This window comes from Neophocaena asiaeorientalis, unplaced genomic scaffold, assembly GCF_003031525.2.
Source record: "Neophocaena asiaeorientalis asiaeorientalis breed wild unplaced genomic scaffold, Neophocaena_asiaeorientalis_V1.1 scaffold5, whole genome shotgun sequence".
Taxonomy (NCBI): Eukaryota; Metazoa; Chordata; class Mammalia; order Artiodactyla; family Phocoenidae; genus Neophocaena; species Neophocaena asiaeorientalis.
The window spans coordinates 8,826,667-8,898,755 of record NW_020174698.1 but is presented as its reverse complement, the minus strand read 5'-3'; the positions used below and the strand labels follow the sequence as shown (position 1 = coordinate 8,898,755).

General features: G+C 37.2%; 1 protein-coding gene across 1 annotated transcript; it reads right to left on the bottom strand.

Moving 5' to 3' along the window:
* Positions 1-47,766: 47,766 nt before the first annotated feature.
* Positions 47,767-63,117, bottom strand: KIAA0408 (KIAA0408 ortholog). Its single transcript, XM_024759080.1, has 5 exons — positions 62,983-63,117; positions 53,804-54,163; positions 53,636-53,715; positions 50,288-51,620; positions 47,767-48,138 (listed from the first exon to the last, which is right to left on the bottom strand). Exons 1-5 carry the CDS (start codon positions 63,115-63,117, stop codon positions 47,965-47,967), a joined length of 2,082 nt encoding a protein of 693 aa, XP_024614848.1. The 3' UTR covers positions 47,767-47,964.
* Between the last annotated feature and the right edge of the window lie 8,972 nt (positions 63,118-72,089).

The window sequence follows — 72,089 nt, the reverse complement described above, 5'->3', positions numbered from 1 at the left end:
ATCTTGTAAAATAGCTTTGAATCAATATATAGGATGTAGAAAGTGATAAATAAATGATAGAAATATAACACTGTTATTGTTTCACTGAGGGCTAATTTATAATATAGATGCAGACTAGAGATATTAGAGGATTTGGAAAATGAGCAGGTCCACTACACTCCCTTTGCAATTTCAGATATCCCAAATAATCTTGTGATAAGTGTCGAATCACAGTCAAGTTGGGGTGATTTTTATGCTATACTTCAAGTGTTGGTATTTCACATTTCTCATCACAAATACAGCTAACTATGAGAAATCACACTGATAAAAATTTAAGAACATAGCTTATTATTACACAAGATAAGCAAGCAATAAAAATCTATCAAGAATAAACAATATTTGGAAAACAGAGGTAAGTGAAGCTTTCAGAAGCAAAAAAATGTATTTGTTAAAACAAAACCGAAATGGATAGTTAAACAGTAAATTAGAAGAGAATTACTTAAATGGAATTTAGAACTGAAAAAAAAATTATGGACTATAGGATAAAGGGAAAACAAATAAAGAGTTTTTAAAAGAAGTGCATGAGAATGTCTAACTTTCATCTAATTGAAGAGCTAGAAAAGATAAATTTGATAGACTGGAGGGATAACAATGTTCAATGAGATAACGACTGAAAACATTCCAGAACTATTGAAAAATATGAATCTACAGATCCTGGAAGCAAAAAAAAACAATTCAAGAGATACTGTAATTTATAAAAAATAAATGCATACATAGCGAACCGTTGTGAAACTGCATAACACCAAAGTCGGGGGCAGTTCTTAAGTTAGTTGAAGAGGAAGAACAGATACCTGTGCATGATCACAGACTCAAACTGTTCAACAGACTCACACAAAACACTGAAGTGTATTCAGCATCAGTATCCAGGAGACCCCCAACTGCCAGACCCCATTTTCAGAATCCCTTTCCCTCACCAGTATGTGGCTGCTTTTAGAGTGTTGAGAACTGAGTATGGGCCAAGTTAGCACAGGAAAGCCACTGTACACACCTTCCATTCTTCAGTGCAATGGCAGTATATAAATTGCAGGTTATTTACAGTGACCAGTCTGCATGGAACAGATTCACCATGCTAAAAGCATTCCTAGCTCTGTAATCAGCACATCGAAACCCCTGCATAACCCTCATGTATTTCTTAGTAAATTCCACCAGTTAACATTTGCAAGGAGTTCTGCTCAGGGTCAAGCTTGCCTCTGGTGTCCTTGTGGAGCAAGGAATGGCTTCCAGACCCATTGTTATTCTTTCCAATCCAAACTACAGAGGAGTAACAACAATAAGAGGATTACAGCAAACTTTTCAACAGCAGCAATGAAATCTAGAAGAGAGCGGAATAACATCTTCAAATTATTGAGAGAAAATAACTCTCAACTTAGAATTGCATGTTTAGCAAAACCTTTTAAAATGAAAGGAAAATAAAAATATTTACAAGTAAAAAACTGAGTTTACTACCTTCCCAGAGTCCACCATAAAGCAGCATTTAAAGACACACTTCAGAAGAAGTAAGCTCATCTTAGATGGTCTGGAATGCAAAAGGCTTGCTGAACTAATAAAATGGTAAGTTTTATTATGTGAAAAGTATATAAATTAATATGACATTTTTCAAAAAGCAAAGCAAAGAAGAATGTCTGACAGAAAGATAGACAAAGACTCTTCTAGTATGTTTCCCTTCAAAAAAGTGATATGGAAATATTCAGTACCACTTGAATCCAGAAGAGGAAAGCCCGAGTTTCAGTGGCAAGAAATGGGCATTTTAAAGGAGTTTCAAGACGCTGTTAGAGCAGAGCATGGATTACACGGCATGTCAGAAATGAGTGTGGAGAGACACAAAGGGGCCCCGTGACTGAGGTCTTGTGGGTTATACCAAGCTGTGTGGACCTTATGCTTTTTATATGCCATCACTGCTTCTAATATCCACTTCCATAATTGTACTTATACCAGATTATGGTCATTTATTTACTTATTTTTCCTGCTATAATGTGAAGCCCTCTCTAGAAGTATCTAATTTGCCTTTGTATGATCAAATGCTTAGCAGTTCCTGGTAATAATCATTGCTAAAAGCATGCTCATTAAATGACTAAATAGTTAATATTATTTTCCTTTGCCTCCTCACATAGATTTAAGTACTTTCTTGTTTGTGGCCCCATATAGCCTGTACATACCTCTAATATTACCTGTTATTGTTAAAAAATTTGTCTCTGTTAAACTATTAACCCTTAGAGAGTAGAGTTAGTCTTTGTATCTCCCATTTCTGTCACAAGACACTTCATAAGTGTTAGTTTAGTAAATGAATATAAGTATGCATGTGTCAGTTAATGAAACCAAACACCATAACGGACTGAGGTGTGTGATAAACACCCTCCAAGGACGAGGATTAGTGGTGTGTTGGAGTTTACCTATACCAGCTCATGAGAGTCAACTGATAAATATTCAGGAATTTTGTGAGCTACTTGATATCACACTGGTACCTGGAAATTGGCCATGTTAGAAGCAATGTACACCGTGGAAATCAGCAAACGCTACAATCACCACGTTTTTTGTTTACTTTTCCCCCCGAGAAAACCAGTTGTGAAACATTTACCAGCACCCACGTTCGCAACCCTAACTCTTAGGTCAGATGTTTATACATGTTATATCCTGGAAGGAAGGAAAATTTTGTAAATAGGCAGGATCTAGTTGCTCTGCAGCTGTTTTGATCTAGACTCAGATCACTTACCAGACAATAACCTCCCTCACTCCTTTCAGCTAAGCCCAGGATGTGAGGTTTCTACTTCTAATGCTTTGTAAACTGCATTAGCTTCACTAGATGCCCACCAGCCCGCCAACAGATGACTGACTTTCCACTGAACAAGAGAATCAGATGGAGAGGGACCTCTCTTCTTTCTTACATGAATGAACGGATCAGAAAGAATAATCTGTTGGGTCAGCTGTTTGTAGTTCGTTGCAAGTACATTTTTGTTATTTTTTTGTTAGTCAGCACTTCATCTTCATCATTTTTCATGTTTGAAACTCAGTTTCTGAGTAAAGTCATGATCTTACACTCATGAGTTGAGGATGAACATAGCTCTATAAAACAAAGGAATTGACCTAGGTTTAAGATTTAGTAGAAGAAGAAACCTGTATGCCAATAGAAACGGAAGCCCTGCAATAAAAGAACATAGTATTAACAATTATATGGTGGTAATAAAAAATGAACTTAGCCAGTTTTGCCAGATGAACCATGGCAAGGATGATAAGGTGTCTAGCTCATTAAGTGTTTCACTCAATAATATTGGCACGACTATGAAATGTCAGGTCCCGTGCTAAGTGCATGGGATTCATTAATGTGCAGATCACTAATGTTCCCTTCCTTTGTGAAGCTTACAGTCTAGTGGGGAATCTGACAATGAAGCAGACAATCCAAGTATAGTGTATGGTTAGGTGCTCTGATGGGGCAGCACACAATCACTGGCACAAGCTTCCACTGAAAACCAGAGAATGCCAATTCTTCCATGCAATCTCCTAGGAATGTGCCTTTCTTTAATTTCAAGGCATCTCTATTTTAAGAGCATTCATTACATTCTTTTGGTTGGGAGCAGTAGAAACCAATTCTGACTAGCATAAACAAAAACAGGGAATTTGTTGGAAGACAGACATATCTCACAAAATCAAAAGAAAAATGAAGATGCAAGAAAGGAAGGAAGAAGGCAGATCCAGAAACCCAGTAGCAGGAGACTGTAAACAATTGTGGTCCAGATTCTCCCTGCCGTTTAAAGAACTCAGCTCAACTAACTCCCAGGCTCTCTAATCTTTCTTCTGATTGACCAGTTGTTTTGTGCCGATCCCAGCCTGTCAATAACCAATGTTGTGGCTGGATCAGCCCTGTGGTTCTTATTATTATTGCAAGATGCCTTTCAGCAATAACCATCAGGAAACTTTGAAAAAAAAAGAAAAAAGGTTTATTACCCACAGGTCCTGGAAAGCACATGGCACACCTGGGGCCTAATGGTGAGGTTGTTTGGGGGCGGGGGGAGAGAGAGAGAGAGAACAGGCCTGGAGTTCTGCCTTCACTGGAGTCAAGGATGGGGGCCTAGGGTTTCAGGGGTACACTCTACTCTTTCTTGGTGAATTTAAAATATAGGAGCTGGAATTTAAAGTTTGGGAAGAGAAAAAACAAGTGGTCCAACTGGTCAGTTATTGAAATCAACAAAGGTCTCTAAAACAAAGGGGTCTCAGTGGGAGAAGGTGACCTGGCTCTTTATCTAGTCCTATGGCTGGCAAATTTATTCTAGAAAACCATCTTTGAAGTGGGTGCCTCTTTAAAGTGGATGCCTCAGCAATCCAAGCTTAACTCAGGCAGTTGTATTAAAAAAAAGGAAAAAAATAAAAAGTCAGGTTTTACAGGACATTCCAGATAGCTCTGGAATCCATCCTTGGATCAAATAGCTATGGCTATGTTGACAATGATATTTTCCACAGATAAGGGTCCTTAGGAACCCTTACTTCCTGGTGTTGGGGTTGGTTCCCTGAGAAAGGTGGGTTTTATTTAACCACAGAAAGTGCCGTAAGTGCCAAAAGTACCAATGCTACTAGAAATGCATGTAGCAAAGAGGCAGATAAACCGATAAGCTAGTAGGGGTTGAAACAGCAGAGTAAAAGTAAAGGGCACCAGCACTCTCACTCCTAACCCCCCCAGAAGGATCTATTAATTAGCCACATTCAAGGACTTTGTTACTGAGGCTTTACTTTCTGATACCATTTATTTTGGAATCAGGATGCAGCATAAGCTTGCAGAGTTTACTGTGTCTTCTCCTTAATAGCAGTTGCGTTCTTTAGAACTCAGTTCATTCAGTCAATTCTTTTTTTTTTTTTTTACAGGCTAGTGTAATTCACATCAAAAAAGAATACTTGAAGAGAAGAAAATAATAAAGACAACAACTTTGTGTAGAACACAGGACTCATGTCTGTTACTAGATTAAACCCAAGTGGACCATGGGGTGTGAATTCTTTGAATCTGCTGTAAAGACCTTTGCCTGTGCTGTCATTCTAGATAGTGCAGTGAGCCAGCTAGTGACCACTCAGCTAATACCCAAGTCCTTTCGTCTGCGTCGTGTTGAGGGTCAGAAAAATTCCTCAATCAGGGGTAGTGTGAAACTTTATCTCTTCTTCCTTTCAGAACTCCTTACTTCCTAATATTCCCTATATCCTTCCAATGGAAGTTGGGTTCTATTCTCCCCGTTGTGAAACTGTCCTTACTAATTGCTAAATTTCTTTTGGGTGTAACTCTTCCACAAGGCTCCATTACTAGTTCTCCCCACCTTCACCCTGCTCCCTTTTTTTAAATACCATCTCTTTCTAGGCAGTTTTACCTGCAACATTTTATCTTCAACATTTGTAGATTATTTATAAATATTCTCACCTCTGTACTTGTAGTTCAGACATCTCACCTTAGCTCCAAAGAGCCTATTAAATATGTCTTCCTGTCTGTTTGCCCCAACATTTTTTTTTTTTTTTTTTTCGTCCCCCGCATCGGCAGGCAAACTCCCAAGCACTGCGCCACCAGGGAAGCCCTGCCCCAACATTTAAATGTAATATTTCCAGATGAAATTTCATCTTGCCTTGAAAATCTACTTCACCTATTTTCTTCTCCAAATCTGCTCTTGAGTGGACATTCGTCATCTGTAGTTGGCCAACTCCTTTGAATACCTCCGTTTATTTTTGTAATTCCTCACACTATGAGTCCTGCCTTCTGAAGGTAGAAGTCAGAAAATTCACACCCACAAACTCCTTTGTATCTACAGTACAGGCATATGAACTAGGTTGGACCAATCAGATTTTATGCATTTTATTTTATGTGTAAAATAACAGAAACGTTGGGAATGTCTACAGAACTGATTATCCCTTGTTGAAATAGTCAGATATCAGATCTGTCATGTCAGATCTACACTGTGATACTTAGTTGTGTCTCCAAAGGCTCTCTGTTCCCCTCAGGACAACGTACAGTGTCACTAACATAGACTTTATCTAATCCGGGCTTACTAGTCTATTTAACTCAGCATTGCATCAGTCCACTTACCAAGAGCAAGGAACTATTATCTTGCATATAATGCTCACACGTTAAAAAATATCTCAAGATACATCACTCAAAGGCAGGAAACATTTTCAACATTTTACCCTTATTAAATTAAATATAAATAATTACCTTAATTTTTTAGCATGTCCTATTCCTTAGGTACAGGTTAGTTATGATTTGACAGAAAACTGAAATCACCATATTTCCATATATGTTTTATATCACATATACATATTTTTGGATTTACAAAATTTTATTTTCTATCCTCATTTAATAGACATAAATATATTTTAAAGAGAATTTAGCTGAGATGAGTTAGAGCTCCCCCTGTTATTCAGGAGACAATCAGAAAGTTTGGGCGTTTGATTGTGAAGTGCAGAGAGAGCTCTTGCTTCCTGGATTGAGTTAATGAATTACCGCATCAGCTGGGCATGACTTGCATCAAGAATAGTGGTAACAGGGACTTCCCTGGCGGTCCAGTGGTTATGACTCTGCGCTTCCACTGCAGGGAGTGCATATTCGATCCCTGGTCCGGACACTAAGATCCCACATGCTGCAAGATGAGGCCCCCCAAAAAAAGCAATAGTGGTAACAGCAGAAGAAGCAGGAATAGTCTCTCTTCCTACCACTACCTACACACTCTATCCAAATGGTCACTAATCTTTCCCTGTAGAGCTGAGTATATCTGTGTCGACAAAGAATATCCTTCATATTCTATCATCCCCAGGTCAGAGCTGGATTGAGAGCAGAATTGTATAAAGAACACATTGTATGGAAGGTTGAATGAATAGCTTTTGAAAGAGATTCTCACTTAATAAGGTAATTAAATCATAAGAAAATGGCTTCACAGAGCTGTTGGCCAGAAACCATAACAACAGCAACTTTTTAGGGAAAGCCTCTGAGAATATTTTCAGTAGAGAGATTGTAACTCATTCTTCTTATTGTACAGCTGCACATCAGGACTGTGCAACTATAAGAACCCCTAGCTTCATCTCCATTTATGAACTGGTACAGAGCAAGTTCTCCACAGAATGGTGACCCAGTGTTCTCTAGACTCAACTGCTTAGCACCTACTCCAAACCAATTTCTTCTGTGAAGCATTTTGGAGCTGAATAAAATAATAGGTACAGTCTAGAAACAATTAATATGCTACTGCATGTAGAATTTAAAGGGATAGAAGGGTTTTTTTTTTCTTAATAAAATCTAATGTTACTAAGAAGGAAGGAGTAGTAGATGGGGAACTAACATTTACTGGTGGCTAGTCTGTGACTCACTGTGCTAGGGGCTGGACAGGTTATCACATTCAATTTTCAAAAAGATATTTCCCAAAGTATTTTCTTATTTCAAAGGTGAGGAAACAGACATTCAATTCTTCCCATTGCACAGAACTAGTAAGCAGCAAACTTAGAATTCAAAGCTAGAGATGTCTGGTTTTAAAATCATGGTCTTTCTATCATATGCTTTTCTTACAAGATTTCTGTCTTAGTTCTGGTTTTAGTTTCTTTCAAAATCTAAAAAACTCACTTAAAATGAATCTCCAGGGTTCATAAGTTACCAATTCACTGGTAATTCCCTATATGAGGTAAATGCAAATTAATAAAGCAATATTTTTAAGAGCTGCATTTTGAAGCCATCAGTGGCATAAGTTAATAAAAATAAAGAAGAAAACTTCAACCAGTTTTTTAAAGATGTTGAAGAAAGAGATATATGGCATCCTAATTTATTTAATATTTCCATTACATAAAAATGTACTAATAACACTTCCCTTAGAATTTAATTCAGCATATCAGACAGATTTTGATATTCTATTCTTTACTAGAACTAATAAAATAAATGAACTCAGAGTACCTTTTGTGAGAAGAGGACAGAGACAAGCCAGAAATTGTGTCTGGATGAGAACACACAGTTTATGAGGCCAAGAAAACTCTGGGCACTTTAACGTGACTGAATAAGACCAGAAGACACTAACTATAGTGTGGGGTAGAGAGTATCATGCATTTTTGCAATGCTGTAGCTATTTCCATGACTAAGAATGCAATATCTTGGAGTCATCGTGCACTTGGCAGAACAAGTGTGGCTGCCTGACGTAAGCTAAATGAAAACTTCATAACAATAGGGTATGTATAAACAATGCGACCAGCTCAGACAACACATTCACCACCCTGTCTCCCAAAGCTCATAATTTTCTGAGCGGTTTGCCTCTGACAAAGCCTGAGGCCACATCTGTGTAATGTCAAGAATGATCTGTGTGGATCTGTAATATTCTGTCACATTATAAGCTATTTTGCCTGTACAACATCAAGCTGATAGGCGTTCATTCATTTTCCCACTCATTTATCACACAAAGATTGCTTTTCTTATTTGGATGCGTGATATCATTTAAATATGGTCCAGGACTTATTAAGGAATTAAAAAACATTCTTTTCTTATACAACTAAAGTGACCAACATGGTATTATGGCCCGGCTATAAATAACGGGCATATCAATTATCCTGTTGCCTCCCTCAGGCCAGGTGGATGACAAACTCCTACCCCATCTCTACAGTGGAAGCATGTGTTTTGGTATTTCCAGTTTATGGTTTATAAAAGACCTAATACACAATGTTCTTCTATTTTTACATCTACAAAAACAGAGCCTAGGAGACCCAGGAGCTATTTAGGATTTTTAGCTCTGCTCACCACGTGGACTCAAGGACATCTGAGAGGCTAGTCTTCTGTAGTTAAAGCTCAGCACACTGTTGGTGACGCAGCTGCCTACCTAGGCCAGGTGGCTCACTAGGAGGGTGGCTTCTCTCAGCTCAACCACTGCAAAAGTCTCCTTGAGTTATTATGTCACTCTCAACCTCAGAGCCTTCACCCATGGGATGGACTAGTGATTTTCAGCTGGCAACATACCAGATAACCTGTGTTACTAGTATAACCTGATATTATCATTAGAATCACACAATTTTAGACTAGAAGGAAGCTTCTGGACTATTAGAGTTCCTCTCCCTTATTTGGATAGGAGGAAGCTGAGGCCAGGCCAGGTGTTGGTGAGTTACAAGACTATCCCATGAACCAAGGTGAAGTGGTAGGGTTTTATACAGAACAAGGCCATGTAGTTCTTAGGTACATGACTCAGAGTAGTAGACAAAGAATGATAAAGACAGATGACTTGAACCATAAAAATGCATGAAGACTAAGAATCGTCACAGGCCAAAAGACAGCTCACAGCGATTTGCTGTGCAAGAGGGGTGTCATCTTTGAGAGGAAGGCCTTTCCTGCTCCTGCCCGGACATGACTGGCAGATTTCACCTTGTCGTGAACCAAGACTCTCAGCCCTTTTTTTCTGCCATTGCTTTGAGTCGTTTCCAAGTTTGATCTAAGAACTCTTCTTTTGGACCCCAGAGAACTTCCATTCAAAAAAATGCAATATACATATGACTAGACACATATGTATATTGATATTCTGTAAATTCAAATGACTGAACATTCCTAGCTCTTTATTTCCTGAAAAGTCTTACCTCTTCCCTGCTTCCCCCAGAGACGTTAGCTTTTTAATTTCATTCTGTTGCTATACATCCATTTGTTTTTTGTTTATTCTTACATTCATTCATTCCACATTTATTGAATACTTGCTTTTTATGATGCACATTCCACATCCTGACTGAGATATAAAGATGTATAAGAGATGTTCCTTATTCTGAAGGATTTCATAGTCTCCTGTGTCAGACAGGCCTGTAAACAGACAAATTAAAATACCAGAATACCACAAAAATGATAGAATTGCTACTGGAGCTCAGGGGAGGGTGTTGCTTAGTATGCTTGGGGACATTTGAGACAGAACACGAAGGATGAGAAAAGTTGGGCAGACAGAAAGAACAATACTTCCTTGCAAGTAACAGCATGTACAAAAGCACAAAGTTCTAACAGGAACTTGTGATGTTTGGGAAATGATGAGCAGTTTCATGTGGGCAGAATAAAGAGATACATCTGATGTAACCAAGAGATTTGACTGGATGGATGTTGGATAAAGAAGCTCCAAGTTTTCTAGCTCAGGAAATAGAATAAATACTGCATATAGTAGAAATGTGTTAAACAAGTCTAAGAACATAGCATAGAGTTCAGTTTCGGACATCTGAGACTGTATAAAACCCTGAGGTCACTTGTAGAACAATTATTATTCTGCCTTTCCAGTAGTTAAGAAAAGTTTTCACTAGTATAGATGGTCTTGCTTTGTTCTCAATAATCAGGAAATAAAAGAATAGGTAAATATAGTGACAGCTACTAGCTTAAAAAAAAGACTTTATTTCCTGCTATTGATAATAATATTGGAAAACTGGACCATATTTCTACTGCACTTATTTAATTAACCCAGGGGGCTCAAATAGAAGTGTGGTCCAGCTTTCCGGTATTATCTATTTTTTAATTAATTGAAACAGTAACACAGATAACTTGCAATGCTAGTTACTAAAATAATTGAAATTAGAATGGATGCAGATGGATAGGACCAGAACAAAGTTGTAATGTACATATTGAAAATAAATTAGACCCTCTTGCACTGTTGGTGGGAATGTAAATTGATACAGCCACTATGGAGAACAGTAGGGAGCTTCCTTAAAAAACTAAAAATAGAACTACCATATGGCCCAGCAATTCCACTGCTGGGCATATACCCCGAGAAAACCATAATTCAAAGAGTCATGTACCACAATGTTCATTGCAGCACTATTTAGAATAGCCAGGACATGGAAGCAACCTAAGTGTCCATTGACAGATGAATGGATAAAGAAGATGTGGCACATATATACAATGGAATATTACTCAGCCATAAAAAGAAACGAAATTGAGTTATTTGTAGTGAGGTGGATGGACCTAGAGTCTGTTATACAGAGTGAAGCAAGTCAGAAAGAGAAAAACAAATACCGTATGCTAACACACATATATGGAATCTAAAAAAAAAAAAATGGTTCTGAAGAATCTAGGGGCAGGACAGAAATAAAGACAGACGTAGAGAATGGACTTGAGGACACGGGGAGGGGGAAAGGTAAGCTGGGACGAAGTGAGAGAGTAGCATGGACATATATACACTGCCAATGTAAAGTAGATAGCTAATGGGAAGCAGCTGCATCACACAGGGAGATCAGCTGGGTGCTGTGTGACCACCTAGAGGGGTGGGATAGGGAGGGTGGGAGGGAGACGTAAGAGGGAGGGGATATGGGGATATATGTATATGTATAGCTGCTTCACTTTGTTATACAGCAGAAACTAACATACCATTGTAAAGCAATTATACTCCAATAAAGATGTTAAAAAAGATAAATTAGATCGTGATGGGGGAGATAAATCAATTATATATATTAAAAAGTTAACTGATTTACATCACAAATTTGCTTTTCTGCTAATTTGGTGTAAATATGTTTGTTTTATGTATGTATCTACATGAAGTAATCTGTTATAAAGTACTATGAACTATTGGAATAGAATAATATAACACATTTCTTATATGTTTTCTTTTTTTCAAACTTTTTATTTTAAAATAGTTTCAAATTACAGGAAATTTACAAGAAAATTTTGAATAACTTACACTACCGCAATATTGCACTCAGTAAGTTTAGCACTGATACAATAGCTTTATCAAATCAACAATTTATATTACCATTTGGACAATTTTATCATAATGTTTATGTAGTCTTTTTTTTCCGTATAAAACTAGTCTAGGCTCACACATTGCAGGAAGTTGTCACGTCTCTGTATTCAATCATCTGAAATAGTTCACCAGCCTATGAGGTTGATATTTTGGAGACTATGATCAAGTTATTTCATAGAATATTCCTGAATATTTATTTGTCTGATGTTTTTTTCATAGTTAGATACAGGTAGTGCCTTCCTGGCCAGAATGCTACAAAAGTGATGTTGTGTTCTTTTTAGGGTGTCGTATCTGGAGTCACATGATATCCACCAACCCTTCCTTGGTGATGTTAATTTTGATCACTGGTCAGTATGTTGTCTGGTTTCTCCACTGTATCCTGATAAATAGTCTATGGGGTTAAAACAATTCTGCTATTCAACAAACTCATCAAACTTAACCCTAGCCCCTGCCTTCATATCCATCTATTGACTATTCTTCCCCAAATCAATATTTACTATAATGGAGGCAAAATGATTTCACAACTCCAGTGCTCGTTCCACGTGTATTAGTTGTCATTCTACTCTAAGTAAGGGCTTTGCCTCTCCTCTATTTATCTGTCTGTAATGTGGACTCATGGATTCCTATTTTATTTGATGATATTACCATCTTTATGTATTTGAATAATTAAAATGTCTCAGATTGCCAAAGTGGAGACACTTCAGGCTGTCTTCTGTATTACTTATTTATGCCCCCATTGTGGGTTTTTTTTGTTTTGTTCCCTTTTGTTTTGTTTCCTCTCTGATGAGTACTTCCTTAATTTCTGGCACAACAATATGTTCCAGGCTCATCTTGTACCTTCCTTGCCCCAACTCTGGAATCAGTCATCTTATTTTATCAGCTTTATGGCGCCATTTAAAACATTTTACTTTTTAACATTCAAAACATAAACCAAAGATTTACTCTGGCATTCTGGATCTATTCCTCATTATTTCTTGCTAGGAAGAATATTAAAAATATTCTCTTTTTAATAAATGTGCAGCTCATTTTAAAATATAATCACACTTCTGTGGATTAAAAATATCAACACTAAGAAATCTCTGATAGACTTGTAAATCAGAGAATATCATGCTGGATTAGAATAGTTTCCTTGGCCTCTAGGGCATGTTAACAAGGACTGGAGGTGCTAATCACACAATTAAGTACTGCTCAAATGATGGGAGCAACTGTGGAATCTATGTTTCTCTGCCCGACATCTGTTGCTCATTAGCTCGGTACATCTATCAGTTCTGGTGATGCAGCTCTTTGCATTCTGCCAAAACTGTCAGCAGTAAAAATTTGCTTTCATGACTAATTTTTAAACAATTTGAAGCACCACCTGTTATTTTTCTTAATATGATCTTTTTATCACATGATCCAATAATGACTTTCTGCTTCTCAAAATGAAATACTGTATATTCATCGATCAAAAATATCTCAGTTAAGTAACATTAGAATACAAAGATGGGGTAAGTTTGGGAATAGAGTAATAGACCCTGATTCTAAGACAAGCTATTGCACAATGAAATGAAATTGCAATCTGACCCATTTCATTTCTTTAGTGCATTACGCAAGTTATACAGATCATACGCTAGTACTTTAAGTAATGCAACTTATATAATGTGGGATGCACATCTGAATAAAACCTTACAGCAGACAAAGGAAGAATTTTGAAATTAGTGTTCTTGGGCTTTTCTGTGAGTACTGTTTTTTTTTTTTTTTGGCGGGGGGCGGTATGCGGGCCTCTCCCTGTTGTGGCCTCTCCCGTTGCGGAGCACAGGCTCCGGACGCGCAGGCTTAGCGGCCATGGCTCGCGGGCCCAGCCGCTCCGCGGCATGTGGGATCTTCCCGGACCGGGGCACGAACCCGTGTCCCCTGCATCGGCAGGCAGACTCGCAACCACTGTGCCACCAGGGAAACCCTGTGAGTACTACTTTTCCTTCTAGAAGCTTTTTTATATTTCTGGACCTGTTTGAGAGACAGCAAAGACAAAGAATTATCCTATTATTTTTTTTCATTTTTAGTATTTTAACCAATATTTCTAAAGGGAAGAATATGATATGGTATGATATTATATGATATGAGAAATATTAGATAACTTCTGAAGGTTTTTTCTAAGCTTTTGATGTGGCATCAGCAACTTTGGGGATAGAAGACCCAAAGTTTCCATTTCATCAGTTGAATTAAAAGTTGAGCAAGGCTTGACTGACTGCGTTACAGTGGTTTTCAGCATTGCCTTCCTGAAGATTACTCCCAACATGTGAGACACTTGTTCTGTGATAGCAGAGGGTATGCCAGCATGCAGTTGTCAGAAAGCATGAGACTGGGAGCCAAATGGGTCTCTATTTGAGTGGTGACCACTTCAAAGCTCTGTGAATTTACAAAGGACACTAACACTCACAGATTTCACTCTACAAATCTATTAAGTGGGTGATGACAGTAACCATTTCATAGGATTATGTGAAGTTTAGGTGAGATAAACTAATAAAAGTGTTCTGAATATTTTGAATTGTTCCTTCTTCTTCATGTTAACATTATAGGCTTGTCTTCATCTTCTCTGGATTGTCAATAAATAACTTTGGAAACAATGCACTTGGACAAATACTAAACATATGAAGACCATAGTAAAACACCTCTACTGAGAATTTTTATTACATCAAGCACTATCAAAATACTTTTATAAATACTCATTTATTCTTAAAAATCCTATAAATTATAACTTACTTCCATTTTGCAAATGAGAAAAATGAAGAATGGAAATGTAAATAATGTGCCATAGGTCTTTAAGGGACAAAGGTGGTGTTTGAACTTAGATCTGCGGGACTTCTGTCTTCAATTTCTGTATTCAATGTTAACTTTGTTATGTGTCTTGCTAATTTTCATTCACAATCTGAAGAAAGACGAGGTGTTATAAGAGGAAAGAAATTTCCATGGGCTGTAATGAACTCTGAGTGGGACTGGGAGTGCTCATCTGTGAAATTCATTGAAAACAACCAAGAATATCATCAGAGAACATCACTATTAAAGGTGAAAGGCAAAGGAGAGCCAGAAAGAGAAAATTTGCTTTCTTTTTTTTCAGATGGTAGACTTCATCCAAGAAAGAACTGTGAGAAGAAGCTCTGTAAAATGTTTTTTAAACATCGGCGAGGAAGAGAAGCTTCTTTTTTTTTTTAATTTTGTAAATTAAAACAAAAGAGACACATCAACCAACAACAAAACCTAGAATCAAACAGGTACGAGTTACTCTGAGAACAAAAGAATCGGAGTACCTGAAATCTAAAGTATGGTTCCTACTAAGAGAATGAATCACGAAAGGAGATTAAGAGGTTAATTCGGAATTGGCTTACTTTCACATACTATCTTGTCTTAAAGAACACTTATCAGATCAAACGTGGAAGAGAGACAACATACATGGTTATGGTTGAATTTGCTTGACTTGCTTTTTTCATTTTTATTTCTTATGCTTAAAATGTTAATTTACCGATTATATATGTTGGATTTCGCCTCATGGCACACTACACCAAAACTTAGCTCTATGAAGCAACAAACATTTATTTGGCTCATGAAATTTTGTTTGGCCTGGGCTCCACTGGTCTGAGTCTGCAGGTCTTTTCTGATGTGTCTGCAGTCAGCCGTATGTCTGCGGTCAGCCGAGGTTGGCTGGCGGTTGGTCTGGGAGGCCTCAGCTGGTATGGCTTGTGTCTTCTTTATGCGATCTGTCATCCTTGTCTTGACTAGCCATGTGTGCTTGTTCACATGGTCAAGCTCCAACCTGCAACTGCTTGTCAAGCTTCTGCTGCTCGTGTCTCCTTTGCTAATGTCCAAATCAAAGGTGAAAAGATTCCACCTATTAATGGGAGGACCTGTAAAGTCAAATTGTAAAGACATGGGTTCAGGGAGAGAAAGAGTTTGTGGCCACTTTTAGAATTCATCACATTGGTCTACATTTTAATATGAATCATATAAAATTATAAATAAATTATTAATTATAAATAATTATTCTTTTACATAAATACAGATAATACTTCCATACTGTTCTAAGTTTTCAAGAACTGAAGCCTCTTTGTACCTATACCTTGTTGTCTATTATAGCATTTAATGAAAGGAAGAGACACTGCATCATGGTAAAGTGAGCACAGTTGTTCTGCAGTTTCTGTGGGGAGTTGGTTCCAGGACCTACCACCCTCCTTCCCCACCCCACCCCGGGCCCACAGATACCAAAATTTGAGGATACTCAAGTTCCCTATATAAAATGACATAGTATTTGCATATATCTCATGTACATTCTCCTGTACGTGTTAAATCATCCCTAGATTACTTATAATACAATGCAAATGCTAGTTAAACAGCTGCCAGCATGTGGGCAATTTCAAGTTTTGCTTTTGGAAATTTTCTGGAATTTTTTTTCTGAATATTTTTGATCTGTGTTTGGTTGAATCAGAGGATGTGGAACCTGTGGATATGGAGGGACAACTGTGTGTTGGACATCTGTTATTTATTGCAGATGTTCCCTTGTCAGCTGTTCTGGTGCCTGTTAAGAGCACCTCAGTTTTCCTTTTGGAAGTTGTCCCTCCCTCATCCCAAATTCAAAGGGGTAGAGGGCAAGCAATGCATGTATTCCAATCTGTGCTAATTGTCATCTCCTAAAAATCTCAATCTGAAGTGAAGCCACACAAACACAGAAGGCGGGGCCCTAAAAAGACCACCTGAGAGTTTCCATGGCTGAGATCCCCAGAGTTACCCTGGTTCCTATATTTCTTGGAATCTGATTGTTCGGCATTTCCTTCAAATCTATGAGTTTGTATATTTAAAAATGTTCTGCTTTGCATAAATATATATTTAATACATATGTATAATTTACTATATTATATATAAACTATATGTGAAGCAGGACATTTATGAAGATCTCAACATATATACCTTAAACAAACATGTATATTTGCTGTATTTTGCCAGAATTTTTTTTTTTCAGGCAAAGTAGGCTTAATAATAAATTAATATAACAATTCCAAAACGACTACTACAAATCCTGAATCCCAAAACCTTACTGAGGGCAGTACATTCTTTCATTTAACAAATATTTACTGAGCACCAGCTATGGCCAGGTCCTATTTTATGTGATAGGGATAGACCAGTAAAGTCAGCAGATAGTAATCCCTGTCCTCCTGAAGCTAATGTTCCGACAGGGAACGACAAGGCTGCAATGGCTCTAAGAACTCACAAAATTGTAAATCACTGAGCCCTGAAATGCTCAAAGAAGGCTTCATGGAAGTAAAGGTGAGCTGTGCATTCAATGGTGTGGGATTTAGATAACCAGAAAGAAAAACCCAATAGTAATGTATTCTTGGAATTTAATATGCATTTTATGGGTTAAAACAGTAGTGTTTTAGTTGGTGCTGGTAACAAAAAATCTGAAATCTACATTTAAAAACAATGCAAATAAGGCCAATCGATTTAAATCCTTCAGTGGCTTTCCATTGCTCCCGCAGGATAAGATCATGGGATAAGACCAGGCCCCTCCAAGATCTGGTCCCAGCATACCTATGAAGCTCCTTCTTGACCCTTTCTTCTCCTTGGTCAATAAACTCTAGCCACACTGACCTACTTTCAATTTTCATAGCTTTCAGGTTTCATGCCAGGCTTTATGATCACTTTGCCTACAAGGCCCTTTCCCCAACAGCTTGTTTAACTAACTCCTACTTATCCTCCACCTCTCAATTAACTGACATTTTCTCAGGGAAGGCTTTTCTAATGCCGTAGTTTAGGCAAGGTCCCCTGTTATATACTCTCAACATCCTGTATCTTTCCTTCAGAGCATTTAATAGAATATAATTAATGATCTGTGCAACTACTGGCTTAATATGTTTCCTCCCTCTTGACTGTAAACATTTTTGAGGACATTCGACATTTGTTAAATAAATTAAGGAATAACACGAAGGTATTGTACCTATTGAGACCCTTTCCTGATCCGGTAACTGTTTACTGCAGGTACTACTCATGTCTGGGAACAGATGACCCTAGATTTCCTCACAGTTGGGTTTGCTAACAATGAACTTTCAAGCAGAGAGTATAACCTCTACCATCTCCCTTGTCAAGAACAGGTTAGAGACTGAAAAAGAGATTGTTTTTATTTTTTACTTTTTTGTGGTACGCGGGCCTCTCACTGTTATGGCCTCTCCTGTTGCGGAGCACAGGCTCCGGACGTGCAGGCTCAGCGGGCATGGCTCATGGGCCCAGCTGCTCCGCGGCACGTGGGATCTTCCCGGACCGGGGCACGAACCCATGTCCCCTGCATCGGCAGGCAGACTCTCAACCACTGCACCACCAGGGAAGCCCGAGAGATTGTTTTTAGAGCACCAGGAGAAAGACCCAACCTTTGAAAGGAGGAGGGAGTGATGGTGTGATGTGGAGAAAGGTGACACTGTTCTTGCAGAATGATTTCTATCTTTCTTTTCTTTCAGTTAAAAATAAGATAAACTGTTGAAAATAAGGAAGGAATATGAAATAGAGGGTTTTGGAAAAATGTAGGACTGAAATACCCATAAGGCAGTAGGAGAGAGATGGCTTGGGAAAAATAAAAGAGCGGCAGGCACTGAGGCCCTGATAAGCTTGACGGTTGCCCCTTGTGGCGACATACTAACTTTCAGAGGTGTAGGATTTCCTCTAGCTTGCTCAGTAGATGAGAGAAAAGAAACCAACAAGTTGATATAAATCAGATTTTCCTAGGTGAATGTCATGGCTAGGTGCGAGAACCTCCCCGTCCTCCTAATATGTGTTACTTAAATCATAGAAGAAAGTCTAAAATTCAGAAAGCAGAGGAACAAGGGAAGAACACACCTCATCACATGAACACACATACCAGTAGCACTTTCGTATAATTATTTACGCCCTTCGAATACATGGTTTTATTGTTTATATAACAAAAATCAATTAATCTATAAAAAGGTATATTTTTTCATATGTAAGATAACCTTTACAATAATAAAACTATGTCTCAGGCATGTGGAAAATTTAGATTTACAATACTTTAGTGAAAATGATTGGTAGGTGCCCCTGATCCCTTCCCTCCTTTTGATAATATGCAGAATGGCCTGTCTTCTTAATCTCATTCCTCTCTTGCAGCCAGTTTGAAAATTATCAAGTATCTTTGGCCCAGATATGATCTTGTAAGTAAATGCTTTTAGCACAGTTTTCAAAATTGCTCTGTTGGACTGGAAGAAAAAGCAGAGTAAATATTCTCCATGTTCAAAGCTTACAACGTGCTCATTCAAATATCACCTCTTTGAGAAATGTTTAATTAGAAGAATTATTTTTAAATTATGCCGTAAAAAGATATGAGTCCAAAAATTAGAAAGTTTCTTGTTTTCGTTTTTCACTGTGAGCTAACCAGAAGAAAAAGACCAGTGAATATTTGTCGAATAAGTAATGAAAAAAGGCAAATATCAACACAGCTTAAAGATGCAAAACCCATCTGACAGACTATAAGTCACTTACAACTACTTTTCAATTTCAAGGTTATTTCTGGGAACTTCCTAAGTCCTTGATTTCACAGATACTCTTTGACTTACATAAAACATGAAATACAGTTTTCTGGGAGGTAGTTTGGATGCTATCCCTTTCCTCCTGTGACTTTAGAAAGAAATTCTTTCCAGGATTTCAAGTTTCGGTGAGGAAGGAGGGTTTTCTGGGTATGGTTTTCTGGGAGCTGTGAGAGCATGCCGTCCTCCAGGTGCTACAGATTCTTCCTGTTCACAGAGCCGATATTATTCAGTCCTCTCTACCTTCCCTCTGCACTAATAATCAGGCTCAGAGTTACTCTCTTGTAACAGGGCATAGCATGGCCAAAGGTGGACTTGGGCTGAGTCAGGTTCTTGAGCTCCAGCCCTGTTCCTGCCGTGTTCTTCTTATGTCTGTTCAAGGAAAGGATTGAAGGAGCAACGATCACTATCATCTTCCCCGCCTCAGAAATAAAATGAAAGGGGACTCATCCCAAGTTACTCTTACACTGCTCAGTGCCTAGTTTTATCAAAAACATTTGAAAGTCAATACGTACTATATATATATATTTTTTTTTAATTTCAATAGTGTTTTACTTAATCCAATTTTTACAAAATATTGTATCAATATTTAATCAATACAAAAATTAATGAGATATTTTACATTCTTTTTCTGGGGTAGCAAGTCTTCAAATTCTGTGTGTATTTTATACTTCTAGCACAGCATTAGTGGTTTTCTCAAAATGAAGACAAGAAAAATAAATTTAATGGAATATATTAAGTTATTCATTAATTATGCTTGCCTTTGTTTTATTACTCATCATACCACCAGTCTATAAATAGAATCCTGGACATGTGTAACAGTAATTGAATTCAGCCAACTTTGGTGTTTCTCAGATTTTCAAGTTATATGAAAACCATAGTTTTACAGGTATTTTGCAATTTTGTTGTTATGAAGGTATGTGACACATAGAATATGGGTTTCCATTTTGTACAATTGCCCCAGGCCCCATGAGGGTTAAGGGTGGGACTGACTATTTTCTCTCCACCATATGACTAGGTGCAGTGGAGGAGAACATCCTTAGGCAGCCGTAGACCCCCTCTGTGACAGCACTTATCACTGAGCTTTCTTATTCCTAAATTCTTCCTACATTCCCTCTATTCTCTTCAATCTGTCCCCTTCAATGAAATAAATATTTATTGACTAAATAAATTCATGTGATGTTTTTATTTTGTAATCTATAAGGACTTTCACATATATCATCTAGTTGGCATATAACACACTATGTGAGGCAAATAAGGAAATGGGCTGAGGAAGTTTAAGAGACGGGGGTCAAAGTTTAATATTTAGTCACCCAGGCTCCTCATTTTAAGTTCTTGCTCTTTCAACTTCATTTTGTAGCTTCATTTTGGATCAGGAGAAGTGGGAGTTGGGGAAGCTTTTCAGCCAGAGCAAATAACATGAGCAAAGGAGCAGAAAATGGCTGTTTGGTTTGGCTAATGCTCACTGTGTGTGTTCAGAAAAAATAGAAGATGGGAGACAGAGCAGGGCTGTGGTGATGAGGCCTTGGATGTCAGGTTTGGGATTTTGCATTTTACTCTGAGGATTGTGTGCTGCATATATTTTTCGAGAAAGTAATTGAAGTAAAGAAACCTTATTTTTATCAGTAAAAATGCTGTTTATTTGCTCTTGAGATTAAGCTGATTTTCATCTTAGTAGGAACAGGAGGAGAGAGAGAGGTCGTTCACTTTGCACTTGCCAATGATAAGCTCCCAAGGCCCACGCCTTCCTTCATTCCCTGTGTGGGAGGAAGCACCTAATCCTGGCCAGCTGGCTCCTCTGTGTGCACTGGGCAGGAGAGTGACAGGCTTAGACAGGGTGGATGCATCAGCTCCAACTCTACCACCATTTTTCTGCCAAATGCCCAAACAAAGGATCCACATCTTTGTACAAGGGACAAGGCATTTCTTTTTTCGATTGATAGATACTTCTATGGACTCCTTGTTTTCAAGGCAACGGAGAAGTATTTGTTTAGATTTTTCTTTTAAATTCTCAACACAGCATCAGAGCCATGCTTTTAAAACATGTGTAAGATCATGTCGTTCCTTTGCTTAAAGTCCTGCCAGGGCTTTCTATTTTGCTTGGAGTGGAAGTGTAAGCCTTTAAAACATCTCAGCCGGCCTTACACAACCTGGCTCCCCATGACCCTTCCAGTCTCTTCTATTTTTCTCTCTCTTGCTCGCTCTTCTCCAGCCACACTGGCCTCTTTACTGGGGCTCTCACTCACCAGACACTCCGCTGGCTCAGGACATTTGGTCTCATTATTCCTTCTCCCTAGAACACATTTCCCCCAGATACCTACAGAGTTCACTCCCTCGCCTTCTTATGATCCTGGCTCAAATATCCTCTTCCCAATGAGCCCTCATTAATCACTCTGTTTAAATTGAATCCCCATTCCAGCACATTCTGTCTTCTTTCTAGTTCATTTCCCAACATCTTACTTCCCACCTGGCATCCAAAATCTTTTCTCTGTATGTTTTTTCTTGGTTTTTCTTCCTTCATTAAACTGTAAGCGCCAAGGGAAGGGATTTTATCAGCTTGTATTCACCCAGACCCACAACAATGCCTAATACGTAAAGGTGCTCGATAAATATTTGTTGAACCAAACAAATGAGACCTTTTATTCTCTGAATATCGTGCACAGCATTTCTTTGGGTCTTCTAGCTTATTAAAATGACCTCTAATCTTCTTATGGATTTCTATGAATCGAGAGGAATTTCTTCATCCCCCTGCATATTTTGGGTTACAGTGTTAGAAGCTTCATTCTTGTTTTATATTCAGGACTGGCAATGTCATCAGGGTTTTAATCAGATGGAACAAAGATGACCTATTTTATGTAGGTCATAGAATGGGGTTTGGCAAATCCTGGGAACTTGAAATTTCAAGTCTCCATCTGCTGAGTGGGACAGAGGCACCATATGTGGTCAGAAATACTATTACTCAAATCTGTCTAGTTTGTCAGAAATATTCTTACTCTGTCTAGTCTGTCATTTCTACGTGTACGCATTTAATTTGTGCTATTACAGTATTGTTTTATGCTTACTGACTGCTAACTCTGGAAATGCTTCAAAGCATGTATGTTTTTCTCTATAACCATGTTTTAATACTCGAGGGCAAAGGCCCAGGTTACTATGATGTCTAAAATGGTGATGTGTGCAGAGGCTTAATAAAATATAGGTTAATTCATATTTATGCTTCAGTGATGACTGTCTTTTAATTCTGAGAGTCAAATAATGCCATAAAAATTATAATCATATTCCATGGGTATCAATTATACCAAGCTATTCAAGACATACATAAGAACAAATAAATCTTGCATGTTTTTAAAATATCAAGATATGTGGAATCAGAGAATAGAAGAAAAAGAATAAGTGAAAGAATAACTTTCCATTATGTTGCTTCAACTTTTATCTCCAATTATTTAAGCATTGAGAACATTTTCAGAACGCTAATTAATCTTATCCATCCTGGTGTGTCTTGTTTCCATATAGTGTTATAAAATTAACAGGCATAGTATTCATAAGAAGAATTTTAGTGAATCCTTCAGACTCATAGATTCTCCCTATGCTTCACTGACAAAGAGTTTTAGAAGAGGGACAAAGAGTTTTAGAAGAGGGACAAAGTTGTGTTTGAGAAAGTGCTATACACCTTTATTCTATTGCAAGATAGAAGCTAGTCAGCTCTGACCTGGAAAAGAAAGACAAAGAAGCAATGTCCCCTAACCCCAGACTGGAATCTATTGGCTGTCTTAAAGCCTCACCCAGTAGACTCCAAACCCATGTCACTGTTGTGCCATTCACTTCCTCTCTGCCATGCCTCTTCCCAGTTTCCTGGAATCTCAAGGATTGAGAATCAACACTGCCTCAGAGTATGTTCAAAGTCCCTGAAAACAAAGTCTATTTATTAAGATAACAATGACCTAAGTTTCTTAACCAGAAAAATGGTCCTCAGAATCTTGGGGCATTTCTACAAAGAGACAGTTGACATGAACGGATATCCTTCAGCTACTATCAAATACAATAGGAGCATCTAGGAAGGGATTTTGACAGTTGATACCTATAACATTTTTGCCAAGTTTAGTGGTCCGAAAATATATTCTGGCATAATATGGCAGTCCCGAGTTCCTAGAAGAAATTTCTTAAAAATATAAAGAACGTTTTTTACTCATATACTTTATTGAAGCCTACTGTCATTTTCTTCAAAGATAAAATGTCACTGGCTTCTTTCAAAATTTTCATTAGTACCCATTGGTTTACTTAATAAAGTATAAACATTTTAGCCTTATTATTCCAGTCTCTCCTGAAGCCACCCCTCCAGGCAACCTGGTCCACTCACTGTTTTCCAAATTCCAGTGGAGGCCTCAGGAATTCCATTTGTCATGCCTTTGCCAACAAAGTTGTCTTTCACTTAACATGACCTATGTGCTTAGGTCCAGTCAAATCCAGCATCTGTCATAAATGCTCCCCTCCAATTTTGATTTTCTAGACATTTAATTGCCTGGAATATTCAGAATCATGAATTTGATGTCAGACTTTATCTCTTACTAGAATTGAAATCTTAGGCAGGTTCCTGTCTCCCTAAATCCCAATTTCTTCATCCATTGTATGGTGGTAATAATAACAAATTCAGAGTTTTAGTGAAGGCCAAACTTTGTACACTTTAATAAATTATAGAAATATTGAGTATATCATAATTTTTGTTTAATACCATGTATTGTTTTAGTTACAATTTTATGTATTGCATTTTTGTATTGTATTGTATTGTATTTTTTTCTCCATCTACATCCTGAATTCTTGAGAATGCTGTATAGTTCTTATCCTTTGTCTCCTCAATACTCCTGGCCAAGTACTTTTCTATTCTATATAAACAAAGATATTTGTCAACTAATGGGGTGGATTTGATACGGTGATAAAATGCTTCCGGAGTATCTCATGTTAAATATCTTATTAGTTGGTTAGCAATATGTGAAAATAGCGCTTAATTCTTTGTTGTTGTTAGTTACAGGGGACGTGGGGTAATTTAAAACAGAACTGTGACAAAGAGGAGCTAAGTTCTGTATATTAATTTAAAAATTATATATCCCTCCATTTTATCTCTCTGCCTGAAAACCGATGCTGAATTTGATCAAATGTAACTTATTACTCACTGTTTTAACTTTAAAAGCTAGAACACTGACTTGAATCTCTGACTACAGAATGACTTGTAATTCAACCTGTTGGGGGCTGGCTGTGTATCAAAACACAGTGGCTTTAATTAGATCTTTCAAACAGCTGACAAAAGTGGAAAAGCTGGGGGTGGGGTAGGGAGAGAGAAAAGATGCTTTGTTTAAGGGACCTATTTTTTTTTAATCCATTGATCAAAGGACCTCAGTGGCTGCTTCAGAGACTCAAGTCAGTGGAGTCTCCAGGGTTTACTTTAGTCCGTTTCTAGGGTAAACAGGACAGCCTGCAGCAGAGCAAGAAAAATATGTAATGCAGCCAAATAGATTATTTCAAAGTCACCTTTCAGTTATTAATTTGAAGTTGAGCAATCTGTTTTTCTATATGAGGATACAATTATCACAAGTGTTCATTAAGGCTTCAAACCATGGTCAAAGGTAACGTGAGATTCATCCAGTATTCCTTCTCCTCTTATCTTTGGTAGCTTCTATTGACTTGTCAGTGATGGCTCACTGTCAAGTGATGGCTTCCAATGAGAGCAAAACCTGTGGGCTCTCTCTATAAAGAGGGAAAAAAATAACAGGACTATTTTTTTCGTGATTCCCAGTAGTTCTAAATGCGTTAGAGGATTTAATTGGATTAAGGAGAAGGAATTGTTCAAGTCACTTTAAAAATCATAGGAACTGCGCAGTTGCTTGAAGAATGAGGGAGAGAAAAACTACTGGATAAAACATACTGTGTTATTTAGAAAAGTAATTTTTAGCAACTCAGCAACATCTATCAAAAGCTTTAAAAGGTTCATTCTTATTTACTTAGAAACCTTATTCCTGATAATCTTTCTTTTCTAAAAATATTTATTTAGGCTGCGCTGGGCGTTAGTTGTGGCACGCAGGATCTTCGTTGCAGCATGTGGGATCTTTTAGTTGCAGCATGCAGTCTTAGTTGGGGCATGTGGACTCTTAGTTGCAGCATGCATGCTGGATCTAGTTCCCCAACCAGAGATTGAACCCAGGCCTCCTGCACTGGGAGTGCAGAGTCTTACCCACTGGACCACCAGAGAAGTTCCTCTGATAATCTTTCAAAAGAAAATAATGTTAAATATGCAGGAATAAAAGCTTTATCCACCAAAATATTAACTGCTGTATAAAATGAACCATAATGTAACAATTAAAATATTACCATTAAAAGCGATACTTGTAAATAACATAGGATAATGTTAAGAGAAAAAAGTCAGACACAAAATTATGTTTATATGGTACAATTAAAGCTATAGAAACAAAGTGACATATAAAATATTATAAAAGAAAATATACCAAAACGCTAAAGGGATTATATCTACGTATAGGTAGTATCAAGATACCTCCTTAACTTTTCTTATAATATTTAAGGGGAAATACAATTTAAAAATAAGAGGCTTATTTCTTTTTGTTGAAAATAAGAGAAGAAATCTTCCTCTCTTCCTTTTTCTCAGAGCATTTACTTTAGAAAACTTGTAACTGTAATTTTTCCTCTTTTTGAAATATATGTAAATCCTTTTGGAGACTAGATAGCCCTTTGTCAGCTTTATGAACCAGGAACGTATTCTCTCAAAGATCTGGGAACCATCTCTTTGAAATGTAAATATCAAACTTTTCTGCCCTGTGAGGACACAGTGAGCAGAATGAACCTGGAAGTCAATGAACCAGGAAGGGTCCTCACGAGACACCAAACCTGTCCATCTGTCGGCCGCCTTGATTTTGGACTTCCTAGCCTCCAGAGCTAGGAGAAGTAAATGTTTTAAGTCTTCCTGCCCCCTCCACCGCCCCCATCACACACAACAGGAAACATAAACATTGAGGAAGACGGCATCCCTACGTCCCAGTCTCTGTGGATGGGCAGGAGCCTAACTTTAGTGGGCACCTGGCTCCAAGTTGCAAAACTACCTTCTGTCATAAGAACGTGAGAAGTTTGTTTTCCCTCTGGATAGGTCAGTTAGCTAACACAGATGGCCACCCTCAATTACCAGGTGAATTTAGGATGAACTCTACGTGCCAGGCGGTGCTGCCCGGTCCTCCCTTTGAGGATTAGTTATTATTACCTTGAAAATAGATGTTCAGAGTCTGTCATACAGAGTGAAGTAAGTCAGAAAGAGAAAAACAAATACCGTATGCTAACACATATATATGGAATCTAAAAAAAAAAGTTAGTTCTGAAGAACCTCGGGGCAGGACAGGAATAAAGACGCAGACGTAGAGAATGGACTTGAGGACGCGGGGAGGGGGAAAGGGAAGCTGGGACGAAGTGAGAGAGTGGCATGGACATATATACACTACCAAATGTAAAATAGATAGTTAGTGGGAAGCAGCCACATAGCACAGGGAGATCAGCTCGGTGTTTTTGACCACCTGGAGGGGTGGGATAGGGAGGGTGGGAGGGAGAGGCAAGGGGGAGGGGATATGGGGATATATATATATGTATAGCTGATTCACTTTGTTATAAAGCAGAAACTAACACACCATTGTAAAGCAATTATACTCCAATAAAGATGTAAAAAAAAAAAAAAGAAAATAGGTGTGCAATGGACTGTATCAGCTTGGCTATATAAGAGGGTAAGACTCCTTTCTGTCTTCGCAATCTCTTAGCAGGTTACCTGTGATGTGCATTATAGTCTGGTTTAACACCTATTCAAAAACAAAAGTGCTGTCTTTCTCTATTACTTTTTTGGGTTGGGAAAACATAGTGTTTTTAATTATATTTCTCTAACAATTTCAAATTTTATATAATAAGCATTATTATGAATACAATGGAAAAAATAGTTTATTTTGTAATTAACTTCTATTTTGTAATTGATTTCTTAATCTTTTTGTTAACAGTTTATAACTACTTTATTAGTGTATCCTACTCCAAGCTATAAACTCCTTTTAGCTCCAGACTGACTTTTCCAAGTCAAAAGAATTCTTTTGATTGTTCCCTTTTCTTCTGAGCTGCATGTTGTAGGGTTTTAAGCTTGAGAAATACATATCTTGCAGCAACTAGGAGCTCCACCAGTCTCCCATGGAGATCAACGTAAAACCTCCTCTGCTTTTCAAAGCAACCAGTTTATTGTTAGTCTGGTTATAGCCCTTCCCTTGGTCTCTGCTTTCTGGTTTAAAAATATTTCTTTTTTCTTTCTTTCCTCTATTGAGAATCAGAAAACAACAAGAAATGTTTTAGCATGTGTGTCCCAAATATTGTGTTCTATCTACCTATCTATCTATCTATCTACCTATCTATCTATCTACCTATCTATCTACCTACCATCATCATCCATCATCTATTTATCTATCTTTGTGTTAACAATTGGTTCAGAGTAGAATAAACCAATAAGGTGATTATGAACTGATTGTTGTTTATCTGAAGTTCAAATTTAATTGGGCATTCTGTATTTATAATTGTTAAGTATAGCAACCCCACATGTATGGTCATCATAAATATGCTTATTGGAACAGTTTTCCTCAGGATGGTAATTTCTTAACCCGGGTAAGGGTCATTAACTCAGTATTTTAGAGTCTATTATTTAAAATAAGTTAATAGATTAAACACAATTCAGCTAACAGATAATGCTTATATAACTTAAATGAATAGAAAGTGATTTATTTATAAGACAAAAATATTTTTTCTTATACTTTAGAGGAAAATTAAGTTAATTTTCTAATTAGGACACTAGAAGATAAAAATCATTTGAAAGACTAAATAAAATAAATCATATTTTGTTCATATATTTAAAAATTTGTTTCTCTTTACACATATCTGTTTTTATAAAATTTTGAGTAGAAAATACAAAAGAATTTGTTATATATAAGTGAAATCCCATTACATTTTCCCATTCTACAGTATAACAACATTTTTTCCTACAGTCAAAAGATTAAGTGCCTATTTGCTACTAAGTCCTCTAAACTTCTCTAAATTCTTCTTTCTCTTTCCCTGGCTGCTACAGTTCACAATTATAAGGAGAGACACCTTGAGATGGCTGGTGTCAGTAGCTCATTTCCTCCCCCTTTTGGTAGCTAGCTAGACTCTGGTCTGAGTCAGCCTGATGAAAGAACAAGCTGACAGCAGTGCCTGAGCTCTGGGGTTCTGCCTTTCCCACAAGGCTGCTTTTAATGTCCCATGACATTATTAAAATAAGCTCCCCTTGTTACACTTTCAAAATCAAGTGGCCATTTCCTATCGCTCTTTCTCTATTAATATGTAGAATAGTAGCATCATGTGAGGTCTTTCTCCTAGAGCCCTTTCTATGATGAGAAAGTCCTGCTCTCCCCTCCTCAGCTTGCCTCTGTGAGCTATGCAGGGTATGCAGGGCAATGGGATCGAGTGTGCCTTGCTGTTGTTGAGTGTGCCTGACTGTATGTTTCCCCAGGACAACCACTTTACGTTTATACCTCTGGTTGCTAATGTTGTGTGTGTCTCTGCCCCCATTGCATGACATGCACTGCCTGAATTTGGGGACAGTAACAGTCATGTGATTTAGAACCAGGTCTGTCTTTTCATTTAAATAATTATGGAAGTTTTGTTTAATAAGCCATGAACATTTTAGAGTGTAAACTACAGAGTTGGAGAAGAGATAGCAGGTGAATGAATATATTTTCAGGTTTTGTAAATTAAATTAGGATGACCTGGGTAAGAGGTGCTTGCTTAGGGCACAAATGTGAAATGCAGTTTAAAGGCTGATCCTCAGTGATTTATTAATCTTCTCTTTTTTTGAATGGATTAAATACTTTTATGGTGTTCAATACCATAAAAGAAGAGCAGACTTATTCCTTGCTCTTCTCCTTCACACAAACAAGTTAATATCTTGAGTACAATTTGGGAAAAACCCCCACAAATTTCTTTGTTCTCTTACTAGCAGTTTGAAATTTCTATGTAGTACTCTGTGCCAATTTAAGCCTATAAACCCTCTTTGTGACTTTTACTAAAATCTATAAGTAAATGATCCTGCTACATATTGGTGATAATTTCATTTTGCTCTAAAATATTGGGGTAAAAAAATAAAGTTTCCCAACAGGTGCCATGTACTATCATTTTTCCTGTTAAGGCATTTTAAATCAAATGTTTAATTTTATAATAAGTTCTGCAGAAGCATTTTGGATTTTCCCACTTGCCTTTGTACACTCTGCTGTGTATGGTCAGGGCTGGGAGACTACACATCTTAAGCTCCTTTGATACTGGCAGGAGATCAGGATGATAAAGGGAAAGAGAAGCTTCTAGCTCCCACCCAGTGGTAACTGCTGGTGTCATTGTAATGGTAGTGGAGGTGAGGTGATTTCAGACTCAACAGTCCAAATGGAAGCTGCACTTTTCTATATGAAATGGTCCTTATTTAACATCCTAGAATCAGCCCTGACAGAGCTTCCAACAGCGCAGCATCAAGTGTGTGCTCCAGGCTAGGAACATTAGCTCTTAATCTCTAGGTATTACATCTCCTTTCTTGCTCCTCTAGGCCCCATCACCAGTTGTTCTTCCAGAAATGCCAGTACCTTTGTTATCAATTTCCTGTTCTTTTGTGTTTAGATTCCTACCATTGTTTCTGTTTTCCTGACTGGCCCCTGACTGATAAAGTACTGATGCGAAGCCACTAGAAATCCTACACTACAAACAGGACATCTGTCTTTGACACCAGAATGAAGAGGTACCTTAAGAATTATGCTCTTTTTATAGCAAGATATATGGTTTTACAAAAGAATGATAAAATACATTCATGCTTTGGAAATGTAAATAGAAGTTTATATTATAAACTCAACACAGCTTACTGGAATGTATATTTACTTTGAGATTTGTGTTTAAAAAGACAATATTTTCTTCAAGCTTAAAAGTTTTGGGCAGAAAATTTTACTAGTGAATTCTACCAAACACTTGAAGAAAAATTAATACCAATCCTTCACAAACTCTCCAAAAAATAAAGGAGGAGAAACACTTCACATCACATTCTATGAGGCCAGTATTACCAATATTACCCTCATACCAAAACAATGTATAAAGATATCACAAAAAATCTACAGACCAATATCCACTATGAATATAGATGCAAAAACCCTCAATGACAAAATACTAGCAAACTGAAGCCAGTAACATATAAAAGGGATTAAACACCACGACCAAGTAGGACTTATTACAGGACTTCAAGTTTGGTTTAGCATATCAACTCAATCGATGTAGTCCACCATATCAATTGAATAAAAGACAAAAATCACATGATTATTTCAACAGATGCAGAAAAATCATTCAGCAAAAGCCAACCCCCTTTCATGATTAAAAAACAAAACAAAACACTCACCTAACAACAACAGAAAACCCCACTCAACTAAGAAATAGAAGGAAATTTTTTCAAACTGATAATGAAGAACTGTGACAAGCCTATAGCTAACATCATACTTAATAATGAAAGACTGATGCTTTCCCCCTAAGATTAGAATAAGACATGGCTGTCCACTCTTGCTGTTTCTATTTAACATTGTTCTGGATATTCTATCCCAGTCAATTGGTGAAGAAAAAGAAATGAAAGACTTCCTGATTAGAATGGAGGAAGTATAACTATGTCTATTTGCAGATGCTATGATCTTGTATGTAGAAAATCCTAAGGAAACACCCCACCATACACACACAAATATTAGCACTAACAAATGAATTCAGCAGGATTGCCAGACACGGGATCAATATATAAAAATAAATTGTATTTCTATACACTATTAATGAGCAATCTGAAAATAAAAGGAAACAATTCCATGTACAATAGCATCAGAAAGAATAAAATGATTAAAACTGATTTTAACAAAAAAAGTGCAAAACTCATACCCTGGAAACTACAAAACATTATGGAAAGAAATTAAAGAAGATAGAAATAAATGAAAAGATATCACATGTTTGTGGATCAGAAGACATAATAAAGATGGCAATAGTCTCCATATTGATCTACAGATTGAATATAATCCCTACCCAAAACCCGGCTGCATTCTTCTGTCGCAGAAAGTGATAAGTTGATCCTAAAATTTATATGGGAATGTAAGGAGCCCAGAAACTTACTCTAAAGCTACAGTAATCAAGACAATATTGTACTTGCATCAAGATAGACATACAGATTAGTGGGATAGAACTGAGAGTCCTGAAATAAATCATTTATTTTTATCAGTTATGCTGGGGAAATTGGGTATCCACATCCAAAATAATATAGTTAGAGCCTTGCTTCATGTCATATATAAAAATTGACTAAAAATCGATCATAAAACTAAAAGTAAGCTAAAAAGCAACATACTTATAGAAATATAGAAATGAATCTTGATAACCTTGCATTAGGCAATGGTTTTTTAGATATTACACCAAACGCACAGGTGACAAAAGAAAAAATAGATAAATTGGACTTCATCAAAATTAAGAACTTTTATGCTTTAAAGGACGCCATTAAGAAAATTTAAAAAAAAACAGAATAGTAGAAAATATTTGCAAATCATGTATCTGATAAGGAATTTGTGTCCAGAATATGTAAAAAATTTCTAAAAGTCAACAAACCTAAACATTGGGAAAGAATATGAATAGATAGTTCTCCAATGAAGAAAAACACATAGCCAATAAGCACACATAAAGATGCTTAACATCAGTCATCATAAGGGAGATGCAAATCAAACACACAGAGATACCACTTCACATTCAGCAGGACAGCTAACATAAAAAATCCTGACAATGTAAAGTGTTACCAAGGATGTGAAGATATTGGAACCCTCGTACATTGCTAGTGAGATTGTAAAATGGAGAAGCCACTTTGGAAAAATATTTGGTAGCTCCTCAAAATGTTAAACGTAGACTTACCACGTGAGTCAGAAATTCCATACGTAGCTATCTGATCAAGAGAAATGAAGCATATATTCTCACAAAAACCTGTACCTGAATGTTCTGAGCAGCATTATTTATAATAGCCCACAAACTGAAACAACCCAAAAGTCTATCAACTAATGAATGGTTCTGCATTGGTTACAATGTAACCAATGAATGGTTCTACATATGGTTAGAACACAAAATGTGTTCTAACCATACAATGGAATATTACCGGGAAACAAAAGAAGTGAAGCACTTACGCATGCTACAATGTGAAGGAACCTTGAGAAAATTATGCTAGGTAAAAGAAACCAGTTATAAAAAGCCCTATATCATATGATTCCATTTATATGAAATTTCCAGAAAGCCAAATCCATAAAGAAATTAGATTAGTAGTTGCCATGGGCTTGTGTGGGGCAGGGGAGGGGAAAGGGAAGTGTAGGGGATGAAATGGAGAGTAACTTTTACTAGTACAGCATTTCTTTTTGGGGTGATGAAAATGTTCTACAATCAGATGGTGGTGATGGCTGTATAATTCTGATAATAAACTAAAACCCAATGTATTATGCACATTAAAATGATGAACTTTATGGTTTATGAATTACATCTCAATAAAGCTTTTACAAAAAGAAATTGCTTGGGGAAGACTTCCTGTTCTAGCCAATGTGAAGTAGTCCAATTCTTCCCAGGTCGTTTTTCTTTAAACACACTGGACATAACACAATAAACAAACATCAGAATTCTCTGAAAGCTGGGATAAAGATGGAAGAGGGACCAGTTACCCCAGGATGTGAGGCATGGCGTGGGATTCAGTTCCTTGGTTTTTCTTTTGGCCTTTCATGTAACTCAGACAGGGCACTGGGGAAGCCTGCCACCTGGACCACCAACAGGCACAGGCAAAACGAACTCCAAGCAAAGCCTATTTGTTCTGGTCAAAGGACCAGGAAAAAGGCAGTCTAACAGAACATAGCTTCTTGACAATACCCACTGTACTCCAGCAAAATACCACTACAGTACAATATACACTGTCCACCTCACTGACTGCACATCCTCTGTGGTTTTGGCAAAGATAAGTGGGGAGCCGATCTACCTCTTACTCAGTAGAGGAAGGTGGCAATCCTCTGGTGTTTCTTCCTGGGTAGTAGTGTTAGTGGAGTCCAGCTGGAAGCTGAGCCTCTACCCCACTATGGCATCAATGAAGTAGAATGAGGAGATGCAAGCTGCGCTAGTCTTTAGTCTGCATACCTGTTGTCTCCAGGGCCAAGTGGAGAGCCAAGTCTCTCTCCATCCTTGTTTGGCATCAAGATGGACAGGTGGCATGAAGTGGGCTGGATGGCACTCCGGTTTCCTCCACTCTGGTGGAGGAAAATGCAAACAAAAACCACAGGAAAATGCAAACAAAACCCACAATGAGATATTACTACCTATTAGAACATTTAAAATAAAAAATATAATAATAACAAATATTGGGGAGGGTGAAGAGAAACTGGATTTCGAATACATTGTTTTTGGGAATGTAAAACGGTACATCCACTCTGGAAAATGGTTTTCCGGATTTTACAAAACTAAAAATACACTTATCGTACCACCCAGCAATTGTACTCTTTTTGGGCATTTACTCCAGTGAAATGAAAACTTATTTCACACAAAAACCTGTGAATGTTTAGAGCAGTTTATATAGTGTAATACTGAAAACTACTCGATGTCTTTAAGCGGATGTATGGTTGAACAAACTCTGGTACATCCATGCAGTGGAATATTGCTCAGCAATAAAAAGTACTGAACTAATGATACATGCAACGAACCAAATGGACCCCCAAGGACATTACGTTTAGCGAAAGAAGTTAATTTCACAACATTTCATTGTATATGATTCCATTCATATAGCGTCTTTGAATTGATAAAACTAGGGAAATGGAGAACAGCTTAGTGGCTGCCAGGGCACAAGGATGGGTGTAGTGCAGGAAGGAGGGAGACACAATCACGCAGAGGCAGCCAAGGATGTTCTTTTGTGATGATAGAACAAGCAATTAGTTTGATTGTGGTGGTAATTATACAAATTTGTACATGAGAAAAAGTGCATAAAACTACACACACACACAAATGAATGCAGGTTTTAAAACGGTAATACCCTAATGTCAATTTCCTGGTTTGATTTTACACTAGAGCTTTATAAGATGTCATCATCAGGGGAGGCTGGGTAAAAAAGGATGCATGGGGGATTCTTTGTTCTATTTTCTCAACTGCCTATGAGTCTATTACTTCAAAGTAAAAAGTGTAAAAAGCTGTGTTTAGTACATGCCAACTCAATGAAAAGTAGATAATCTGATTTTCTTTGTTGGTGAATATTTCGCTGCTTTTATGTAAGCCTAGAAAGCATAACCTGCTTAGGCACGATTGTTGATTGGAAAATTTGGTACTCCCGTGCTGAGGGAATAAAGGGCTGACAAGATTACCATCCCAAGAAATTAATCTGAACATGCTACTAGGGGAAGAACAGAGTGTGCTAAGGCACTGGCTGCTAGAGCGGAAAAGCTGAAAAGCGAGATTTCGTCACGTGTCTTCAGAGACCTGCACAGCCAGTCTTCAGAGAAATTATTTACTTACTGCAAGAGTCAGTGCTTTCAAACTTTAGATTACATGCCACGTAAAGTCATTGATTCCAAAATGGAATTTAAGAATTTCTAACAATTACTGTCATTGTGTATTTTGTTTACAAGTGCTTGATTCCTTCTAAGTTCTACTTCCTGCCAGTAGCAAATATATATACTAAAATAATCGGTACTGTGTGTTATCATTTTTTCACTTATACATTTAAAATGTAATTTTAAAATTGTATTCCCTACAGGAAATACACTTTGTGATTTAATACAGGAAGTTTTAATCACAAGCTGAATATTGAGTAAAATAAAACAGATGATTTAAAATTTTTAGTACATCCAGAAATCACCAAAGTTCAGAGAGATGAGTTTTTCCAGTGAAAATGATGGTGAAAAGGTCATAGACCATTCTCTTTACTGCTGAACTAGTACTAGGTAGCTGCCATCTAAAAATAGTAGGATGTACTTAGAGGCATATTTGAAATAGGAGCTATAATATCGTGGACCTGCCAAAGGTCTAGTCCTTTATATCTTTCAGTGGATAAAACCCTGAGAATAATTGCATAAACCATCACTGTTCTTGTGGTTAATATTAAAATGAACTGTTCAAACAACCAGAAAATGTCGCACCAACAGAGAAAAAAAAAATTAGGTAGGAATGAAAAGCACAATTGAAAAGTCAAAATTTCCTGATGATTAAAGTCTATTTAAAGAAAAAAACCCCGACCTTGGTGAAGCTCCATGCTATAGCTATGGTTATACCTGTTTGGGGCTTAAAAAGAAACTGACAAGGTGAAAAAGACACAATTATTAGATGATGTTCAATAGTTCTAACACATCAGAAGTATATCCTGGAATGACTGATTGAGAGACGAACATTAACTTTGCTCTTTATTTTAACTGAAAAGCATGGACACTAATAATTTGGCAATTTAATTAATCCTTGCCCATTAATTTTATATGGATGATTTAGAGTAAAATAACAGTAAAAATAAATTTTAAACTATATATGAGATTTATTTTTAATGAATGAAAATACACATTGATGAGTGTATGCAGAGAAACGAATCTATGATGTTGACATTGATGGGGAAGGTCACTTTTTACATCCTGCATGAATCAGCAGCCCTGAAGCCGTGCATCAATAATACCTCCTTTCAAAGAGTTTGTTTTTTGCTTTTCTTTGTGTATTAGTGGGTTGGAAATAAATGGTGAATTTTGTTGAAAATTAACAAAACTAATTATTTAGATGCTTATCTTTTAGATAAATTTATAAGGAAATGGGAAATGAGTCGGAAAATTTGCACTTTGACATGTATATGTGCTGGTTTAGACAGAGAAAAATGCTGATCAGATTTTCAATTTAGTAGAATTACTCTTTTTTAAATGGAGAATTAAAAACTTGTAAAAATGGCTAAAATATGGGTTAAAATGATGAATCACTGCTTTGGCTAATGATAAACAGCAGTTCTCAGAGTTGGCTTATTTAGCAAAAACTTGTTAAGATTGAATTCTTTGTGAAAGTGAAATTGTGAAAGCTTTCACTGGGCGTGATAAGACTGCAGCCCAATTAAAGTGTGAGAGTTGTAAAGAGTTGACCTTATCGACAATGAAATTTTGGAAATTTTAATTCAATGACCTGTGATAAAAGTTAGTCCATATACTGTTTTTTTTTTCCCTTCACAAAGGCCCTTCAACTGTTTTTCTCCTAAGACAATAAAAGAGACAGCCTTACAATATTTCATATAACATGTCAACTTTTCAGCTAAAAGATACTTAAAATTTCTACCAGCAGTCAATTCAAACATAGAGGAATACTATCTCTTTGGTAGTGATTTTGTATCTTGCCTCAGTGATTATGCTTATAAAGTTTACAAAAGAGTGAAAAAAATGATCTCAATTTGTATGCACATTTTAAGTGCTAAAAATATGGTGACACTATGACAAGAAGAGAAATGAACATACAATGTAAATTCAGGTGGCTCAGTTTTAGGAAATAAGTAAATTCAGTCCAGTGGTAATTAAATAAGGAAGCAGACAGGAAAACCTATTTTGAAGTTCCTGATAGGAGGTGATTAAAACACTTCATTCTGTTATTGTTAAACAGTTAACAAAAATTTTTTGTTAATTTATTCAACAAACATTTATTGAGCTTACTCTCTGCTGGCACCTTCCTAAGCGCTTGGCAAAGGCAAGCAAACAAAATTCCTGTTTGTTTAAGGACTGTAAAAATTTTCAAGTTACAACCCCCCCAAATTAAAGAATTTTAGACAACGTCAGAGACCTTTGGGTAGTGATTTCTTTTCTCTGCTCTTAGAGAAGACTTCCTGGAAATAGTCAAAGAACACCAGTCTAGATGCTCTCTTACTTCTCTCAATATCTAGGTCGTTAATTTGAGAATCAGAAGGGTGCTTGAGTTAGTGTGGAAAAGTGAGCTGATGGCATTGGGTGACCTCGTGGCACAGATCAGTGTGTGGGAACCTCTTCCTCCCGAGACAGAATGGAATAATCCTGTGGTCAGAAACTTCATGTTCTCAGACCCTGGCCTTTTTTTTTTAACTGGACAGCAGTAGATCAACACTGGATACTTGCTCTCAGGTACCTTTGCCTCTGCTCCATGAAATCTACCTCCTTTCCATTCAGACAGAGCTCAGAGAAGTTGATTACGTTTCACCGTCTTTAGTTATAATAACATTGCATTTCTTTTTCTCTAAGACTGTATTCTATTCTCAGATGCAATCTGGGTGTTACCTATGCTGATCCACTTCATATATACAGTAATTTTCTAAGAAGTTCTTCTAAAAATGGTGGTACTCTTTGATGATGTGCCTATTTTTATTTTTTATTGAAGAAAAATGTCACTTTCAATTTTTGGGGTATCTAGTTTTGCTCTTATGGTCTATTATGTGAAGATACAGATGGCTTATTTTATTTATGAGATTATCTAGGTAAAATTTTAGATTCTGGCAGCAGAGTCACAGGAAAATGACAATAAAAGGAAGGTGAAAAGAAGAGAACATCAGGCCATACCTCATCACCTTCACTTGTCTTGCAAAATCAGAGCTCAATTTGCACTGATCCTCCATTTATTTTAGTTTCTGGTGGTTACACTCTTAATTCCCTACAAATGGGTCCTTCACTTGATACTCAAGTCTTCTTGGCTCCAAACTTCGGTAAAGATCTGGTACGCTGGTGAAAACCTCTCCGTTCCTATTTCCAATGGAAATTTCCCTCCCAACCTCTAGTTTTATCTCTCAAATTTCCTACATGCTGGTCCCCAGGACTAGGCTTCTTGATCTAGTATCTTGCTCTCGCTATTTCCTTCTCTGGACACTTCATTCCTACCCTGGCCCTGGACTCAGTGTCAGGTCTCTGATGCTTTATGAGGAATCTCCATGAAGATGAACACCTGTGTGACTCCTGAGCACATCCACCCTGGAGTCCTTGATATTGTACTTTTCCCAGGCCCTCAGTTTGCCTGGGAAAGCCTAGTGGTTGCTTTTGCTGTGTTGAAAATGTCATGAGTTCATTTAGCTTTGGCTCACTGGGCTACACCACCACCAGTTTCCGTCATAATGAAATGGTGACAAGCCTGGTCTCAGCTCCTCTCTCCTTGCCTGGGATTTCCCAGGAAGAATCTTTATTCTCAATGATTTACCTCCTGAATTTAAATGTATAAGAGACAGAATATTGTCCCCTTTTACTCCTTTATATAACTTCCTTTTAAAAATAAGTTTTTCTGGTCCTCATTGCTAATTAACTCTTTTACTCTAGGTATCATTAACTCAGAGAATCTTTTACTGGGTTAATTTTAACATAAAAATTTCTTGCAAAGACTGAAATAAAAAATTTTATAGTTCAGGTTGTATAATTTGGTGCTACTTTGAGGCTGAATAGCATTATGTGGGAAAAAAAAATGCAGATCCCAAATAGCTGGATTAAATTTGTTCAGTGATTTTTATAAAATTACATGAGTAAATAATGTAATTGGAGAATAAAGCCTCAAAAAGAAATTGATGGGACACAAGTAATTTTAGAGTGAAATTATAAATTGGAAATAACTGCATGCACCAAGGGAAATGCGTGCATTTATTCTGGAGTACACATAAGTCATATAGAGTGAACATTTTCTGTGATTCTTTTGAAGATTGAAGAGGTCAGGATTCAATTGCTGCTATAGATGAGAATTGCTTTGGATAGTTATTGGGATACTTACTGGTTTTTACCTTTAACATTTTGACTTACATACAAAACTTATACAATATCAGAGCATAAGAATCAAAAGTTAAATTATTTTCATAAAGTGAGACTTCATGACCTCTTGAATAATATCTCTTGGAAGAACTGAAATCATACATATCAGGAATGATGAATTTTGGTTAAGATCACTGGAAGACAAAATTAAGAGAAATTCTCTTACATACAAAACTTATACAATATCAGAGCATAAGAATCAAAAGTTAAATTATTTTCATAAAGTGAGACTTCATGACCTCTTGAATAATATCTCTTGGAAGAACTGAAATCATACATATCAGGAATGATGAATTTTGGTTAAGATCACTGGAAGACAAAATTAAAGAGAAATTCTCAGCCACCGTTAAAATCCAAAAGGAGGGATTTCAGAGAGCTTCCAGATTGGTGAAGCAGAATGCCTCCATGGGCCACAATTCTGGGCTCCAAACAACAAGAGGACTGAAGTTTCTTTGTTCTCAACCTCTCTCTATGAATCTCTTCATCTGGCTGTTGGTTCCTGTGCTTCAGTATCCTCGGTAATAAACCATTCATCTGTTGTTTGGTTGACAGGGTCTTGGTACTCTGGCCGGGTGTCAGGCCTGTGCCTCTGAGGTGGGAGAGCCGAGTTCAGGACATTGGTCCACCAGAGACCTCCCGGCTCCACGAAATATCAAACAGTGAAAGCTCTCCCAGAGATCTCCATCTCAACGCTAAGAGCCAATTCCACTCAACAACCAGCAAGCTCCAGTGCTGGACACCCTATGCCAAACAACTAGCAAGACAGGAACACAACCCCATCCATTAGCAGAGAGGCTGCCTAAAATCATGCTAAGTTCACAAACACCCCAAAACACACCACTGGATGTGGTCCTGCCCACCAGAAAGACAAGATCCAGCCTCAACCACCAGAACACAGGCACTAGTCCCCTCCACCAGGAAGCCTACACAAGCCACTGAACCAAACTTACCCACTGGGGGTAGACACCAAAAGCAACGCGAACTACGAACCTGCAGCCTGCAAAAAGGAGACTCCAAACACAGTAAATTAAGCAAAATGAGAAGACAGAGAAATACACAGCAGATGAAGGAGCAAGGTAAAAACATACCAGACCAAACAAATGAAGAGAAAAGAGGAATTCTACCTGAAAAAGAATTCAGAGTAATAATAGGAAAGATGATCCAAAATCTTGGAAACAGAATGGAGAAAATACAAGAAACGTTTAACAAGGATCTAGAAGAACTAAAGAGCAAGCAAACAGTGATGAACAACACAACAAATGAAATTAAAAACCTTCTAGAAGGAATCAATAGCAGAATAACTGAGGCAGAAGAATGGATAGTGACCTGGAAAATAAAATAGTGGAAATAACTACTGCAGAGCAGAATAAACAAAAAAGAATGAAAAGAATTGAGGACAGTCTCAGAGACCTCTGAGACAGCATTAAATGCACAAACATTCGAATTATACGGGTCCCTAGCCTGTGCTCTGCAACAAGAGAGGCCGCAATAGTGAGAGGCCAGTGCACCGCGATGAAGAGTGGTCCCCACTTGCCACAACTAAAGAAAGCCCTCGCACAGAAACGAAGACCCAACACAGCAAAAATAATAAATTAATAATCTCCTACCCTCAACATCTAAAAAAAAAAAAATCTTCCAACAAACAAAAGCCCAGGACCAGATGGCTTCCCAGACAATTCTACCAAACATTTAGAGAAGAGCTAGCATGTATCCTTCTCAAACTCTTCCAAAATACAGCAGAGGGAGGAACACTCCCAAACTCATTCTACGAGGCCACCATCACCCTGATACCAAAACTAGACAAAGATGTCACAAAGAAAGAAAACTACAGGCCAATATCACTGATGAACATAGATGCATAAATCCTCAATAAAATACTAGCAAACAGAATCCAACAGCACATGAAAAGGATCATACACCATTGTCAAGTGGGGTTTATCCCAGGAGTGCAAGATTCTTCACTATATGCAAATCAATCAATGTAATAAATCATATTAACAAATTGAAGGAGAAAAACCATATGATCATCTCAATAGATGCAGAAAAAGCTTTCCACAAAATTCAGCACCCATTTATGATACAAACCCTCCAGATATTAGGCATAGAGGGAACTTTCCTCAACATAATAAAGGCCATATATGACAAGCCCACAGCAAACATCATCCTCAATGGTGAAAAACTGAAACCATTTCCACTAAGATCAGAAACAAGACAAGGTTGCCCACTCTCACCATTATTATTCAACATAGTTTTGGTAGTTTTAGCCACAGCAATTAGAGAAGAAAAAGAAATAAAAGGAATACAAATTGGAAAAGAAGAGTAAAACTGTCACTGTTTGCAGATGACATGGTAACTATACATACAGAATCATAGAGATGCTACCAGAAAACGACCAGAGCTAATCAATGAATTTGGTAAAGTAGCAGGTTACAAAATTAATGCACAGAAATCTCTTGCATTCCTATACACTAATGATGAAAAATCTGAAAGAGAAATTAAGGAAACACTCCCATTTACCATTGCAACAAAAAGAATAAAATATTTAGGAATAAACCTACCTAAGGAGACAAAAGACCTGTATGCAGAAAACTATAAGACACTGATGAAAGAAAGTAAAGATGATATAAACAGATGGAGAGATATACCATGTTCTTAGAGTGGAAGAATCAGCATTGTGAAAATGACTACACTACCCAAAGCAATCTACAGATTCAGTGCCATCCCTATCAAACTACCAATGGCATTTTTCACAGAACTAGAACAAAAAATTTCACAATTTGTATGGAAACACAAAAGACCCCAAATAGCCAAAGCAAACTTGAGAAAGAAAAACAGAGCTGGAAGTTCAGGCTCCCGGACTTCACACTATACTACAAAATGACAGTAATCAAGACAGTATGGCACTGGCACAAAAACAGAAATATAGATCAACGGAACAGGACAGAAAGCTCAGAGATAAACCCAAACACATATGGTCACCTTACCTTTAATAAAGCAGGGAAGAATGTACAATGGAGAAAGGACAGCCTCTTCAATATGTGGTGCTGGGAAAACTGGACAGGTACATGTATAAGAATGAAATTAGAACACTCTCTAACACCATACACAAAAATAAACTTAAAATGGATTAAAGACCTAAATGTAAGGCCAGACACTATGAAACTGTTAGAGGAAAACATAGGCGGAACACTCTAAGACATAAATCACAGCAAGATCCTTTTTGACCCACCTCCTAGAGAAATGGAAATAAAAACAAAAATAAACAAATGGGACCTAATGAAACTTAAAAGCTTTTGCACAGCAAAGGAAAACATAAATGAGATGAAAAGACAACCCTAAGAATGGGAGAAAATATTTGCAAATGAAGCAACTGACAAAGGATTAATCTCCAAAATATACACGTAGCTCATGCAGGTCAATATCAGAAAAACAAACAACCCAATACAACAATGGGCAGAAGACCTAAATAGACAGTTCTCCAAAGAAGGTATACAGATTGCCAACAAACACATGAAAGGATGCTCAACATCACTAATCATTAGAGAAATGCAAGTCAAAACTACAATGAGGTATCACCTCACACCAGTCAGAATGGCCATCATCAAAAAATTTACAAACAATAGACACTGGAGAGGGTGTGGAGAAAAGGGAACACTCTTGCACTGTTGGTGGGAATGTAAATTGATACAGCCATACTGTTCTCTATGGAGAACAGTAAGGAGGCTCCTTAAAAAACTAAAAATAGGGCTTTCCTGGTGGCGCAGTGGTTGAGAGTCTTTCTGCCGATGCAGGGGACAGGGGTTTGTGCCCCAGTCCGGGAAGATCCCACGGGCCACAGAACCTGCACGTCCAGAGCCTGTGCTCCACAACGGGAGAGGCCACAACAGTGAGAGGCCCGCGTACCGCAAAAAAAAACAACAAAAAAACTAAAAATAGAACTACCATATGACCCAGCAATCCCACTACTGGGCATATTCCCTGAGAAAACCATAATTCAGAAAGAGTTATGTACCACAATGTTCATTGCAGCTCTATTTACAATAGCCAGGACATGGAAGCAATTTAAGTGTCCATCGACAGATGAATGGATAAAGAAGGTGTGGCACATATATACAATGGAATATTACTCAGTCATAAAAAGAAATGAAACTGAGTTATTTGTAGTGATGTGGATGGACCTAGAGACTGTCATATAGAGTGAATTAAGTCAGAAAGAGAAAAACAAATACCGTATGCTAACATATATATGTGGAATCTAACAAACAAACAAACAAAAATGATTCTGAAGAACATAGGGGCAGGACCAGAATAAAGGCGCAGAAGTAGAGAACGGACTTGAGGACACGGGGAGAGGGAAGGGTAAGCTCGGACAAAGTGAGAGAGGGGCATGGAAATATATACGTTACCAAATATAAAATAGCTAGCTAGTGGGAAGTAGCCGCATAGCACAGGGAGATCAGCTCAGTGCCTTGTGAACACCTAGGGCGGTGGGACAGGGATGGTGGGAGGGTAACGCAAGAAGGAGGAGATATGGGGATATATGTATATGTATAGCTGATTCACTTTTTTATAAAGCCGAAACTAACAGATCCTTGTAAAGCAATTATACTCCGATAAAATGTTAATAAAACAATTAAGAGAAATTCTCAATGAAAGCAAAACAAACAATTCCATTGTCATGCATAAAACATAAGTGTAAAGGAACTATTCACTCTTTGCCCTCCTCTTCTCTTCTTTGGGAAAAGAACCTGAACTAAGAGTCGAAGAGCCACCTATTTATTTCTAAACATTATCTTGGGAAATATTTATTCTATTATCTTGGCTACTTAATTTTTCCTTCTGTAATGAGAAATCACAATGGCTGCCTTGAAGCTTGTTGTTAAGAAGTAAATAAGTCAAGGCATATGAATGTGCTTTGCAAACCATCGAGTCCCAGATACACATGGGTGTACATGGAGGCAAACCACTGGTGTTTGAATCTGGCTGGGTTCCTGGCCCTATAACCCTGGCAGCCATGCAGACCTCTCCAAGTTTCGGGTTTCTCTCCTCTAGATGAGAATGCTCTGTGTGGTTTCTAAGGTCCTTCCTATTCTAGATTCTTCTCTCATTTCTAGACTCCATCACAGCTTCATATAAGCAGAATTTTTTTTTTCAGAATTTGCCGGTCTTACCTGTTGGATTCATGAGATCATTGTAATATATGTCGGATTTTAAGTCTTAAGATTTTTTTCCCACTGAGACAAAGATGAAAAAATGTTGAGTAGACACTTGCCTTAAAACTCCTCCCCCAAGTTTTTTTTCTTTGCTTTGATTTTTTTGCTTCATGAAGCTCATTTTTTGACGGAGCATATCTTCTGAGCTATAGTAAAATGAGTAAGTCATGGTTCTAGATTCTGATAAAGGTACTTGTTAATTAAGAAGAAATGTGCAGAATTTGAAGTAAAATCGTACTATATTAGAAATTGTAATATGCCTAAAAATAATTTAACTAATTTCATCATGTAAAAGAAAATTTCAGAGGAGTATTCCTTTTTCAAACAAAACTTAATCGGATTCAATAAGCAGAAAAATGGGCACAAAATGGTGTCAGTACATGAGAAACTAGATGTGTTGGCCTACGGCCGGGTGTAGGAATCAGGCAGGCTTTGTCTTTAGACTCTACTATCTAGAAACATTTTAGGAGAAGCTAGGTTGAACTGTGCACATATTTGAGTTTAGACTTTAAAAAACTCTCAGCTGGAGTTTCACCAGAAAAGGAGGAAAATAAAAATGTTCCTCACGTATACCGATGCCGCAGCAAGTGTTTCCCCACCTATTTTACTTGATAGCTTCCAATGACTGAAGAGATTTTATTATCAAGTAGTTGTTTGTCAGCAAGTGTGCCTCAAAATAATTTTTAAAATCTTTGTAGGAAAGCAGATTCTCCTTTTTTAGGTCCAGATGTTTTCTCAGGATGACATGGAGTCTGGCTAAATCCTCTATGTAGAGGTAAATCACGTTTTGTGCATGTTAATATCTCGTCATCTTCGTTGTCTATGTAAAAATAAATGAAAGTTACAGATAATTTTTGATAAAATGAATTATGCAACATCATTTATATTTGGCTTCGGGCATAAGGGAATATGGAGAACTCGGGCAAGGGTTGTGCACACGTGTGCATACACGCACACCCACAGAAACTCAAGCACTCTTCTCTGCCTCATCCTTATTCCTTTCTGAGATCAACCTATAATATCAATAACCCTCTACTGAAATAATATAAGATATCCCACCCCCAAAAATTCTGCCAGGGAAAACTTCTAATCAAGTGCTCCTGAAATGTTTACAAATCCCTTAAATCCAGCAATGATGGCATAATAAAGGGTATGTTGGGAAGAAAATGCCCATCCAAAGTAGAAAAACTACTGGTTAAAAATCACGATACATCAAACATGTATTTTCAAGGATAATTTCCATTTAACTCGTAGGTTTTTCCATAAAAATTGTAAAATATTTAAAGAGAGAAAACAGAACATTCAAATAATCTGTTTTAGTTTTTCCGTCTTTACAATCAAGGAGTTGGACTAGATGCTAAGTTTTTTTCAGCTCTAATATCCTATGATTTTTGTCAACACAAGATGTTAAAACGTGTTCCCCTCTTTCATTCAAATGGTTAGAACAAGTGGCATAAAATTGTGATGCCTGACAATATTACCCTTTTAATTTACAGATAACAAAGGCAAGTTTCAGAGAAGTAACATGACTACCCAATGGTGCCCATCCACTGGGGTATGAATCAATGTCCTGCTTCCAAATCTCCCTAATCATCAAATATTTTGCTTTGTTTCATTAAGGACTCAAGATTCCCTCCCCACCCTTGGAAATTCTGCTTTAGTAATTATGGGGTGAGGTCAGGATCTAATTTAAAAAACAATCTTCAATATTCTGACTCGTAATTCAAGTTAGGAACCACAGATCCACATCAGACTACCTGGAATGCAGTGAAGGAGAGGAGCAGCTATGTCACACAGCCCTTGGGCAGGCTCTCCAGTGTTACACAGCAGAATCTTCCTACCAGGTCCATCATTTTATGCCATAGGCTACCACCTCCCCAGTGTTTTCTCCCTTCTAGATGAAAAGCATATTATATGAGTGACATCATTTGATGTCCAGGTTACTTTTCTCTGATAGTCTTCCTATGGAAAAGGATATCCCTGAAAGAAACAAGAATTAAAAGACTGGATCTATAGCCTTTACTTATCATCTGCTCCAACCTCACCTTCTAGAAGTTTAATTCTGCTCAACTCCTGGAAGCTCTCCTATTGGTAAGTATGAATCTGTCCATCACCATGCAACAGTCTTGAGCCTTTAAGGCAGTCTGGGATTTGAAAATTAATTACTTTACCTCAAGTCATGGTATAATGAAGTGAATCTCTCTAAATTGTTAGAATGTATCACAAGGAGAAGGTTCTCTGAATACTTTTGCCATAAGAATTCCTTAACCTTTTTGCTAGTAAAGAAAAGCTTAAATAGAATTACTATCTAATAATGTAGCTGGTTTTACATAGAGACAATAGAGAGCAAAGTTGCTTCTAAGATCTTTCATGTAGAATTCCAAGCACCTCAACATTCATATTTCTGTCAGTTCTCAATATAGATATAATATGCTCACTGTTCATGAACTGTGGCCCCAAAAAAGTTTCTGCCCCTTATGCTGCCCCATGGATGCCAAAAATTAGTTTAAGGCTTTTTTAATGTAGTACACTATAAGAAATATAATTCAGTTCTCAATGAAATATCATTCCTGATTTTCTTTGTTAATAAAAAATTGAATTAGTCTCTTATCTACTAATTTTAGGGGAAAGGTTAGAAAAAGGAAAAAGTGAATAACTTACCTCTCAATATGTATGACTCCAAATAAAGTAGCTGAACAAAAATTTACTATAATTTTACCAAAGAGTAGAATTCAGCATAATTGAATTTCCTTTTATATCCTATTTAAGGTATTTTGTTACTGAAGTTGCCAAAATGAATTCATGGTTTAGTCACGCCGTTTATAAAGCAGTCTTAGGATGCTGGCTCTGAGGATCAAGTGTACAGGGAAAGCCGCAATAGACTGCTGAATGATATATCAAAGCTTTTGTGAACATTTTATGTTTGCTTTAGAAGGCTAATCTGTTTAAACCTGTGACACTTTTATTTATTTAAAAGAGTAAACAAGGAGATCAATGGTATTAGTCTATCTTTATATGGGTTAAGGAACTATGAGTTGTCTGTAGAAATCTACTAACGTTAGATATATGTATAATTAGTTTTGTATGTAGCTGGGACCAAGGAAGTGATTAGTTAATATAGGTACCTCAAGAGCCTTAAGTGAATACCTATTAAAAGGTATAAAAAATATAAATAATACTGTATATTTTTAAAAATTTTAAATAAACACAAAGAATATATAGGTATACATGTTATAATTTCAAAGTCAACACTAGCACATAAGTTTTTCTTATCTAAATACATACTGATACTTCCTATATCAACACATGCACCTACAAAACACTCGGCCATGCAAATAACCTTGCTTTCTGCCACTTGCAAGAAAGTTGGAATATACAATATAGTACATTGTTTCAACTTAAATCATATTGGCAAATTAATGAGGATGGCATTAAAAAATTCTGATCTAAAAAATCAAAATACAGGAGGATAATTGTTCCATAGATTAAAAACACTGAAGACTGATGGGAAGTTAAGATTTCAATTGTCCCAGTAATCTTGAAAGAGACAGAATTGGTTGTGAACACTCAGAATACTCTGTTTGGCAATTGGGACTTTTGTAATCCAGCAATCCAGGCCAGAGACTCAGACCATCGATGCTTCTGATCGCAGAGAAATGGGAAAGTTGTGGACAGTTCTCCGCAAGGCAGGGGGTGCCGATGGAGATCTGGATGCCCACCTGGATGGGAGACGGCGATTTGCTGGTCTAGCAGGTCGGGAAAATCCTTTTCCACGTGAGCATTTCACTGCCACGGATTCCTTAAGACACAAATGAAGACATTCATCTCACTATTCAGGCACCAACAATGAGCTTAATATATTATGGATCCCAACTATAGGATTAATGTATTGTATTACCGTGTTTACAAGCAAGAAAAAGCATTGAAAATTAAAGAAGCTATTCCTGGTCTTGAATGTTTTAATCAAAACAATTCACTTTTAATATGAATATGGCATTTGATAATCTTGTAGATCTCCACACTGACAAGTTTTAATACAACTGATTTCTGTTTAGAACTAACTATGAGTTAGTGTTATGTTAGAACTCAAAAGTTCATGTTAGATAAAATTGATATGATAGAACTAAAGATTTTTCTTGGTGGAGTGTTAGGATATTTTAGTGTTTTTTTTTAAAGATAATAATTTAAATAAGAATTAATTTATGTCCAGTTATTTTATGTCAAGTTGACACTTTTAGAAATCATAAGCAAAAGACACACAAACCACCAAATGATTTGTCTGGTGCTATCTTTTTTTTCCACTAAGAACCACTGTTACTATCTCTAAAAAGTTTCAAAATTATCATTAAAATACTTTAAAATATAACTTCATTCTATTTGCTAAGAAAGAGTTTCAATCTATCTTGGGTATCTTCCGAAGACTGAAAACTTTTCCCTTCTCTTCCCTTCGCTTTCTTTCATTTCTTCCTACTTCTCTTTCTTTTTATTTTAATGGAAGAAAAGCATTCTAGGACTCTTGCCATTAAGAAACAGTTAAAAAGCTTTCATGACACATTTTGTACTTTGATTCTTATTGACCTTCTTAACAAAGCCTGTGCTCTTTCACCTGAGACGGGCAGTAAGGACAACCTTTATTTCTATGAAAGTAACCTGCATTTGCTTTTTCTCTCCTTGGAGTCTTATTTTTGTAAACCTGTTCCTGGGGGGGAGGGATGGAGAACTACTCTTAACGATCGGCAGCAGAGGACCCTTCCCAAACCTCCTATCAGTACAAAAATGGGAGATATTTAGTAATATTTGTCCATGAGAATTTTGGCTGATTATTGTATATGTGCTTTCATTTCCCATCTGAAGCCACAGGACCTTACAGGTATTTATGGGCTTAACTAAAAAAAAAAAAAAAATAGAAAAGCAGGATTAATTATTTGTACTTCAGGCAAACAGGCAAAGTTTCTGATAAACTATATATAAACTGATACTTTTGTAGGGCTTGAAAGCCTCATAAAAATAATTTCTTACACAAGAAGGAGGCAACCTGCCTTGTTTAAAACAATGGTGCATATACATCGCACTATGTAAAACCAGGATTTTCAAAGCACTGGCTAATTATAACAGTATGTTTTATAAATTATGCATAAAATGTGCTGATGGATAGCTCTTCATTGTAAATACAAATCTCTTCTCTTCAACCTCTTTTTCTCCTCTAAAATTATACTCTTTTGCAAGCAAACTGGAATAAAGAAAGGATAACAGTTTATTTAAATACCCATTTTGGGGGGGGTGGGGCGGGCAATTTCCACACGAAGAATTTATACAAATAATAATGACCTTAAATTTTTTTACGCTATACTATCATTTTTCTTTGCATATACTGCCTTTTAGCTCCACAATAAGAGAACTGCATAAGGCACTATTTTAAATGATTTTTTTTTTCACCCAAACTCATATTCATGTGACTAATCCCGAGGAAGAACATGAATCAAATTCTGGGGACGACTGAACCAACCATAGCTAATAACCGAAAAGTGCAAGTTATTTATAAATACTTCCCATATACTTTTAAAAATATAAACACTTTAACAGGATAAGATTCTATAAATGAACAGATGCACATTCAGAATATTTTTTTTCAAGAAAGAAACACAGCAAACATTTGATCTTTTTGAGGTTCTTAAGAATTTAATTTATTAGATTGTGTTGTGCCATTTCAGAATTTAAATAAAAGTTATAATGTGCTAAACCCAGCCTTAAAAACTATGCTTTTAAAAGTTCATCTTGAGTTACAATTCTAAGGTTTATATTTATTCACAAATGAAGGGTCAAGGAACTAAGAAGATGTCAAAACATGTGCCTACATTCTATTTATATGAATGGGCAACTGACTGAACTCGGAGCCATTGCTAAATATGGATGCAGTTCTACCAAAATATGTTAAATTTCTTTCTCACCTCAGTAACCTTTTTCCGATCTGCTCCTTGCTTCACTTGTTGTGCTCCACACATAGCTGGCTTTTGCTGAAGCTCTTGTTCTATTTGGAGCGTTTTTAAATGCTGACTTAATGTGGCTCCACCACTGACATCAGAATTACATTTGGTCCAATTAGCCTGGAAGCATTTAGAATTTTGCAATGCGGACCCCGCTGATGTCTCATAGGTTTTCAGCAGCTTTTCCACCACACCATAATTTGACCTGGGATCAGCTGACCTTGGTCGGCCAGACAAATTACTTGGTCTCCAGTCATGTTCGTGGAGCATATGCCGGTAACTGCTAGGGCTTATGTGTTCCTGCATTTGTCTGGATAGGCCTGTTGTGGGTTTTTTGGTGGAATTATCATGGACATTTTCCCTGGGCACAGGCATGGGGGCACTGGTTTTCAGAATGTCAGAAACACTGTCACTTTCTGAGATGTTATCTGTGCAAGAAATTAAAGTATCACAGGGCTGAAGATCTTCAGATGGTTCTGAGTAGCTTTGACTTTGCTGTACTGCACGACAGTTTCTATTTGTTCTAAATACGATTCTGTTAAATTCATCAGTCTTTGCTGCCAGCTTTTCATTCCTAGTAGTCCTTTCAAAGCCACAACTGAAACTTCTCAGCGGGCTGCTGCTCTGTGTCACCAAGGAGCTACAGACATTGCTTACGTGAAGATCAGGATGAGACATAGCAGGGTGATCTGGAATCACCTTTTCATATTTTGGCTTATTGGGAATAGAGCAGGTTTTCTGAAACCACAGTGTAGAGGGGCTATTTTTTGCACCAATCCCAGTGTCACATGACCACGTGGTAAGTCCAACATTTTCATTACATGAAGGCTTTTTATCTATTTTGGTTTCTGGTGCCAAAGAAGAAAATTCGATACCATCTTTCAAAGTCTTCCTTTCATTTAGACACAGCGTAGGCATCTCGTCGTGCCTCCAGAGGAAATGAGGGTTGCAGTTCTTTTTGCCTTGACCTTCTTGGGCCACCCAGCCATTGTGGTCTGAACTTTCCTTCAAACTTTCATGGGCTTGTGCAGAACATGAGCTGGGAAAATTTCGAGATGTACTTCTTGGAGGAGGAACTGGTGGGGTTTCACTTCTTTGCAGATCAGTTTTATCAATTCCACCTTTTTTCTTAGAATTGTTTTGGAAAACATCAGTACAGCTCAGATTCTTTCTATTTTTCTTCTTCTCTTTTTCTAAACTGGTTGGAGTAATGCACTGGTTGTTGTTGATCGTGTGATCTCCATAAGGCATATTAGTTACAACTGGTGTTTCCTGGAGAAAAGAATCTGACTTCATCCTAGACAATTATAAAACATGGTATATTAGTTATGACTTTATTTATGATAAGCTCTTTTTTTTTTTTTTTTTTTTGCGGTACATGGGCCTCTCACTGTTGTGGCCTCTCCCATTGCGGAGCACAGGCTCCGGACGCGCAGGCTCAGCGGCCATGGCTCATGGGCCCAGCCGCTCCGCAGCATGTGGGATCTTCCCGGACCGGGGCACGAACCCGTGTCCCCTGCATCGGCAGGTGGACTCTCAACCACTGCGCCACCAAGGAAGCCCTACGATAAACTCTTAAAAGACACTGGGGCTAAAGCAATGGATTCTGTTATAGGAAAAGGAGTCACAACTTCCTTAAACATTATTTTTATATAAATCCTATAGTACAAAACTTCAAGTCCCTTTACTGCAGCATAAAGGCCACCTCTCAGTGTTGTATTCAACTCTATATACATAGTCTGACCCAAGCTACCTTTTTAACTGTGTCTCTCATTTTTTTCTATTACCTAAACTTCACCTACACTCAGACTCGACTGTGTGTAGTCTCTTGGGTGTCTGCTATTGGCGTTCCCACTTCTATAGGTTTTCTCTTGCCATTTCCTTATATCCACTTTGCCTACTGAATTCCTATTTATAACGTCTTCTGAGCTCAAACTCCTCCCCTTGAATTTGAAATAACATTCTAAGTAGTGTGACAGAAATCTGAATCAAAGCACAAACAGACATGAGCAATACCAAATGGAAGGTGTTATTTGGGCATAAAAGAAAAGTGATCATCTCTTTTTAAATTTTATGAGTAAAGGACATATAAGCAAAAGAGAGCTGCAGTACAAATAGTGTGGCTATTCAAGGAACAGTGAGTACTCTGGTGTGGATGGAATATAAAAAAGTGGGAAAGATGATGGCAAATAAAAGAGAAATATTAGGTCAAACTGTAATGACTTTGAATTACATACTAAGGATTTTAAGCTTTTCTCGAAAGGCAATAAGTGGCAGTGAGAACTTTATACCAGGTGTGGTTTGTTAAAAAAAATTGGCAAGTAAGAATTATTGAAACAAAAACCTAAATATTGCAAGAATGTGGGTTCACAAATTAACATTAATTAATCATATTGATACATATTTATATCTCTTCAACTTATATTACGAGATAGCTTACAATAAAGTGCAGACAAATACCCATTAGCAGAGAGTAGTAGGCAAAAGCTCAGTGGAAAAGTGGAAGGCAAAATTATGTAAAAAAACATGGTTGGGTAAGAAAATCTGTTGTAAGTCAGTACAAAAATTCTCTCTGAGCTTCCAAAAAGCTAAAGAAAAATAAGGGTCCACATTCCTATAGCTTCTAAGAGAAGTATACTGCCCCACTAGGAGATAAATGGTGATCCTAGAACAATCCATCTTTACTTAACTTGTAGAGAATTCCAATTTATTTTTCAATTTGGCTAAAACCTACCCTTACAGTTATAAGGGTGCTTCTGAACTGAAAGAGCATGTTTTACAGCACTATATAAATATGTATGTGTGTACATATTTATAATATGTTATTCTGAAAATTATGAATGCTTCCATTATATATATAATAAATGTAGAAAAATAAATGGCTCAAAATGTTTCAGTAGAACATCATTATATAATTAAAACACCATTGTTAAATTTGACATAGTTTAAAGATGTATTTAACTAAATTAACCCAGTATACTCTTCCACTGGCCAAATACTCAAAATAAAAAAGAACTCCATTGGAGTATACTTGTTAATTTATTATGGTTAGTATAACTTCACTAAACACCAAAAAAGTAAAGTACGCCTAAGAGTCAAACTACAAAGAGAACTAGAAGATTTGCTTTAAGAATTAGTGAACAGAGAAACATACAATTTAAGTTTTTATCTCCTAAGATAACATATTTTAACAGCATTATTAATTCTCACTAACAAAGTGTTAGATGCTAAAGGAAGTTTGGATTCATTAACTAAAAACAACATTCTTTTTGATTTTCCAACATAAAAATCATCATAGATGTACCAGCCTACCTTCTGTGGTTAGAACGCTTTCGAATTTCCTCTTGAAAGCTGCATAATTCTTCACTAACTTTGGCAAGTTCTTCAAGAGCCTTTATACATATAAGCAATAGCATGTTAGCCCTTTGAAATGTAAATATGTCTTTAGAAACAGTTCTAGGCCAATCCTGGCTTACTTACTGTGTTGAGGGCACCAGAGCATCTCTTGTTCTCTTCCTCAGAAGTCCTCAGGTCAGGCTGGGTCTCACATTCCTTTTGGTTGTCTGTGGCCATAGAATCCATTAACCCTACTTTTGATTTTTTGATTGTTTTTTGTTCCTTACACGTTTGATTTCTTTCACTGAGTAAGCTGTGCTCTGTTTTACCTTTTCTCCCCAGACCATCCCTGTGATTCATCCCTGTAAATTCACATTGTCTTGAATTGGGATAATTTGGAGAAGATTCCGTCATTTTGTCTTGAATGGCCTTTTCACGATCAAGATCAATAATCGCACGTTCACTCATGTTGATTTTCCTCCGAAGCTTTACTTCATGGCAGAGCTGTAAAGAAAACAAAGATAAAAATTTCCCCCTAATCCACTCTCTCAATATTTTTGATACTAAGCATACTGTTCTGAGTTCTCTTTGCCATATTACTATATACTACCCCATGGTATTAATGCTTATGCTTCCAAATAACATTTCTAAAGTCTGGATTAGCTGGAACAACTTTGAGGAACCATAAAGACTACTTTCAGTAGGTCAAAGCATGGATGGTAATTTCCATTCTTCTGAGTAGAAATCAACCCATTCAAAAATGAAACAAACCTGTGTTTATATATAGATATCATGATGATACAGAAGCACTGTTAACAAAATTGGAATGACTCGAATCAATTACTGGCAATGCTCTCTAACTGCTTTCAGAGAGAAGCAAGAGTTTAATTAACATTAAGGTCATATTTTAAAAATATATGATCCTATATGCCAACATTTAACTATCTAAATAGGTGACAATCTCATATAGTAACTCAGCTAATTCTGTCCCTAAGTAGACATTTTGCAATCAAAATATGTTACTTTTGGAAGTTACATTGTTGAGGGACAGGTAATTCTGAGACTTTTTTTTTTTTCGAAGGCTACATACATTCAAAAAATGTTTCCTGTCGTAATTAAAACAAATGTGACCCTGTCCTAGGTAATACAATAGAACTCTAAGGCGTTGATCATCTATTAGTCTATGCTAAAGTGGGCCCCAAATTAGTTCTTGAGAGTTCAGTTTAACCTGCAGGCTATTACTGGCTTTCTCTTCAGGCTTGTGTTCTGGGAAAGCTTGTCAAATTCCAAAGACATTCAGAGAACTATTAAAGCAAATGACTCTACGTTTTACAGTCACAACGTATATCTGCACTACATCTATTATTCAAAGAATAACAGAGAACTTCTGCTCCCAGATCCTTGTCCTGGCCGTGAGCCCCAGCCGAGCCCTAGCCACCCCCCGCCTCTGCAGGAGACCCTCCAGCACTAGCGGCCGAGTGGCTTATAGGGTCTTGGTGCTCCGGCCAGGTGTCAGGCCTGAGCCCCTGAGGTGGGAGAGCCGAGTTCAGGACATTGGTCCACCAGAGACCTCCCGGCTCCATGAAATACCGAACAGCGAAAGCTCTCCCAGAGATCTCCATCACAACACTAAGACCCAGCTCCACTCAACAACCAGCAAGATACTGTGCTGGACACTCCATTCCAAACAACTAGCAAGACAGGAACACAACCCCACCCATTAGCAGAGAGGCTGCCTAAAATCATACTAAGTCCACAGACACCCTAAAACACACCACCGGATGTGGTCCTGCCCACCAGAAAAACAAGATCCAGCATCATCCACCAAAACACAGGCACCAGTCGCCTCCACCAGGAAGCCTACACAACCCACTGAACCAAACTTACCCACTGGGGGGAGACACCAAAAACAACGCGAACTACGAACCTGCAGCCTGCGAAAAGGAGACTCTAAACACAATAAATTAAGCAAAATGAGAAGACAGAGAAATACACAGCAGATGAAGGAGCAAGGTAAAAACCCACCACATCAAACAAATGAAGAGGAAATAGGCAGTCTACCTGAAAAAGAATTCAGAGTAATAATAGTAAAGATGATCCAAAATCTTGGAAATAGAATGGAGAAAATACAAGAAACGTTTAACAAGGACCTAGAAGAACTAAAGACCAGACAAACAATGATGAACAACACAATAAATGAAATTAAAAATTCTCTGTAAGGAACCAATAGCAGAATAACTGAGGCAGAAGAATGGATAAGTGACCTGGAAGGTAAAATAGTGGAGATAACTACCACAGAGCAGAAAAAAGAAAAAAGAATGAAAAGAATTGAGGACAGTCTCAGAGACCTCTGAGACAACATTAAACACACCAACATGAGAATTGTAGGGGTCCCAGAAGGAGAAGAGAAAAAGAAAGGGACTGAGAAAATATTTGAAGAGATTATTTCCTATATTCCTTCCCTAATATAGGAAAGGAAATAGTCAAGTCCAGGAAGGGCAGAGAGTCCTATACAGGATAAATCCAAGGGGAAACATGCCAAGACACATATTAATCAAACTATCAAAAATTAAATACAAAGAAAAAATATTAAAAGCAGCAAGGGAAAAACAACAAAAAAAACACAAGGGAATCCCTGTAAGTTTAACAGGTAATCTTTCAGCAGAAAATCTGCAAGCCAGAAGGGAGTGGAAGGGCATATTTAAAGTGATGAAAGGGAAAAACCTACAAGATTACCCAGCAAGGATGTCATTCAGGTTCCACAGAGAAATAAAAACTTCTACAGACAAGCAAAAGCTAAGAGAATTCAGCACCACCAAACCCGCTTTACAACAAATACTAAAGGAACTTCTTTAGGCAGGAAACACAAGAGAAGGAAAAGACTTACAATAATAAACCCCAAACAATTAAGAAAATGGTAATAGGAACACACATATCGATAACTACCTTAAATGTAAATGGATTAAATGCTCCAACCAAAAGACATAGACTGGATGAATGGATATGAAAACAAGACCCGCATATATGCTGTTTACAAGAGACCCACTTTAGACCTAGGGACACATACAGACTGAAAGTGAGGGGATGGAAAAAGATATTCCATGTAAATGGAAATCAAAAGATAGCTAGAATGGCAATTCTCATATCAGACAAAATAGACTTTAAAATAAAGACTATTACAAGAGACAAAGAAGGACACTACAAAATGATCAAGGGATCAACCAAAGAATAAGATAGAGCAATTGTAAATATTTATGCATCCAAAATAGGAGCACCTCAGTACATAAGGTAATGCTAACAGCCATAAAAGGGGAAATTGACAGTAACACAATCATAAAAGGGCACTTTAACACTCCACTTTCACCAATGGACAGATCATCCAAAATGAAAGTAAATAAGGAAATACAAGCTTTAAATGATACATTAAACAAGATGGACTTAATTGATATTTATAGGACATTCCATCCAAAAACAACAGAATACACTTTCTTCTTAAGTGCTCGAGGAACATTGTCCAGGATAGATCATATCTTGGGTCACAAATCAAGCCTTGGTAAATTTAAGAAAATTGAAATAATACCAAGTATCTTTTCTGACAATGCTATGAGCCTAGATATCAATTATAGGAAAAAATTTGTAAAAAATACAAACACAGGGAGGCTAAACAATACACTACTAAATAACCAAGAGATCACTGAAGAAATCAAAGAGGAAATCAAAAAATACCTAGAAACAAATGACAATGAAAACATGACGAAGTTTATAGCAATACAATCCTACCTCAAGAAACAAGAGAAATCTCAAATAAACAACCTAACCTTACACCTAAAGCAATTAGAGAAAGAAGAACAAAATAACCCCAAAGTTAGCAGAAGGAAAGAAATCATAAAGATCAGATCAGAAATAGATGAAAAAGAAATGAAGGAAATGATAGAAAAGCTGGTTCTTTGAGAAGATAAACAAAATTGATAAACCATTAGCCAGGCTCATCAAGAAAAAAAGGGGAAGACTCAAATCACTAGAACTAGAAATGAAAAAGGAGAAGTAACAACTGACACTGCAGACATACGAAGGATCATGAGAGATTACTACAAGCAACTATATGGCAATAAAATGGACAACCTGGAAGAAATGGGCAAATTCTTAGAAAAGCACAACCTTCCGTGACTGAACCAGGAAGAAATAGAAAATATAAACAGACCAATCACAAGCACTGAAATTGAAACTGTGATCAAAAATCTTCCAACAAACAAAAGCTCAGGATCAGATGGCTTCACAGGTGAATTCTATCAAACATCTAGAGAAGAGCTAGCACCTATCCTTCTGAAACTCTTCCAAAATATGGCAGAGGGAGGAACACTCCCAAACTCATTCTACGAGGCCACCATCACCCTGATACCAAAATCAGACAAAGATATCACAAAGAAAGGAAACTACAAGTCAATATCACTGATGAACAGAGATGCAAAAATCCTCAACAAAATACTAGCAAACAAAATCCAACAGCAGGTTAAAAGGAACATATGGGGCTTCCCTGGTGGCACAGTGGTTGAGAGTCCGCCTGCCGATGCAGGAGACACGGGTTCATGCCCCGGTCCAAGAAGATCCCATATGCCGTGGACGGGCTGGGCCTGTGAGCCATGGCCATTGAGCCTGCGCGTCCGGAGCCTGTGCTCTGCGATGGGAGAGGCCACAACAGTGAGAGGTCCACGTACCCCCCCCCAAAAAAAAAGGGAACATACACCATGATCAAGTGGGGTTTATCCCAGGAATGCAAGGATTCTTCAATATATGCAAATCAATCAATGTGATACACCATATTAACAAATTGAAGAATAAAAATCATATGATCATCTCAATAGATGTAGAAAAAGCTTTTGACAAAATTCATCATCCATTTTGATAAAAACCCTCCAGAAAGTAGGCATAGAGGGAACTTACCTCAACATAATAAAGGCCATATATGACAAACCCACAGTCAACATTGTTCTCAATGGTGAAAAACTGAAACCATTTCCACTAAGATCAGGAACAAAACAAGGTTGCCCACTCTCACCACTGTTATTCAACATAGTTTTGGAACTTTTAGCCACAGCAATCAGAGAAGAAAAAAAACAAAAGGAATCCAAATTGGAAAAGAAGAGTAAAACTGTCACTGTTTGCAGATGACATGATACTATACATAGGGAATCCTAAAGATGCTACCAGAAAACTATCAGAGCTAATCAATGAATTTGGTAGTGTAGCAGGATACAAAATTAATGCACAGAAATCTCTTGCATTCCTATACACTAATGATGAAAAATCTGAAAGAGAAATTAAGGAAACACTCCCATTTACCATTGCAACAAAAAGAATAAAATACCTAGAAATAAACCGACGTAAGGAGACAAAAGACCAGAATGCAGAAAACTATAAGACACTGATGAAAGAAATTAAAGATGATGCAAACAGATGGAGAGATATACCATGTACTTGCATTGGAACAATCAACATTGTGAAAATGACTATACTACCCAAAGCAATCTACAGATTCCATGCAGTCAAACTACTCTCAAACTGCCAATGGCATTTTTCACAGAACTAGAACAAAAAATTTCACAATTTGTATGGAAACACAAAAGACCCCGAATAGCCAAAGCAATCTTGAGAAAGAAAAACTGATGGTGGAGGAATCAGGCTCCGGGACTTCACACTATACTACAAAGCTACAGTAATCAAGACAGTATGGCACTGGCACAAAAACAAAAATATAGATCAACGGAACAGGATAGAAAGCCCAGAGATAAAACCATGCACATATGGTCACCTTATCTTTGATAAAGGAAGCAAGAATGTACAATGGAGAAAAGACAGCCTCTTCAATAAGTGGTGCTGGGAAAACTGGACAGGTACATGTATAAGAATGAAATTAGAACACTCCCTAACACCATACACAAAAATAAACTCAAAATGGATTAAAGACCTAAATGTAAGGCCAGACACTATAAAACTGTTAGAGGAAAACATAGGCAGAACACTCTATGACATAAATCAAAAGCAATATCCTTTTTGACCCACCTCCTAGAGAAATGGAAATAAAAACAAAAATAAACAAATGGGACCTAATGAAACTTAAAAGCTTTTGCACAGCAAAGGAAACCATAAAAGATACGAGAAGACAACCTTCAGAATGGGAGAAAATATTTACAAACAAAGCAACTTCATATATACATTACCAAACGTAAAATAGATAGCTAGTGGGAAGCAGCCGCATAGCACAGGGAGATCAGCTCAGTGCTTTGTGTCCACCTAGAGGGGTGGGATAGGGAAGGTGGGAGGGAGACACAAGAGGGAGGAAATATGGGGATATATGTATACGTATAGCTGATTCACTTTGTTATACAGGAGAAACTAACACACCATTGTGAAGCAATTATACTCCAATAAAGATGTTAAAGGAGAAAAAAAGAATAACAGATTCACTGCTGCTCAATACTTACCCAAATCTCAGATGAGTGAAGCACTATAACATAGTTAATGCCTGAAGGATATGCCGTGCATTTATGCCCTAAATACTTACAAATCTGTAGTTGGATGAAGTCAGGATAGCATCAAATTGCAGCCATGAATCAACTGTTTTGGCCCCTGTAAAATTATCTGTACTGAACAGTTGTGGCCATTATAATTTTGGCTGAATTTGAGGGACATTATAAGAAGCAACCCTCAAAACACCATGCTAAATCTAAGGATGCTATTGGTAGCTCTGTCCTCTTTTAGAGGAGTCATGGGTGGAAACAAAATTGCTTTAGTTGCAAAATCGGGACGAAAGTGCTATTTCTGGGAAATAGGTTTGCTTTTGTTTTCTGAATACTGAGAAATATGCATTTGATCATTTTTAGTTACTAGAAAGACAGATTTGCTGCACGCATTTCACAAAGGATCCTTCCTCTTGTCTTCATCTCATCTTTCTCTTCTAGTTTTGGAATACTTTACCTTACATATAATTTTATTTGACATCCTAAATTCTCTTGGGGACTTAGGTGAAGTATGAATAAACAAATATCATTATATTAATGATGGAAAACCATTTATTTTGTAAAAGGAAATCTGTGTTACTTGGTACCTAGCTGTTTTCAATGGTTATCTGATCAAAGGAGACAATCAGGAAAGATGGCAATGTGATAAAAAAAAATTGCCAGGCATCTATTAACTCTATTAAGGGTATCTATCTGGATTAGTTTAGGTTTCAAAGATCCAAGTACGTACATCTTCATTTTGTAATAGCAAATGCAATGACTGTGGATAGTCGCTGAACAAAGAATCATTAGCATCTTAATACCCAGCACTGATCCTCTCACTAATGACATTTTTACTTGGAATCACAGAAGTTATATGCATGCACCGGGAAATGTATAATGTTCTAATATGTGGCTTAATAAGTTGTTTCTGATTTAATACACAGAGCTTAGTGATAAATAAGAAAGAAATACAGTCTATTATGCTTGTGGCATGTTACATTTTTTTCCAAGTGTTGATTTTTAATTTTAGTTAAAAATATTGTCTTGATTTTCTGTGACACGTGAGGACAATTTCCTCCTGTTCTCTACTCCCAGCTTTGTAGCCTCGAAGAAGTTACATTCTTACAGGTACAAATCTGGGAGTGGGAAAAATACATACATACTATGCCATTTTATATAAGAAACTTGAAAGCATCCATGAATTTTGGTATCTACAGGGGCTCCTGGAACCAATCTCCCAAGTATACTGAGGGACAACTATATTAGTATGATAAGGGAAGCACAATGCTAGTATTCAGGTATTGAACAGAACCATCTCTGAGTGGGTAGTTTGGGTAAGCACATTATCTAAACATATTCCCAGGTATGGTGTTGTATACTGCAGGCAGAATGACATAAATAGCAGCACAGCTACTATCCAAGATAAAGAAAAAATATTCCAGCCCTTCTGTCAGTATTTCTATGGACTATCATCTATGTTTAACGCCTGCTAATTGATAAGGTTAATATTTTCCATAGATGGAATCTACAGAGCTGTCAGAATAATTATTTGACAATAACAAATTTAACCAGACAGCAGAATATCTTAGCTACATGGCTTAAACAACTGGCTAGACTAATCCTGACTCCCTTAATTATTTTGGTTGGATGCTAGAATTATCTGAGATTGCTACTAACTGGACCTTCCAAACCTTTGGAAGCCAATGAGTTCAGGTTTTGAATTGGAGTTGTGGATTTTGATTTGACCTAGCCATCTCCCTGTTGATCCAATCTGAGCCTCTGGGTGGAGAAGTTAAGAGAGCAAGCAAAACGCATTTTCCAAACTATAGAAGGATGAGAAGTAAATTCTCCTTTCAATCTGTAATCATCTGCTACATGCCTGCCTTCTCAGCTCTATTTTAGAATAGTCACATGGCTATTCTTTTTTATTTTTCCTTTTAGCATGCCAATTTGTATTTTATTTATAACCAATTATAGGGCTGTTAATAAGAAAAATATTTGCACTATAAACACATAAAGCACCAGCTTTGATTGTCTGTGAATAAAGGCCAAGGAGTCTGTTAAAATAACTGCCTTGGCAATGTGCACAAAACCATATAAGTCAACAGGAGGGAATGTTACAAGAAAGCAAGATAAGTATAAATAATTTTCAGTTGGAACAAGCTTGAATATACATCAATGCAGATACTTAAAGGAAATATTCTGGGCCAAACAGCGTGAAGGAATAAAATTATTATTTGTATCAGAGTCTCGGCATGTCATTTTTTATAAATTCTTTCCAAATAAATATGCCAATAAATGTGCCACACCTTGCCAGGATAAATACCATGTCCACCTCCATTTTCTTTTTGATATATGATGCTCGTTTTGATTATACTGAATTATCTAATACATAACTGCCTTTAGTAGACATTATTCATAAGTCATCTCTGAAAAGATCTGTGTTTTAATGCCCAGTTATAATTTTACTAAAATATGTTCCACCAATTATGTTTTACTTCTGTTTTCATCCTGGGCCCGGAATTTGAAAACGTATGCAAAATACATCCCTCACTTTTGATACCACAGCACTCTAGTCAGAAAATAATAAATTGATACACTTCAGAAAGACACTTCAAGTTCTAATTTGCATGCAAAGCTATAAATTAGCATAGTCTAACAGTGGGTTAGGTTATGCTATTTTTGGTCTAGTAAATACCACTGAGACATGCATCTTTTAGGTGGAATTGGAAAGTAAAATTAGTTTCCAATACAAAACAAACCAACAGAATTTTCATTCTGAGTTTTAAGTTTCCAGTGCATTCAAAACAAATCAACCTGTACCTCTTCTATCTTCTTCTGCATGATCTTCCATTGACTTTCCCATTCCTTTCTTTCATTGTCAAACTGGTCCAGTAATTCCATCTTTTCCTTGCGCCAGTTAGTCTCTGTGTTCTCCCACTGCTTATGTAGGTCCATGGCAACCGTGTGAGTGTTAGTGAAGGGGTGTTTCTGCCCGTCTCTGCCTTCTCTTAACTGTTTCTTGGAAGCTTGGAGTTGTTTTATTTGAAGCAGTCTCACTTGCCTTTAAAACAAAGCCTAATATAAACATAACAAGAGAGAGTTCCAAATCCACGTGCTTTCTGGAAACATTTTATCAGTTTGTCAAGAGCCGTTGACATAAACAAACTTTAGGAAAATTGGACTCAAAAGAAGAGATGACAAAAATATCTGCCTAAGGAGAAACTAACACAGTCAAAGAAAAAAGCATGATCCAAACTTTTTTTCTTCCCCTTTCTGAGACCAGACAGTAAAATTACAGTGGACAGGACAGTTAAATGCATGTGTGAGATATTAAGTATTCCTTTAACTCACCACCTAATCTAAACATAGAACTTTTCATGAATATCTAAGAGTGGAAGTATGAAATTCAACTATTTAGTCACATCTACACAACTGTGGTAGATTCTGCTGCAATGGAATTACTCCTTCTGTTCTGATGCAACCAGATTATACATTTCTGTGACTTAAAGTCCTGAGGCGGTTTTGGGCTACAATCTCAATTTTACACTCATAGAGTTCAAGCTTGTGGCAAACGTGATTACTGTATCAATAAGACCCCAATGTTGGTAGTAAGTCTGGGGCTGACGTATCAGCAAGAAACCAAACTAAAGCATAAAAAGATATTGCCATTATTTTATTTCATCAAGTAAAATGTAAAAGCAGCAAAATTATCCTGAAAGCCATATGTTAACATTTATCCGTGCTCTTTTTTCCTTCTAATAGACTATATATCAGAACCTATCTTCTGATACTGAATACAGAGAAATGAAAAAAAAAATGTTTTCATCAGTTTACAGGGAAATTCTTGATCATATTAAGGAGTGACTGAAATAATTAGATTTCTAGCATTTAGGGCATGTGTTCATTCAGGATCTGAAGATGCACTTTAAAATACCTGATTGGTAACTCTGTTACAAATCACCTAAAATTTCTGAGATTTATTTATATTAAAATGGGGGGTATCCACAGGGTTATTACGAAGATTAAATGACATATGGACTGCAAATTGGTTTGAGAAATATAAAATTTCCCCTATTTTTTGCTTTAAAAAATCTTGTGCTGACATCCACTGAAAATATTTTTATTACTAAAGTCAGATACATTTTTTAATGGGTAGAAAAGCACATTTAAAATGTTTGAATCTCCTTCTAAGATAATCACGCCTATAAGAAGTCTTAACTCTTTAGCTTTTAAAAAGCTGAAGAGTTGGTCAAAAAAAAGCCAATTTGGCCATGACCAAAATGCCTTAACTTACCAGGTGGTAGCTGATGCTAATTTTGAGCAAAGTTCTCGAGACTCAGTAGCTGCCTGGGTTCTGGCATTGTCTAACGAAGCCCACATAACCAGGAAGCAAGCCCCATTCTGCAGTCATAGAAGACGGCCGCATATTTTATATCCCAAATATAAGATAAACACTGAAGACTTTCAAGTTTTGTCAGACTGCTCTGAACATGCATATCCAAGTGGTAAACTGTTCCAAGCATGTATTTTTGAGTTGCAATCTATTAATGAATTATAATAGACTAACAAGGATTTTAAAATGTCAGTGCTATATGCAGGGCTCCACCCTCAAAAACAGCCTAATAATATTGGGATCTATATGGTTACTCTTCTCTCAAAAATTTTGCTACAGATACTTTGATCATCCTTACCTATTTCTTTGGCACTCACAAAACTATGACTAATTCAGCCAAGAAAAACAAGTAATGTCAGATTTAGCCATTAAAAACACTATCACGTCTCATTTTATCCACTCAGCCATGTCTTTTTTCTAATCTCACTTTCCATCCTCTTTGTCACCCTTCCTTCCTTTTGCTACCCTCCAATCCTGTGAGACAGTGACCACAAGTACCTGCCAAAGCAAATGCAAGTTGCCCCAAAATAAAGGTGTCGATGGAGACATAACAAAATGAAGATAGTAAAGAATGTACAGAATTTTGTATTTTGGTGAATCTGTTATTGATCTTGATTACCTATTAATTTCTAGGTTCATCTAATAAGTATTTGCAGGAAATGCAGACGGCGCTAATTTTCAGAGACTGCAGACTGCTTTAAACTATATGTAATTAACTGTGAGCTGAAACTATCTTGCTGACTAGCAGGTATTTAACATTGAAACTTCTTAGGAAGAGTGAAGTGGTTTAAGACATCAAGAGGTAGTTGCAGATTTAACCAAAGGTGTTACAGAAAGAGAGCAGACTAATTTCAAGCTACCTGGAGAAGAGGTGCTATGATACTCCATGTTTCATTCTGTCTTTAAACACTGTAAATGTTCAGAAATCATCATGAAGTTTCTCCTACAATTATGTAGCAAAATGGCTCCAATTTTTCTTTTTATTTCTAACTCTTCTTGAACCACTTCCAGGTCAGGGTGAAAGGGCACCAGACCCTTTTCATTTTTACCTACCTGAAGGAGATCATCCAGGAAAACCCTCAATCAGGCTTGCTCCTGGTAACAGGACTATACATGAACCCAGATAATGTTCCCGAAGCAGACAGAATCCTGCACTTAATTGCAAAGAGCCAAATTCATCACTTAATACGAAGAAGGGCCAATCTACAGGGCTTCCCCTTTCCAGGACCAGAGCAATATCTAGTGCCTTAAAATGTAATGGTTATGGATAAAAAACAAGCCTTGGAAAGAAAATTCCTATAGGGCAATATCTGTGCCAATTTCTGTGGGAGGGTTTATTTCGCCTTTCTAGTATCTATGACTTGTCATAAATGTCAAATGTAATATGGCTGAATATATTGCTTTCTCTAAAAATAAAGTGGGGTCCATAGAGTTTTGGGAGAATTAAATGTGCACGAAAGAGAATGCTTAATCAAAGCGACTAACACTGTTTTGGATCATAATGGATGCTCAGTAAATGCCTGTTTGGTTTCTTCCTTCTGTCCTTGTCTCCCTCCCGTTTTGTGTTCCCCCTACCCTCCTTCCTTTTATTTTGTGTTCCCCCTACCCTCCTTCCTTTTATTTATCTTCCTCTAGAATAAAACTGATTTTGATTTCATTAGAAAATTCACAGAAGCAAGTGTAATTGTGTGAACTCATATTTTTAACAGTTTTCCTTTGCCCTCAGTATTTTTCAAATATTTTAAGAATACAAGGCAGGTTAAATATTTAGGAAATGTTTTTATTGTTAGCAAAAATTTGGATAGACAAATCTTATATAAAACTGCTTTTGTTATAATTCTCCCTAAATGTGAAAAAAAATCCAACTAATAGAGCAATCTTGTAGGGACATAACGTTCTGTAATGAAAAGTTATGGGGTAAAATGGCTCAGCCGATTCAAAAACTCAATTTCAGTGCTTTCTGCTGAGGCAAATATAAAAGTTCTCTTTGTTCCTAGTTGTCACTTGTTTTCGCCCACAGATATTGGTATCTCTGTGGGAGATAAGGAAGAATTTCTGCAATCTGCACCCTTCACTCTCCATTTCATTTCACTCCCTCCAGAATTTCATTCAGAATAAAATTTGATTAGAGCAAATATAAAAGGACAGAGGGAGCTGCACTACTTAGTCATGCACACGTTCTTCCCCCAACAACTCTAAGTGAGCATTACATAATCCATCTTAACCTACTTCCCCCTCCCCAAGGCCAGAAGCCAGAATTGTAGAGGGTTGTGAGTGGGTTGCATAAGTATGGTGATGGGAGGAAAATAGTTCTGCTAACCTTCCGGCCCTACTAGGAAGCAAAATTTAAGATCAACACAGGAGTTTCACAATAAATCATTTCTACTTCCCATGTTAGCCTCAAGTAGGTCATGGTAACACTTCTTTGTCTGAGGGGTGCTCCCTTCTTACTACACCTTGGTTGTTACCATTTCAACCTTCATCTCCCCCATTGAAAACTGGACTTTAGCCAAACAAATGAAACAGAGTTAGGGGAGTTGACTCCATTGCAACTTCTCTCTTCTGAGAGTTTTGTTCAGAGTGTTTGTTTCTTGCTCTCTGCTTTCCTTTTTATAAACATACTGCTTTTCATATAATTGAAAAATTTTCACTTGTAGGAGGTTACATATTCCAATAGGAATGCCACACACAGTAGGTACTGCCAATCTCACAATTCCTAGAACCATCATTTGCCTTGGAGATGCTTTGCTTCCTCTTAACTTTGAAGAATTAGGAATTCCCAGGTCTATACCCATCAAAGTTATGCACCATTTGCCTCCAAGATTCTCTAGCCCTTTCTCTAGGCTATTATGAATCACTTGCATCATTTCAACTGATTATAAGACCTTATTCCTCCCCTACTGTTCACTGGCGAATGCATTTTTGCAAAGAAAACTATGACTTGATTTTGTTACAAAGCAAAAGGGAATTTTGAGAAATTGCTATTTCTTGCTACTTCAGCATCGTTCCTCATGTTCCAATAAGGTCAAAGGAATACTACCACATGCAATTCTGAAGAAATCAATTTTGCCTTTTCATTTTATTATCTTCTCCTTGTTTTCTCTCCAGTTATATATTCAAACTAGAAAATATCCAACATACAGGGGCACCGATTTTACTTCTCTTAGCTCATAAAAGCTTTGAAAGACGCATTTGGCTTGGATAAACAAACACCTAAACTTAACCAGCTTAAACAGTAGAAGCTGTAGTGGTAAGGTTCCCTCCTAATTGCAGATTAACCCATTATGAATGGCATGCACTTCAACTCAAATCACAGAAACACTTATCATGCAGTAAGCAAACCGTCAACTTGGATGAAATTTCACTGACTTATTTTTCACTGCAATTTTCAAATACCAGCAATTTCAAGGGTTGTGAACTTTACTTTGCAAATGTTAAAAAGTCTTCATCCTAATGAAAATAGTGTTCTAAAAAATAAATTTAGTGAAATCTTATGGTAGGGAAAGTGGTGTTCAAAGTACTGGGAAGCAGTGTTTCAAAAACAGTCTCAGAGAGCATATGGTACCATCAGTCCGGAGTCAGGAAATCCACTCACAGCAGCTAGACCTTCTCTTCCCTGGGAGTCAGTAAAATCCGTTACACACCCTGCCCCACTGTTTTTAAGCCAAGACACAGACACTGAATCAGGCAGATGTTGAAATCACCCTCTACTTAAACAAGTATCTACAGTTTCAAATATGTCAACAGCGGCCCCTCTATATTTTGCCACAATTAGTCACTCGCTTTCAAACTGCCAGAAAGAAACATACCTTTTTGCTTTGGGGAGAAATCCTATGGATGTCCGACCACTTGTCAATCTAGCAATGGGAGGACAGCCGGTTGTTTTAAAAGAGAAAAGTCTCAGCACGGTGACTCTTGCTTCTTTGCACAAAATGGGGATGCAAAATGAGTCCAACCATTCAACAAAGAGATACTGACAAGTCCCTTTGAAACCTCCACCATCTCACAGATCAAAAAGCTGCTCAGCTAATGTCACAGCAGCAGCTGAGGCTACTGTGACGTCAGTTTCTCGGAGGCAGCCTTCAAGCCATCTCTTCCAACCAGAGCTCTGTAACTTTAGAGCAGCTCCCACTCTGGGTAAACAACTCCAGGTCCAGGACATTTTTAACTTTTATAAGGGAGCCCAGTATTTCCAAACTTGCCAAAAGGGCCGGTGTTAATATCACACAATGACAATGGCCAATTTTACATTCCATTTATTTGGAAAAGTTAACTCCTTTTTTACAGGCAAGAATCATCTCTTTGCCTACCTCTCTCTTTCCCCTTTTCAAAATGTACTTTGCGGTGCCTTTGGAAGTTGGTCTCTGGATGTGGCAGAATATGTGCAGAAATTTTATGTATATAATCGCAAAAGATTTGTGAAAAGGTATCAAACTTCTGTCTTGAAATAAAGTAGAAATGGCATATATGAAGACCAGCCTTCTAGTTCTTTGTGATTCTGTGGCAGCTTGCTGCTTGTATCTATAGTGATGGTGATGTCTTTCTGCTAGTGGAAATCAGAGCCCATGGGAAAGGATGATACTTATTGTGGTAAGGAAAAAACCAATGAGATACCCATGTACTTGTTTTCAATGAAGGTGTGCTGCAACCTAATTCAGCAAATAAGCTACATAAAATTTTAAATAATAAGGGCTCATCCTCAAGTCTAAAGTCTGTGTGGTCATTAAAGCATTTAATAATCCCTGTCACATTATTTTTGCCTGCTTCCAGATTCCAGATAAATATTTCATGGGGAGTTAAAAAGTTTACTAAGAATAACCTGCTCATAGTAGGACTTTAGTACATGTAGGACAATTGAATGAAATCATACTCTGTGTTTTGAAAGCCTGGCATCAAAAGCAAAAAAAAAAAAAAATCTCAAAAGCAATAACAACAATAATAGAGTAATAACGGTGATGACTCATGGAGAGACAGCTCTCTGCAAGGCTCTGTGCTAAGTACTTCTAATATCTAATGTATCTTTACCTTAGCTCACTCTCACAGAAAATGTGTCTGTAGATATTAACCCAAGTTTACTGATAAAACCAAGGTTCAAGGAGGCAGAGTATCTTGCCAAAATTCACAGAAACTGACCACGCAGAGAAGTAGGTCTTGGAACCGGTTTCTCTAACTGAAGACCCTGGAATTTTGTCACAGAGATATTGGTTTCAAATTACTGCCACTACTTATCAGTGTGAACTTCGAGTTTGTTACTTCTGTAAGGGGATAATTATATTTACTTTGTAAGGATGTTGTAAGAGTATGAGGGGGTACTTACAGTGCCAGGCACTTAAGAAATGTTAGTTCATTCTGCCTTTGCCCTTATCAGGACACTCCGGACCTCTCTTCCGCTCCAGACCTCTTAATTTCCATGTGTCATTGGTAAATCAAATTAAGACTGTTTTCTACACCCCATCAGAACTTCAGATAATCTGTAGCTAATTACAGGAGGAATTACGCTGTGCTATCCTCTATACCATCCCTCAATAGTACCTGTTTCAATGCCCTTTTTCATGGATGTCCCAGGAATTAGTTATTGCAGGTGCTTCATCTGCTTCTTGTCATGGTAAAGTTGACCTCAAATTATATCAAAAATAGAATAAAAAACTAGGCACAAAAAACCTTGACAGAATTTCTCCCAAGTCTACCATTAACTGTAGTTACCAACCCTTTCTGTTGAATAAGTTTTATGTATATTAGCTAAAATTTCCATGCTATATTTCATACCCCAGAGAAATAAAGCAATGCAATTAGATGACTGCATACAAAGGCAATAAATACTCAGCTCAGGTATTTCTGAACCTTTCCACTAAAAACTTCTAAGAAAGCCTTGTTTTAAAAAGTTCCTGCTGTTATGTACATAAAACGAATGGATTTTGAAAACAGATGCTGGTATACCCAGCCCTATAGTGATATTCAGACATCTTGAAGCGCCTGACATTTTCAAGCAGGTGTCAAATGGCTGAAAGCCTTATGGAAAAAAATGCAATTTGTTGCACAATCCAGGTCACTGTTAATCCATTTAAACCTTCAAATACGAAAGTGACTCAAATTATTGCTCTATATATTAGAGAGAATTTGGAGGAATCATTCATATCTGATGTCATACTAATCCTATTTCAGTGAATAACAAATATGTAAAGAAATGCATGTAACAATTCTTAATGCAAAGTAAATGTAGAAACACGAGCTGCTATCAAGAAACAAAAAAAGAAAATCCTGGAAAGGGTTTGAAAAGATCTATATAAATGATGTTATTAAGCCACAAACTAAAACATTTTGGAAAGGGGGAAAGAGCAATGAGTGCATAAATGTCACTAGCAGGTGTTTCCAGACTTACAGAATTTTAGAGCCAGAAAGAACCCCTGAAATCATCTAGCCACGCTTCTAATTTTACAGCTGAGGAAAGAGGCCCTGATGTTAAGCCATTTGCTCAAGGTCACAAAGGCACTAACTAGCAATGCCAGGAATAGAATCCAGGTCTTCTAATTCCTGGAGGAGTGCCTTAAAGTTTAAAATTCCAAGGAGCTCAAGGAAGGGAATAGAACCCAGGGATAAGAGTTTGAGGCGTGAGACATTTATTTCTGGCTCTATTAAATCTTAAATTCAGTTCTCTTCTAAGTCCTAAATGAGGGAGCTAATACTTCATCTTCCAAGTATAACACAGGAGTCATATAACAGAGTATTTATCTTCATGGCCATTTATTTAAAGAGGTTTGTATCCTTCAATGATGTAACTCCTCGGTCAGAATACGAAGACAAAAGAATTTTAAATTAGTGATGGAAGAAAATCTAGGGGTAAATGCACCAACTTTGCCTTTAGTATCCCTCTGCACATTTAATTTACAGTTTTCTGTCTGAAGGATGCTCTTGAAGCACCACGAAGCAGTTATTTATTTAATCTCTTTACACTGGGTGGCTTCTGATTTCTTGCTTGTATAGTTTTTCAGCCCCTTCTTCTTTTACTCTTTAAACATATTTACCAGTTAAAGGGGTATTGTATTTCTATTTTCATTGTAAACGATACGGAAAAAATTGGAAAAGAGATTACTTTGAAAAACGGAACTCATTCTTATAGCATATTATAATTTAGAAGGTAGGGGACTTCGCTGGTGGCGCAGTGGTTAAGAATCGCCTGCCACTGCAGGGGACACGGGTTTGATCCCTGGTCCGGGAAGATCCCACATGCCGCGGAGCAGCTAAGTCCGTGTGCCACAACTACTACTATGCCCACGCGTTCCAGGGCCCGCGCTCTGCAACGAGAAGCCACTGCAGAGAAGCCCGCGCACCGCAACAAAAGGTAGCCCCTGCTCGCTGCAACTAGAGAAAGCCCGTGCTGCAACTAGAGAAAGCCCGTGCAGCAACGAAGACCCAACGCAGCCAAAAAAAAGAAGCTATTACATGTGGCATTTACAATTTTCAAAGCGCTTCACGATACATCTCAGTTGTTTAGCAGAACTCTCTTGAACATGAAACGATCTTCCATTCTTAGGGA

Excerpts from the sequence above, each read along its gene's own strand:
- KIAA0408 (XM_024759080.1), bottom strand. The coding sequence starts at position 63,117 with ATGGACCTACATAAGCAGTGGGAGAACACAGAGACTAACTGGCGCAAG. Across the intron at positions 54,164-62,982 it reads TGCAGAAGAAGATAGAAGAG|CTCTGCCATGAAGTAAAGCT; the intron begins GTACAGGTTGAT and ends TTTTCTTTACAG. Across the intron at positions 53,716-53,803 it reads GCTCTGGTGCCCTCAACACA|GCTCTTGAAGAACTTGCCAA; the intron begins GTAAGTAAGCCA and ends ATATGTATAAAG.